This window comes from Salmo salar, chromosome 14, assembly GCF_965601325.2.
Source record: "Salmo salar chromosome 14, fSalSal1, whole genome shotgun sequence".
Classification (NCBI taxonomy): Eukaryota; Metazoa; Chordata; class Actinopteri; order Salmoniformes; family Salmonidae; genus Salmo; species Salmo salar.
In genome coordinates this window covers 34429772-34501860 of record NC_138304.1, presented here as the reverse complement: position 1 = coordinate 34501860, position 72089 = coordinate 34429772, and the positions used below count along the sequence as shown (strand labels likewise).

General features: G+C 41.5%; 4 protein-coding genes across 6 annotated transcripts; 3 read left to right on the top strand and 1 right to left on the bottom strand.

The window, feature by feature from the left end:
- Positions 1–31460: 31460 nt before the first annotated feature.
- Positions 31461–34689, bottom strand: higd1a (HIG1 hypoxia inducible domain family, member 1A). Of its 2 annotated transcripts, none has more exons than XM_014140575.3 (4): positions 34438–34689; positions 33841–33915; positions 32804–32938; positions 31461–32074 (listed from the first exon to the last, which is right to left on the bottom strand). In XM_014140575.3, exons 2-4 carry the CDS (start codon positions 33908–33910, stop codon positions 31983–31985), a joined length of 297 nt encoding a protein of 98 aa, XP_013996050.1. In that variant the 5' UTR covers positions 33911–33915; positions 34438–34689; the 3' UTR covers positions 31461–31982. The 2 variants fall into 2 exon arrangements, with proteins under 2 accessions (XP_013996050.1, XP_013996051.1); XM_014140576.3 differs by having other exon boundaries at positions 31950–32074; positions 34524–34548.
- Positions 34690–35583: 894 nt separating this feature from the next.
- Positions 35584–37203, top strand: LOC106569333 (atypical chemokine receptor 2). Its single transcript, XM_014140574.3, has 2 exons — positions 35584–35745; positions 35854–37203. The coding sequence occupies exon 2, from the start codon at positions 35869–35871 to the stop codon at positions 36985–36987; it is 1119 nt and encodes a 372-aa protein (XP_013996049.1). The 5' UTR covers positions 35584–35745; positions 35854–35868; the 3' UTR covers positions 36988–37203.
- A 6908-nt stretch (positions 37204–44111) lies between these two features.
- On the top strand, positions 44112–46865 carry LOC106569335 (5-beta-cholestane-3-alpha,7-alpha-diol 12-alpha-hydroxylase). The gene has a single exon (XM_014140577.3). The coding sequence runs from the start codon at positions 44166–44168 to the stop codon at positions 45702–45704; it is 1539 nt and encodes a 512-aa protein (XP_013996052.2). The 5' UTR covers positions 44112–44165; the 3' UTR covers positions 45705–46865.
- Positions 46866–48430: 1565 nt separating this feature from the next.
- Positions 48431–70475, top strand: gjc2 (gap junction protein gamma 2). Of its 2 annotated transcripts, none has more exons than XM_014140579.3 (2): positions 48431–48676; positions 67778–70475. In XM_014140579.3, the coding sequence occupies exon 2, from the start codon at positions 67798–67800 to the stop codon at positions 69061–69063; it is 1266 nt and encodes a 421-aa protein (XP_013996054.1). In that variant the 5' UTR covers positions 48431–48676; positions 67778–67797; the 3' UTR covers positions 69064–70475. The 2 variants fall into 2 exon arrangements, with proteins under 2 accessions (XP_013996054.1, XP_013996053.1); XM_014140578.3 differs by lacking the exon at positions 48431–48676 and adding an exon at positions 62855–63274.
- Positions 70476–72089: the final 1614 nt, after the last annotated feature.

Here is a 72089-nt window from a genome sequence, read left to right as displayed (position 1 = left end):
AATACGTGAGTTACACAAAATGGGGTGCTCCCATTCATTTTCAGAATAAAAGTGTTTATTTGTAGACTCGAACATTGCTATTCGTTGAGGCCTCAGGCAACATCTTATCTTTGATTATTTCCCAGAATTATTTTCTTCTTGGAAATAAAAGCAGTGCTTGCTGTACCTGTTGAAAATACAAGATAAGTCTGGAACACATAGGCTATGAATTCAAATTGGTAATTGAAGGGATAATCTAATTTATTAGAATAGGAAGTTGCACAAATTAATGTATTTTGTCCATTGTGAAATCAGATGAGATGTTCATCACATGAAATTAAATGATAATTCATTGTCAAAATAATTTCATCAGAGGTAGAAAATGGAAATACAGAATTGACCATACTGCCATCTAGTGATATGCACTGAATGTAAACGTTGACCCTGTCCCATCTGTTTGCGCTTAAGCTAAGTCTCTGTGTATAATATATTTGTTATCATTCCAAAGATGAGTTGGTTACAGCACAGTATGGTTAGTACTGTTTGGGTGCAGAGCTGGTTTGTGTGCGCAGTTTAAAACCCTGATAATTTTTAAAACCAATGACAGGGAGTGACTGACTGTGATATCAACATCTATCTATATTGTACATCATGATATATTGAATATCAATAGCAATGTCAAGATCAGTTTCAATTACCTTTTCTAAGTCACGTAGGGCAAAACTCCAATGAAGGATATTTCTTTAAAAGAAATATGTTCATTGTTGTTAACCCAACCTTGATTTATTTTTATCTAGCCTAAATACCTTTGTTGTAAAACCACAGTCTTGGCTTGCTTTCCTCCTTACTTCCTGTAAATGACCAGATTAGGACTCGTCTGGGGCAGCATATTTATTTGCTTTCCATTGCATGTAAATGAGAAAGTTGTTACAGTGGGAATGAATAGACTCATAGAGGGGCAGACATACCGTCCATTCGTTTTCAGGGCCTAGAGAAATGTTCACACACACACACACACACACACACACACACACACACACACACACACACACACACACACACACTATCTCTCAAATACTGATGGCTAACTTAAACCTCTGCGTTCACAGCTCGGGTGGTTGACTTTAGTTTCTGGATGCAGTGAATGGTCTGGAGGAAGCACTGATCCAGGATGAGGGGGAACACCTCTGAGGAGAAGGATGGAGAAAGGAGTCATTGAAACCTGGAATGACAAATAGGTCAGCATGTTTACGTACTGCTGTGTTTACACAAGCTTATGTTTGGCTAGGTGGGTTATTGGGCATTTTGGAATAAATCTACACCTTTCTGCGTAATCCAACTTTCATACAACAACATTAAAACCGTTTGGTTGAAATGTAATTTATTTGAAAGTGATGACAGTGACATCCCTGTAATTACTGAAGTCATCAGGAATAGACATATTAATGTTAATGCTGCGTTTGTAAACAAGAGGTGGGAATTTACCAGCTGTGAAGTTGTAAATACCAGTTGGATGCATTCACATGCTAATGACCAACAAGCTACATAAACCATAAACTAAAAGTACAGCTATCATGCTTGGAAACAAATTACAGTGTTCAAAAACCATATTAGTCGATTGCTTTTTATAAATAATATTTTGTTGCTTCATTCAACTGCCGAAAATGCTGTTATTGAGGTAATTTCCTTAGTAGGTGATGTCAGAGGTCAGAATGTGGGAGAAGTGGGTGAAGTTGGTCAGGTTGATAGTAATTTACCAGTGGAAGGGCCGTTGAACCAACTTCCCACTTGGTTACAAATGCAGCATTAGACAGCATGGGGGTTTACTACTTGGCGACATACAGGAGTGACTGACAGCTCATTTAAGTTGCAAATGAATGCAATATAATGGTATAATTGTATTCATAACTGACTTACACAGAATGTAAAAAACATTAGTCCCATGTGGCTCAGTTGGTAGAGCATGGCGCTTGCAATTCCAGGGGTGTGTTGATTCCCATGGAGGACAAGTATGATAAATGTATCCGCTCAATACTGCAAGTCGCTCTTGATAAGAGCGTCTGCTAAATGACTAAAATGTGCAAATGTATTAGGAAGACATGCTCTTTCCATGACAGACTGAACAGGTGAAATCTATGATCCCTTATTGATGTCACCTGATAAATCCACTTAAATCAGTGCAAATGAAGGGTAGGTGACAGGTTAAAGAAGGATAATTGAGACATGGATTGTGTATGTGTGCCATTCAGAGAGTAAATGGACAAGACAATAGATGTAAGTGCCTTTGAATGAGGTATGGTAGTAGGTGCATGGCACACTGGTTTGAGTGTGTCAAGAACTGCAATGCTGCTGGGGTTTTCACGCTCAACAGTTCCTGTGTTTCTCAAGAATGGTCCACCACCCAAAGGAAACTCTGCCAGCTTGACAAAACTGTGAGAAGCATGGAGTCAACATGGGCCAGCATCCCTGTGGAACGCTTTCAACACCTTGTAGTCTATGCCCAAACAAATTGAGGCTGTTCTGAGTGCAAAAGGGGTGCAACTCAATATTAGGAGAGTGTTCCTAATGTTTTGTAGCCTCAGTGTATACTGTGCCTTCGGAAAGTATTCAGACCCCTTGACTCTTTCCAAATGTTGGTACGTTACAGCGTTCTTCTAAAATGGATTAAATAAATAAAAGTCTTCAGCAATCTACACAAAATACCCCATAATGACAAAGCGAAAACAGGTTTTTAGAAGTTTTACCAAATTTATTAAAAATAGAGAACAGAAATACCTTATTTACATAAGTATTCATACCGTTTGCTATGACACTCAAAATTGAGCTCAGGTGCATCCTGTTTCCATTGATCATCCTTGAAATGTTTCTACAAATTGATTGGAGATAACCTGTGGTAAAGTCAATTGATTGGACATGATTTGGAAAGGCACACAACTGTCTATAAAAGGTCTCACAGTTGACAGTGCATGTCACAGAAAAAAACAAGTCATGAGGTCGAAAGGAATTGTCTGCAGAGCTCCGAGACAGGATTGTGTGGAGGCACAGATCTGGGGAAGGGTACCAAAAAATGTCTGCAGCATTGAAGGTCCCCAAGAACACAGTGCCCTCCATCATTCTTAAATGAAAGAAGTTTGGAACCACCAAGACTCTTCCTAGAGCTGGCTGCCCGGCCAAACTGAACAATCGGGGGAGAAGGACATTGGTCAGGTAGGTGACCAAGAACCCGATGGTCACTCTGACAGAGCTCTAGAGTTCCTCTATGGAGATTGGAGAACTTTCCAGAAGGACAACCATCTCTGCAGCACGCCACCAATCAGGCCTTTATGGTAGAGTGGCCAGACGGAAGCCACACCTCAGTAAAAGGCACATGACAGCCCACTTGGAGTTTGCCAAAGGCACCTAAAGACTCAAGATTCTCTGGTCTGATGAAACCAAGATTGAACTCTTTGGCCAGAATGCCAAGCGTCACGTCTGGAGGAAACCTGGCACCAACTCTATGGTGACAAATGGTGGTGGCAGGATCATGATGTGGGGATATTTTTCAGTGGCAGGGACTGGGAGACTAGTTAGGATCGAGGCAAAGATGAACGGAGCAAAGTACAGAGAGATCCTTGATGAAAACCTGTTCCAGAGCTCTCAGGACCTCAGATTGGGGCGAAGGTTCACCTTCCAACATTACAAGGACCGTAAGCACACAGCCAAGACAATGCAGTAGTGGCTTCGGGACAAGTCTCTGAATGTCCTTGAGTGGCCCAGCCAGAGCCTGCACTTGAACCTGATCGAACATCTCTGGAGAGACCTGAAAATACTTGTGCAGTATCCAACCTGACAGAGCTTGAGAGGATCTGCAGAGAAGAATGGGAGAAACTCCCCAAATACAGGTGTGCCAAGCTTGTAGCGTCATACCCAAGACGACTTGCGTATGGCGCCGAAAGGAGATGGCTGCCGTTTTATGATCCTGCAACCAATTGTGCTATTGTGTATGTTTTTTTAGCGTTATTTGTAACTTATTTTGTACATAATGTTTCTGCCACCGTGTCTTATGGCCAAAAAGAGCTTCTAGATATCAGGACAGCGATTACTTACCCTGTACTGGAGGAATACTTTTTCTTCAATGAGTCGGAAGGGAAGGATTTACTTCAGAGAAGGAGGTATGGGGGATGAAGGTCCGGGTGACTTGTAAGGATCCGTCGCCGAGAGGGTATTCTACCTTTACCATCAGTCCTATCAGCCAACATACAATCAATCAATAATAAAATAGACAAAGTACGATCACGTGTATTCTACCAACGGGCCATTAAAAATTGTAATATCTTATGTTTCACACAGTTTTGGCTGAACGACGACATGAGTAAGATACACCTGGCGTGTTTTAAGCTTTTTCGGAAGGATAAAACAGTGGCCTCTGGTAAGACAAGTGATGGCAGTCTATGTATATTTGTAAACAACAGCTGGTGCATGAAATCTAAGGAAGTCTCAAGGTTTTGCTCACCTGAGGTAGAGTATCTCATCATAAGCTGTAGACCACACTATTTACCAAGAGAGTTTTCATCTGTATTTTTCATAGCTGTCTAAATACCACCACAAACCGATGCTGGCACTAAGACCGCACTCAATGAGCTGTATACGGTGTTACAACCTGGCTCAAGATTGTAACAAACAATGGGAAACCACACACTAAGTAAAGGAATAACAAAATGTATTTATTCCATAAATAAAGCAAACCCTCACAACAATAATCAGATGGGACATGAAGGTCAGTAAATTAGGTGTCAACTGCCAAAGCCACAGCGAAACAACCAAAGGTATGCATGGAGAGAGGTATATCTTGCTGAATTGGGACACAGTGGCTTTATGCCACATCTGAACTTTCACAGGTGTGCCCCATCAGCACTGACAAACCTCCCAGCTCCACCCACCTCTCCTACTCCACCCAGCAATCTCCTGCAGGAAGTAAGCACAGCAAACCCCAGTAGACAGAGCAGGGAGGGGCCGTCACAACAGCCATAAGCAAACAGGAAAACGCTCATCCAGAGGTGGCACTCCTAATAGCCGGGGACTTTAATGCAGGGAAACTCAAATCCGTTTTACCTCATTTCTACCAGCATGTTAAATGTGCAACCAGAGGGGAAAAAAACTTGAGACCACCTTCACTCCTCACACAGGGACACGAACAAAGCTCTCCCTCGCCCACTATTTGGCAAATCTGACCATAATTCTATCTTCCTGATTCCTGATTATAAGCAAAAACTAAAGCAGGAAGCACCAGTGACTCGGTCAATAAGAAAGTGGTCAGATGAAGCAGATGATAAGCTACAGGACTGTTTTGCTAGCACAGACTGGAATATGTTCCAGGATTCTTTCAGTGGCATTGAGGAGTACACCATATCAGTCACTGGCTTTATAAATAAGTGCATTGATGACATCGTCCCCACAGTGACCGTACATACATACCCCAACCAGAAGCCATGGATTACAGGCAACATCCGCACTGAGCTAAAGGGTAGAGCTGCCACTTTCAAGGAGCGGGATTCTAACTCAGAAGCTTATAAGAAATCCTGCTATGCCCTCCGACGAAAGGGTCAAAGCGTCAATACAGGACTAAGATTGAATCGTACTACAACTCTGGCTCCAACGCTCGTCGGATGTGGCAGGGCTTGCAAACTATTACAGACTACAAAGCACAGCCTCAAGCTGCCCAGTGACACGAGCCTACCAGACAAGCTAAATTACTTCTATGCTCGCTTCGAGGCAAGTAACACTGAAGCATGCATTAGAGCACCAGCTTTTCCCAGAAGACTGTGTGATCACACTCTCCATAGCCGATGTGAATAAGACCTTTACACAGGTCAAAATTTACAAGGCAGCAGGGCCAGATGGATTACCATGACGTGTACTCCGAGCATGCGTTCACCAACTGGCAAGTGTCTTCACTGACATTTTCAACCTGTCCCTGACTGAGTCTGTAATATTAACATGTTTCAAGCAGACCAACATAGTCCCTGTGCTCAAGAACACTAAGGTAACCTGCCTAAATGACTACCGACCCGTAGCACTCACGTCTGTAGCCATGAAGTGCTTTGAAAGGTTGGTCATGGCTCACATCAACAGCATTATCCCAGAAACCCTAGACCCACTCCAATTTGCATACCGCCCCAACAGATCCACAGATAAAACAATCTTTATTGCACTCAACACTGCCCTTTACCACCTGGACAAAAAGAACACCTATGTGAGAATGCTATTCATTGACTACAGCTCAGCATTTAACACCATAGTGCCCTCAAAGCTCATCACTAAGCTAAGGACCCTGGGACTAAACACCTCCCTCTGAAACTGGATCCTGGACTTCCTGATGGACCGCCCCCAGGTGGTAAGGGTAGGTAACAACACATCCGCCACACTGATCCTCAACACGGGGGCCCCTCAGGGGTGCATGCTCACCCCCCTCCTATACTCCCTGTTCACTCATAACTGCATGGCCAGGCACGACTCCAACACCATCATCAAGTTTGCCGATGACATAACAGTGGTAGGCATGATCACCAACAACGATGAGACAGCCTATAGGGAGGAGGTCAGAGACCTGTCCGTGTGGTGCCAGGAAAACAACCTCTCCCTCAATGTGATCAAGATAAAGGAGATGATTGTGGACTACAGGAATAGGAGGACTGAGCACGCCCCCATTCTCATCGACCGGGCTGCAGTGGAGCAGGTTGAGAGCTTCAAGTTCCTTGATGTCCACATCACCAACAAACTAACATGGTCCAAACACGCTAAAACAGTCGTGAAGAGGGCACGACAAAACCTATTCCCCCTCAGGAGACTGAAAAGATTTAGCATGGGTCCTCAGATCCTCAAAAGGTTCTACAGCTGCACCATCGAGAGCATCCTGACTGGTTGCATCACTGCCTGGTATGGCAACTGCTCGGCCTCCAACCTGCAAGACACTACAGAAGGTAGTGTGTACGGCCCAGTACATCACTGGGGCCAAGCTTCCCGCCATCCAGGACCTCTACACCAGGCGGTGTCAGACTCCAGCCACCCTAGTCATGGACTGTTCTCTCTGCTACCGCATGGCAAGCGGTACCAGAGCATCAAGTCTAGGTCCAAGAGGCTTCTAAACAGCTTCTACATCCCAGCCATAAGACTCCTGAACAGCTAATCAAATGGCTACCCTGACCCCTCTTTTACGCTGCTGCTACTCTCTGTTTATTATCTATGCAAAGTCACTTTAACTCTACCTACATGTACATATTACATCAATTACCTCGACTAACCGGTTTCCCCGCACATTGACTCTGTACCGATATCCCCTGAATATAGCCTCACTATTATTTTACTGCTGCTGTTTAATTATTTGTCCCTTGTATTTTCTATTTTTTACTTAACACTTTTTTTTCTTAAAACTTCTTAAATTATTGTTAGTTAAGGGCTTGTAAGTAAGCATTTCACTGTAAGGTCTACAACTGTGGCATACGGCGCATGTGACAAATACATTTTGATTTGATTTGACTCAAGGCTGTAGTCGCTGCCATGGGTGCTTCAACAAAGTACTGAGTAAAGGCTCTGTAAACTTATGTAAATGTTATATTTCAGGGTTTTTTGAATGGTAAATTAACAAAGATGTATAAAAACCTGTTTTTGCTTCGTCATTATGGGTATTGTGTGTAGAATGACTTACTGTTATTTTATTTCTTTACTTACCTATTGTTCACCAAATACCTTTTTTGCACTGTTGGTTAGAGCCTGTAAGTAAGCATTTCACTGTAAGGCCTACACCTGTTGTATTCTGCGCACGTGACAAATAAACTTTGATTTGATTTGATGAGAACATTTCTTATTAAATTATTTTAGAAGAAGGCTGTAACAATTTTTTTTTTTTTAATTGTCAAGGGGTTTGAATACTTTCCAAAGGCACTGTATGAGCTGTCAGTCACTAGGTGTAGTGAGTAATTAGTTTAGAGAAAATCATGGCTTCATTTGTGCAGATTGACGTTGTGAAGGGATCCCAATCAAAATCATGAATGTTTGGTATAGCATAACAGTGTCAAATTGGTTATTGAGGAATATTCAGAATGCACACATCATCCATTGATTAGCCTACACTTAACATATCAGACTTTGTCATAAGATCATTTGAGGATGTTTCTATATCGTGATGATGTATTTATTGCATATGATAACAATTTGCTCCATCAACAAAAGCTGTGAAGTTAGTTTGATACAAAACCTGGCACCGTTGTGGTGAGAGCCTAAAGTAGCAAGTCCTTTGCTTTCATTTCTGTCTTACCTAGTCAAAGCTACAGTAAGTAAAACGCTGCTAATAGTGCACTACTGTAACGGCCGTCGTCAGAATTAGACCAAGGTGCAGCAGAGGATGTGTTCATCATTAGAATTTTAATTCAAAAAGAGAACACTTTACAAAAATGAAACAAAAACGACCAGAAACAGTCCTGTGAGGAAACACACTGAACAGAAACAATTACCCACAAAACCCAAAGGAAAAACATGCTCCTTATGTGTGACTCCCAATCAGCAACAACGAACTTCAGCTGTGCCTGATTGGGAGCCACACACGGCCCAAAACAAAGAAATACAAAAAACCTAGAAACCGAACATAGAACGCCCACCCAATGTAACACCCTGGCCTAACCAAAATAAAGAACAAAAAACCCCTCTCTATGGCCAGGGCGTTACAACTACCTAGAGTGCCTCACCTTCGATCCTAGGAGGTGTGCATTGCAACACAAGCAGTTTTTTGTTTTGTTTCTTGTAGTGTAAAGCATTTCTTCATCACGTCCTGAAGTCTGATATTTTTGTCTTGTGGCACTTTTTCTCTCTTTCGCTCGGTCCAGCCGGGACCCACCAATCTCCCACAGGGTTCTGGGAGAAATAGTGCAGTATTTCAAGCAGCAAATTAACTCAGCCATGGGTTTAAATTAAGCGTGATGTGAAGGGACGGGGAGGGAGAGCAGGGGGTTCTGCTGAAATCCTTTTGGCTAACTCCCACAAGGGTACACAGTCCAGTGGACAGATCTTTGGAATCCACTAGTGGAATGAGATGCACAGGTCATATACTGTAGATACAGTATGCATTGAGAACATGCTCTAGGGAACCTAGTTTGTGTAGCTTTAAGTCTGCATTCGTTTTCGACCACTATTCCCCCACATCTGGTTTTAAGTCAGAAGTGATTATCCGCGATAACGCTGAATAATTTGGAACTATTGAGTGTCTTTATTTTATATACTATTTGGTTTGGGGTTGTCAAATATTTATGTGTGATACTGTAGCCAAGTCTAACTAACCATTACCAAATGTCATTTCATTGATCAAATTAAAATAATATTTCTGTTGCTTTGTTGCTATAACATGTTGACGACTCCACTGGTTGAATACAAACACACTGCGGCTCTCTATAATATATCTTACAAACACACTGAGGCTCTATAATATATATTAGAAACACACTGAGAGAGTGCTAGAGGTGCTAAAATGAGGATACACTATATTAATACGATATGAAAGTGACATTTAGAAAAGAAAAACACCTGTGGACAAGTCTATCCACTACATTGGGGCCATCAAAGTAGGTCATTGTCTTTTTGTGGTGAACAGGGTTAGCAGGAGACCAGGAACCAGTAATGACATTGTATTGCTGAAACAGACAGGCCTGTTCCATTACTGTTCTTCCTCAGAGCTGATATGACTGGACAAGAGGAACTCAAGGTCTTGTGGGACGTTGTTGAAGTCCAGCAGCCAGCCAGGGCCTATTATAACATAGCTAACTAACTGGTTTGTGTCTGGTTTGTGTCCCTGTCCTGCTTGTGTTGTCGCAGCGCCTGCAGGAAGACGTGCTTGACTTGGTTCATCATGTCACTGCAGAGCTGCATGTTCTCAACCTTGGCCTGGAGAGTGCTCCTCAGCTCAGCCCCTCAGAGCTTTGTTCTCCCCCTGCAGCACCGCCAGCCTGGGGGACAGAGGGAGGGAAACACACAACAACATGGTGGTGTGCTCCACTCATTTAGGAGTTTGTAATGTATGAATACCCTCTGCATTTTGCCAGCTGTTCTTAGTCTTCATAGAAAGCAAAACTCAAATGTATACACATGTGATGCATCTGTCTTTGTTTCCCTAATTGTGATTATACAGTACATTTACATTTTAGTCATTAGCAGACGCTCTTATCCAGAGAGACTTACAGTAATGAGTGCATACATGTTCATACATTTTCCATACCCATGTGCCATGCTATACCAACTGAGCAACACAGGAACACAGTACTTTGTACTGTGTAAGTATTTCTAGTATGTTAGTTAAATTCTGTAGTCTTGTGTGTGATCTCACTGAAAACTTTCAGTCTTATCAGAATTTAACAGAGGTTGACAGTTTGTTTCTCCAGGCTGTGAGACCGACAGGGTCACCACCCATGACTTCAAGGAGAGATAGAAGACAAAATAACACTAAGTCAGATTCACTAGGTAGTTAGTTCATTGACTTGGGCCTCCCTGGAGAGGTCAGGAGGGCTTCGAGAGGATGATTCCCCCTGTCTCCCGCTGGATGAAGCTCCTGGGAAGCGTAGGAAAAACAACAAATAAGAGAAATAGCAGGTATGGATCAATATATATCCCATTTTCAGTCTTCTCACTGTGTTACTGTGTTATAGATCAGTGTGCCTAATCCGAGACTTATCTCCAGTGCCCTTGTTGCTAGTTTTCCTGGGAGTCAATCCTTTGCCCAGGTCCAGCTTTGCCTTCTCTAGCTGCTGCTCTAGGGCTATGGCCCTTCTGCGTTCTCCGTGGAATGTTTGCTCTGCCCCTAGGCACCCCTGCTTCACTTCCTCCTCCCTGTCACATCAATCACACCAGCCCAGTCTCTCACCACTACTGTGTGGTCATCATGAAAATCCCCATCAGGTACGGTAAATGTAGTAATAACAAAGTAAGGAGGGTTACATTTCCATGGCGGAGAGATGTAAAAACACAAAGATTAACGGTGGTTGAAAGAAAACACACATAACTCTGCTGATGCAATGGTTTGAAAGCAGTGATAAAACAAGAAAGGGAAAACAAAAAGGCCCACACAAATATTTGCATTCTAAACACCCACCCGGGAAACTAAACTAACATACTGTACACAATACACCCCAAAAATAAAATGCATTGGGTTGCTGTATGTAATACCTGGATGGCTGAAGGAGCCTATCTCTCTCCACACAGGAAGCCTCACAGAGGGTCTGGGACTCTGTACACTGGGAATTCAGGGACCTCACCTCCTCTGAACAGTGCTGACAACCCAAAGGAGCTTAGTGGTAAGCTGTATCAGTCCACCATAAACAGCTTTTATTGTAGTACTAACTTGTACCACACGTTGCTGAGGCTGACTTGCCTGACCTCTAAACTGATCCCAGCTGCTGACAACACTAGTTCATGTCCAAGTTTAGATACTGAACTATATGAGAGAAGAAAAAAAACTCAATTGAGAAAATGTATAATGCATCAATATAGTCATTATACAGTCAATGACACTATCAACAGATAATTCAATAATTTGTAGGCAAGTTAGGGGAGTCATATGTACAGGAAATCTACATGGTCATGGATGTACTATAATATTGAGCTAATAACCTCTTACTGTTGTCTCCCCCTGCCGTCGAAGGCCTGGAACTGTCAGTGGTAGTCTTGGAGCCTGACTGACCATCATCCACTCTCAGCAACACATTTACAAAGTGCATTGTGTTTCAATTACAGCCCTGAATTCTACAGGGCAGTTTCATTTGAATACATGCTCTTCACCATATAGCATCCGTGTTACATTTTTTCTATACCGGAAACGACAGGAACAAAATGGAACTGGAACAAAATGCTGGTGCCAAAACTCTCAGACAACCCTGTGAGTTGTCTAATAGCACCGTCGTCACTTAAGGTATTTTTATCCCCTCCTCCAGCTCTTTCACTTTGGCCTCCTTCTGAAGGTATTTTTAGGTTAGAGGACATTTGTTGTCTCCCAATCCAATTGCAGAATCACAGTCAGCTTACCTTTAAGGACAGTTGCTGTATCTCATCCTCCAGCTCTTTAACTTTGGCCTCCCTCTCTGAGACCATGTGTTTCAGCTGCTGGATGAGGGATGTGTGTCTCAGCTTATGTCCCAGGTTCTGCTGGCTCTCCTTGGTCTGCATGTCCTGCTGGCTCTCCTTGGTCTGCACGTCCTGCTGGCTCTCCTTGGTCAGGATTACGGGGACAGGGGAGAGAGGACAGAATTAGGAAGACAGGGTTAGGGCAAGGAAGGGGACAGGGAGACAGGGTTAGGGGCGAGGAGGGGGAGGAGGGGGAGGACATGTCAAGGGACCCTTCAATCTATGAACACTATGTGTTGCTAAGCATCAGCATATTACTAACTAAAGAGTAATGGATTATTACTCTGTGATATATATGTGTATTTGCTGTCGGCAACTGCCGTAGGCCTACAGCATTAACATACTGTTGTTATGTCCAGAGTACCTAATGCATGATAAGTAGTGTTTATAATCAAGACTAATATCAGACATAAAGGCTATGGTAGGACTTAATTTACATTGATCCTGAAGGGAGCACCTAACCAGAGGTTAGAAATGATCAGTCATACAGTAGTATGATTTCATATGTTTTCTTATTTTTCTTACAATTTTTATCCTGTTTTAGCATATAAAAAATGCTTGGAAAGATCAGAGGTTGGACCTAAGCAAGTGTTTAAATACTTCCCTACACAAATGATCAGTCTATAATTTTAATGGTAGGTTTATTTGAACAGTGAGAGACAGAATAACAACAAAAAAATCCAGAAAAACGCATGTCAAAAATGTTGAAAATGATTTGCATTTTAATGAGGGAAATAAGTATTTGACCCCTCTGCAAAACATGACTTAGTACTTGGTGGCAAAACCCTTGTTGCTATCACAGAGGTCAGACGTTTCATGTAGTTGGCCACCAGGTTTGCACATATCTCAGGAGGGATTTTGTCCCACTCCTCTTTGCAGATCTTCTCCAAGTCATTAAGGTTTCGAGGCTGACGTTTGGCAACTCGAACCTTCAGCTCCCTCCACAGATTTTCTATGGGATTAAGGACTGGAGACTGGCTAGGCCGATCCAGGACCTTAATGTGCTTCTTCTTGAGCCACTCCTTTGTTGTCTTGGCCGTGTGTTTTGGGTCATTGTCATGCTGGAATACCCATCCACGACCCATTTTCAATGCCCTAGCTGAGGGAAGGAGGTTCTCACCCAAGATTTGACAGTACATGGCCCCGTCCATCGTCCCTTTGATGTGGTGAAGTTGTCCTGTCCCCTTAGCAGAAAAACACCCCCAAAGCATAATGTTTCCACCTCCATGTTTGACGGTGGGGATGGTGTTCTTGGGGTCATAGGCAGCATTCCTCCTCCTCCAAACACGGCAAGTTGAGTTGATGCCAAAGAGCTCCATTTTGGTCTCATCTGAACACGACACTTTCACCCAGTTGTTCTCTGAATCATTCAGATGTTCATTGGCAAACTTCAGACGGGCATGTATATGTGCTTTCTTGAGCAGGGGGACCTTGCAGGCGCTGCAGGATTTCAGTCCTTCACGGCGTAGTGTGTTACCAATTGTTTTCTTGGTGACTATGGTCCCAGCTGCCTTGAAATCATTGACAAGATCCTCCCGTGTAGTTCTGGGCTGATTCCTCACCGTTCTCATGATCATTGCAACTCCACGAAGAGAGATCTTGCATGGAGCCCCAGGCCGAGGGAGATTGACAGTTCTTTTGTGTCACCTTCTCACCAAGCTGCTTGGCGATGGTCTTGTAGCCCATTCCAGCCTTGTGTAGGTCTACAATCTTGTCCCTGACATCCTTGGAGAGCTCTTTGGTCTTGGCCATGGTGGAGAGTTTAGAATCTGATTGATTGATTGCTTCTGTGGACAGGTGTCTTTTATACAGGTAACAAACTGAGATTAGGAGCACTCCCTTTAAGAGTGTGCTCCTAATCTCAGCTCGTTACCTGTATAAAATACACCTGGGAGCCAGAAATCTTTCTGATTGAGAGGGGGTCAAATACTTTTTTCCCTCATTAAAATGCAAATCAATTTATAACATTTTTGACGTGTTTTTCTGGATTTTTTAGTTGTTTTTGTGTCTCTCACTGTTCAAATAAACCTACCATTAAAATTATAGACTGATCATTTCTTTGTCAGTGGGCAAACGTACAAAATCAGCATGGGATCAAATACTTTTTTCCCTCACTGTACATACCCTAACAAGCCGTGATAATCTTGATTGAAGACATCTACATAATATTACTACCGTGAGGCACATGATGCTGTCTCAAAGTTTTAATCTGATATATCAAAATACCTGGTTTCATACATTAAATAATTATCTTTAGAATGGAATAGTCCCAAACCCCGCTCATCTGGCACTCAAGAGAGTCTCAATCGAACGCTCGAAGCATTTCGAAGAAAACAAAATACTATTTGAATCAAGGTCTGTTTACATACCAGTAAGGCATCCACCAGCTTATCATCGCGTTTTCCTTTGTCCAGCTGGGTGGAGATCAGGACCTCAGTGATTTCATCTCAGTGCTCGGGTTCTTGTTTCTGACCTTGGAGCCTTCGTGCTCTTCTTCACGTCCTCGTGGCTTTCATTAGGCTCTAGGTCCCAAACCTGGGAACAAAACCAACGGAGACACATTAAGATGACTACATTGCAGTCTACAAATCACCTTGTATGTTAATGACTTATGTGATCAAATCAAAGTTTATTGTTCGTGTACAGTTTAGCAGAGGTTATATCAGGTGCAGCAAATTGCTTATGTTACTAGCTCAATATTTTGTTCCTCGAAAGCTTTCAATGACAGCAGTCAGTCAGCTCACCCTGCTCTGGGGAGACAGTATCTGCTGGGAGTGACTTCTCCAGTTCCCTGGGCTGGTCAGAAGCTGCTGGATACCTCACCGGATAACACCTAGAGTAGTAGAAACAAAAACAGGCCTGGAATAGTATTTCATAAGCTTTGAAATGTTTCAACTATTAACAAACGTCTCTAATGATTATTTTGTAACAATCAAAACAATCCTTATACACACCTTCTAAGCTATTCTCAATTCCTGTTTGACAGCTTGAATCTGGTTGGGCAGCAGATAGTTTTTCAGGATTTTACCACTGGACTGTTCTGTTGGTGAGAGGAATGCAGTCATAGTTGTCACTGACAAGTCACAATATTAATACCAATACAATTTGCTTCAAATAAACATGTACAAAGGTTTTACTAAACTGCATTGCAATGAAAGCAACAACAACACAAGCATTTCTGTGTGGCAGAGTTCCCTTGAGTATTGTCTCATTTGTTCATGACTTAAAAATCTGTCATTAAGGCTAATTACCTCCTGGAAGTCCTGGGATGACCTCACGTCATGTGGCTTTACATCCATCTTTTTCCCAGGAGGACTGAGCAGCAAAGACCTGAAGGATTTACCATCATTTATATTATTTTAATCAATTATCCATTCAGTCAAGAGCTTACATCAGTCTATAAAGCAATGACAAATGGCTGATTGGGTCAACAAGTGGAAATTCTTTGGCAATTATGTATAAAAGAGTAGCTCCTGCCAAGGCAGCAGCTACTCTTCCTGGGGTCCAGCAACATTAAAACGTTTATATAAAGTTTAAAATATTACATGACATTACATTCTATATCACTTTACCCAATACATTTAGTGTGCTCCCTCAGGCCACTACTCCACTATCACATATTTACAATACAGCATCCATGTGTACGTCTGTGTAGGGTGCGTGTCATATCATGTGTATGTGTATGTGTGTCTGTGCCTGTGTGTATCTCTTCACAGTCCCAGGTGTTCCATAAGGTGTATTTTTTATCTGTTTTTAAATCAAATTCTACTGCTTATGTCAGTTTCCTGATGTGGAATAGAGTTTTATGTAGCCATGGCTCTATGTAGTACTGTGCGCCTCCCATAGTCTGTACTTGACTTGGGGATTGCGAAGAGACCTTTGGTGGCATGTCTTGTGGGGTATGCGTGGGTGAAGTCAATCTCTCCTCCACTTTGAGCCATGCATATTATTGCATATTATTAATGTTAGTCCACCGTGTACATTTAAGGGCCAGCCGTGCTGCCTTGTTCTGAGCCAATTGTAATTTTCCGAGGTCCCTCTTTATGGCACCTGACCACACAACTGAACAGTAGTCCAGGTGCGACAAAACTGAGCCTGTAGGATGTGCCTCGTTGATAGTGTTGTTAACCACTAGGTTACTTGGGGCAGCAGGTTAGAGCATTGAGCCAGTAACTGAAAGGTTGCTAGATCGAATCCCCGAGCTGATAAGGTAAAAATATTTGGTTCTGCCCCTGAACAAAGCAGTTGACCCACTGTTCCTAGGCTGTCATGTAAATAAGAATTTGTTCTTAACTGACTTGCCTTGTTAAGTAAAATTAAAAATTAAAAGCAGAGCAGTGCTTTATTATGGACAGACTTCTCCCCGTCTTTGTCACGTCTTGACCAGCAGAGGGAGTAATTGTATTAGATTTTGGTCAGGACGTGGCAGTAGGGTTGTGTTGTATGGTTTTTCTAGTATGTCTGTTTCTTTGTTAGTCTGTGTGGCTCCCGATCAGGAACAGCTGGTTATCGTTGTTCCTGATTGGGAGTCATATATTAGGAGTGTTTTTCACCTGGGGTTTGTGGGTTGTTGTTTTTGCATTGTGTTGTGTATAGCTTGCAAAACTGTTCCTGTCGGTCTTTGTTTCTTGGTTTTTTTCTTGGTGTTCACATTTAAAATAAATATGATGAGCACGCAACCCGCTGCGTATTGGTCCACTTTTTCCGACAGCGATTTCTCTATCTTCAGATGAAGAGGAGCATTACAATCTTAGCTACTGTTGTATCAACATGTTTTGACCATGACAGTTTACAATCTTTACTATTCATGGATAGTGGAATTACTTTTGCTTCCCTCCAGGCCAGAGGGCACACACTTTCTAGTAGGCTTAGATTGAAGATATGGCAAATAGGAGTGGCAATATCATCCGCTATTATCGTCAGTAATATTCCATCCAATTTGTCAAACCCCGGTGGCTTGTCATTGTTGATAGACAACACTCACTTTTTCACTTCTTCCACACTCATTTACAGAATTCAAAATTACAATGCTTGTCTTTTATAATTTGATCAGTTATACTTGGATGTGTAGTGTCAGCATTTGTTGCAGGCATGCCATGCCTAAGTTTGAAAATCTTGCCAATGAAAAAATAATTGAAGTAATTGGTAATATCAGTGGGGTTTGTGATGAATGAGTCATCTGATTCAATGAATGATGGAGCTGAGTTTTCCTTTTTGCCTAAGCTTTCATTTAATGTGCTCCAAAGATTTTTCCTATTATTATTTATGTAATTTATCTTTGTTTCATGGTGTAGTTTCTTCTTTTTAATCAGTTTATTCACATGATATCTCAATTTGCAGTATGTTTGCCAATCGGTTGTGCAGCCAGACTTTTTTCATCCTTTTTCCTCATCCCTCTCAACCATACCATTTTTCAATTCCTCATCAATCCACAGGGATTTAACAGTTTTTACAGGCATGTTCTTAATGGGTGCATGCTTATTAGTAATGGGAATAAGCAATTTCATAAATGTGTCAAGTGCAGCGTCTGGTTGCTCCTCATCACACATCACAGATCAACAACATAGGAATCACCACAAAACGTATTGTATGACCTCTTATACACTATATTAGGCCCATATTAGGCCTATATTGTTGCTGGTTTGCTTTGCTTAAACTTTTTCTTGTTCAATTTCAGCAGTCAACTCTCGATTCCTCTTAGAAAGCGCAACAATCTTAGTAGCTGCCACATCAGTATGACATTGTTGCTGCCCGTAGCATTGAATGCAAGGGAAGCCAGCGAGCGTTTGGCCTCCCTTGACAAAAAAGTATAAAAGATTAGCCAATCAGCGTTGAGCTAAACTGAGCGAGCTCAACTGTGAATGGTCCTGGCGGGGAAAAAAGGGTCAAGGGAAGGCAGCTTGGATTTGGTGTCTCTCCTATCTTTGAAAGCGTACATCATTAACAGAAATAACTTGAATTGCTGCATCTCGTTGTGTTGTTGTCCTCCGGTGGCTAGCTACCTAGAAAAAAATGTCCCTTTCCTAAATTAGCCATGGATGGAGATAGGGATTTTGACTTGTGGTTTTAATTAATTCTCCGTACTGGCCAATGATTATAACGGAGATTCTGATCCAACCATTAATTCATACATTGTTGTGCCCCTGGCCTGAGAGGATGGAAGTTCAATATGTAGCTAGATGTAGAAGGCTAATGTTATCTAGCTAATGTTGCCCATGAATGGAAGTTAGCCTAGGACAACAAAAACTAAAAGCAGCTACTGTATGACAGAGTGATAGACCGGTTCATCAACATGAAAGAGAGGAGGATGTCATTGGCATTTCTCTACAAGTAGGGTGAGTCAACATGTTTTTCTACTTGCACGAACGAATGCACGCACGCACACACACACACACATGAGCCCACAAACAGAAATCAGATCCATGGACAGCCACATTATATTTAGCTTATGTTGATTGGACTCAATTGTTTTTGCTATCTTTTAGTTGATTTGATGATGTTGAAGTTGAAATGGTGCTGGAATAGTGGAGACAGCTCCTGTTTTCTTTGTGATTTTTTTGTAACTCTCTGTGGTTCTAAATCAATAGTTGTTTAGCGGTCCACAAATGTCGGAAACATTAATTTGCTTAACCATGCTGTAGGTTATGTAACATGTGATATGCGTCGTGGACTTCACCAGATAGAGGTTTCTGTAAGGATCTCTGGGTGAACATTTAATAATCACGGACAGGAACAGAATACGGACAGCGTCTGGACAGGGGAAACCGAAACGACAATAATGCTGACACGAGGATGAAACAGAGGAAACACACAGATATAGGAAAGGCAATCAAAACGTGAAGTAGTCCAGGTGAGTCCAATGAGCGCTGATGCACGTAATAATGGTGACATGTGTGCTTAATGAAAGGCAGCCTGGTGTCCTCGGGTGCCAGTGATGGAGAGCGGGAGCAGGCTAGACAGGTTTCTATCTGGTTTTGTGATTAAAAAAAAGGTGTGGTTGAATTTATTCTGCCAAGTATATTTTTTAATTCTGAACAAGAAAAAGTTTACAATGACGGCCTACAAAAAGTAGGCCGTCATTGTAAATAAGAATCTTTTCTTAACTGACTTGCCTAGTTAAATAAAGGTTTAATAATATTTTTTTTTTAAATACTTATTTAAAAACTTAGTGCATTCTGTTTTGTTTTTTTTATAAATGTGCAAACATTCTAAAAAACGTTTTTCTTTATCATTATGTGGTATTGTATGTAGATTGATGAATTTAATCAATTTTAGTATACGTAACAAAATCTGTAACGTAACAAAATGTGGGAAAAGTACTGTATGTATCACGGTCGTAAGGGGGGGAGTGCTTGGCTTCCCCAGTGATTTTACCCACACACTGCTACTGGAGATAGGTAAGTATAATTCATTCACACAATGCTACAACGCCTACAGCAGCGGTTTCCAAACTAGGGGTCGGTACCCCATGTGGGATTGCCTGATATGAAATTGAGGTCGTGGGAGAATTTCCAAAATCCTGAAGATTTATTTTTACTGTATATACAGAAAATATTTATAGTTTAATATTGTCTTTGTATCTCAAAATCATTGTAATGTGGTTAACCTCAAAAATCGAAATGAAAATTATCCAAATCTAAAAGATACATTTCATCCAGGGAGCGCCCTTAGATCATGGGAAAAGGACGGACTTGACCTTTGCACTTAAGTCATTCCCACGGTGAATGGTTAGGTCTGCTACCCTATGAAACCACACACTATTGCAGAGACCTTGATATTACCAACCACAATTGATATGGTGAAAACAGTGTGTGGGGAGGCAGAGGCACAGAAACTCCCATCAATACCTTTGTCAGATAACACTGTTAACCTCCCTGGGCGAGGTGGGACTCTAGTCAACAGCCAGTGGAATCGCGTGGCGCGAAATACAAATACCTCAAAAATGCTATAACTTCAATTTCTCAAACATATGAATACTACAGACGAAGAACCATATATGTGACAATTTTTCCATTTTAAGATAATCAGTTATTTTTATATTATTAATTGTGTGTACCACATTAGGTGTTTTATGGTTGACAAATAATTCACCATACTCATATCTTCCAACAACAATTGATATTTTTTTGTTATTTCAAAAAATACTTTTTTTATTGCCGTTTTAATTTTTAGAATGTGGAAGAACAGTACATCTCCAGTGATGATTTCAGTTTGTGGAAGAACAGTATATGTGACATTTTGCATGACACTTGTAAGATGTCCTTTTTTAACACCTGATATGATGTTTTAAGTACTTTCAAGTGCAGATGCCCTTCATGTAAATAACTTAAATGCAATATGTAGTTAATTCATTTAATGGAGGTTCATTTAAAGGTGGTCTATCAACTTTAGCACTGATGACTTTTCTTAAAAGTTGAGTCATGAAATCTTAGTCTCATTTAAAATGAAGCCCTCAATGTGAACATACCATAGAATAACTACAAAAATAGAATTCAATCAAAAGAAGCACAACTTCTACATATCAAATATGGATCAATGTCATGTGCCAATATGCAGGTCCCTAAGGTCAATATTACAAAACGTTCAGAAACCCATTCTCTTTGCGTTTAACACTATGATCAGCAATTAAGTTTTGAATTGCGTTAAACCCATGCTAAAGGCAAGAAATGTCCTGTACTGAGGTGACAGCAGTAAATAAGTATTAACTGCTTAGAGTTGATGCTAAATGTGGTGACAGAGAGACGTACTGTGTATTGTAATGAATAACAAAAGGGAATCAAGATCAAATGAATACTCACATACTGTATGTGATGACTTGTTTGTTTTTAATTAATTCAGATTTAAAAAAGGTTCAAATGATCACACACAAAATCATTCTCAACAGAACACATTGTACATAACATTTTCTACACTAGGAACAACATCTTAAAATTAAATTAATTCAATATATTGTGCTGGTTGAAATCATACACAAATTGATTCACATAGAAAATTCCTACAATAGGGGTGACATGTTTTCTGAAATGTATTCAGATTCAACATACTATACAGGTTCAGGGGATCATAAACTCACAGAAAAAACGGTTAATTATGTAGCTTGGTTAAACATCAAATTATTCACTCTGCAGTGATTTATAAAAAGAGCGTGCAGCAGCTGGCAAGTAGTTGAGCATGGTCATCAGATCTTGGTACTTGTTTTTTTTGATGGGCAGAGGACTCTCATATGCTCTAGGGTAGTGGCTTGCAAAATAGGGAGGTTGAGGTGTAGCTCCTTGTTTTGGTTTGGAGATCAGCCACGATTTCCATCCCTCAAATAGACTGTGGCTCTGTCTGGCATACAGATTCCAAGGATCCTCAACTGAAATTACAACAGAAACATTTTAAGTTCCTGACATCAATAAACAACTTTCACAGTCAAGCACTAGGATATTTTATTGTTAGAACAACATGTTGCATGTTGATGATGAATGTTAGTAAACTATTCTCTGTGCAATACCTGTGATATACTGTCATCGGATCTTAGAATGAGCCAATGTTTGCGATCGATTCCTTTCCCAATACCTGTGACTTTTAACCACCTCACTGAGGTGATCTGTAGTCCAGCTGGTCGCTTGAGGACAGAATCTGGAAGGTGCCTGAAGTCTTCACATTGCATCCTCATCACCTTGAATGGTTTTGCTGGTTGTGCTTCAAGTATCATCTTTGAAACATCATCAGGTGTATGAAGGACTGACACCTTGCGCCTCTTCTCAATGGTGGCAAAAGATCGATCACAAGGAGAAAAGAATGACCAGAGACCATGAACTTCTGTTCAACTTGGGTAAAGTAACCCATAGAGATGAGCATCGACATCAGATTGAGCATCCGCCAGTTGTTATTCTGCCCACAGCATCTGTCACTGAAGATGATCAACTTGCGCACCTCTGGTTTGGGGAGTGGCGTGAATTTTGTCTTCACCCACTTCAATGTGCAGCTTGCTACCTCAATGGAACCTCGGTGTGCAATCCCCTCATGCCAAACACACATGTATGCAGGATCTTCTTTTCCAAGTTCCTGGATGCAAAGGTTAAAATTTGACAGCTGCCGCTGGTAGTAGACATTGGAGTGGGTCAGATTAGGGGTGTACATCACCCCCTGTAGATCCACAGAAATGACATGGCAGTCAGCATTGGCTTTAGCCCACTCAGTGTCACTTTGAAGCTGTGTGTAGGCCTTTTCGGCTTTTCGATGGTGCAACTCACTTTCAACTGCAATCTTCCTCTTCTCCTCTTCAGATGTTGCTGCTGACATCTTAGTGAAGAATGCGTCACATTTGCCACAGGTGTCACTCCTGGGTTGGCCGAAATTGAGACTCTGCTGTTTGAAAATGTCCCTATAAACCCAGAATTTTGCAGATGATGTGGTATTCTTCTCTTTGTAGAGTCGGTACATTCGCAACAAATTCAGATCAGGGCTGAGGTATTCTCTGTGTACATCCCCCTTCATCCGAGAGTAGTGGTTCTGGGTTCTTGGGAAAGATAAAATGTGCTCCTTGATGCCCTCTTTCACTGTAGCATGTATCCGATGTGGCCTGTAAGGAGACAACAAGATGTTGTTGAACTTGTATTCTCTCAATGGTCTAGGGACCTGCCTTAGAGTGCAACTGTGTCGCTATAACCGGGGTACAAATCCCGGTCACGCCATTGCCGTTTGTGGCCGGGGGGTCCTGTAGGGCGGCGAGAATTAGGCCAGTGCCGTCCGGTGGGAGGGGGAAGGTAATCGGCACTCAGTCCTCAATGCTCAGGTTGTAGTTGGACAGCTTAATTACCATCATTTTGTTTAAAAGTAATAAACATTTTTATATTTTTGTTTCAGAATTCGCTATTCATCCATTCGATACTCTATGTTAATGTTTAGAAGATTGTTTAGAGCACTGCTATAGTGAAATAATCCAGGCTGGAATCCATAGCGCATTACCTATTGCTATGCTTCCCTCTTCCATCTTCTAAAGGAGACCTAGCCTCAGTAGCCTGATCTGGAGACCCTGCAACCTCACCTGCCTCAGCTTGAACTCCTAACTTTTCCTGAACAACCTGACCAAAACAATTACATTTCAATTAGCAGGTTCTAAAAAAACGAGTACAAAGAATACAATATGTTTGTAATTGATATTCATATAGACATTAATTCATATTTTCACTTGCCTGAAGACGGCTGTTGGTTAGCTGGAACACAGACATGAAAGTGACCTTGCACACATTCAATCTCTGGCCTGCTTGCTGTACATGGTATTTGAAGGTTTGTTTCCGTCGTTTGTTCTCCTTTGTATCCTCAGGTTTACGTCTCCGTTTCACCTCATGCTGCAATAAAAATTGACAATGATAAATTCAGAATTTAATATACTGTAGCACATTCAGGGTATTGCTTGATCAGGACCTCCATCTTTCACACACTCCCAACCTATACACAGAATGAGTTTGTGTTGCACCATTGTGTAACACTGCACTTTTAGAGTTAACGTTAATGTACGTATCATTACTGTCAAAGTTAAACGAATGACGGGTTGCCACTGCTCAGTTGACATGCCGGTAAGCGAAATTGAAAAGCTGTCATGTGACCGAATGCATTCACGGGTCACTTCGGATAAGCGTTGGTCCCTGACTCAAAAGGAATACCCTGCTGTTTCCGTCTGAGCATTAATCTCAAACTTCCGACTTCAGGACGTTCAAGACAACTGGGAATTTGGAAAAAACAGAGCTCTGTCTCGGAAAAATTGTTTTTAACGTTCATCCAACTTGGAATTCCTCTTTCCAGCGCTCCAACTTTTCGACCTGAAAATCACTGACATCATGATTTGACCTTGTATTTTTCCAACTACCTAGTGTTCTTGAAAGAACCATAAAACTAATTTTACCCTTTGCCAGCTCATATATATGTGAAGCTGGATTCAGTGTTCTCGTCTGCATTAAAAACAAATATCGATCCAGGTTGGATGTGACAGCAAAGATGAGGTGCGCACTGTCGACCACGCCCCCTGACTTTGAAAATCTCCAATGCGACATGCATCAAGCACACTCATCTCATTACTGGTGGTGAGATAACATACATTGTGTCAGACTAATTTGTTCATTGACTGTCATAGCTCCACATTAAAGGTATGTGATGGTGAGTTGAGAAGACAATCAATGGCTGTTAATTGCATAATTTTTTTTCAGATGGTTGGGGTCATGAGAATTTTCAGATATCAAAATGGGCTGGTGGGCCAAAAAAGTTTGGGAACCCCAGGCTTATGGTATGCATAATATTAGGCTGCATTGGGGGATAAAATGTTGTCCAACTTGAATAATATTGACCTAACTTTATAAATATTCACACTTTTTACTAAGATCATCTGTGTGATCAGTGTCTAGCTGGGAGAGGTTCAAGTCATCCTGGGTCTCAGTGGCCTTCTGCTCCTTCTCCTTCTGTTTGTCTAGTCTTCTCTGGTGATGTTTCTCCTACTGCTCCTGTGGAGCCTGGAACTGTAGTCGTAGGCTATTGGGGGACATTGGGGGAGATCTGTATGGGTGAGGGTGGGATCAGTCATATGGGTGAGAGTGGGATCAGATTTGTCAATGGGGTTGAAGTGGAGGATAGTACTCCTCGGGGAAGTGTGGTTAGTCTGGTGTTGTTCGCCCTGATGACAGATTACATATTTAAGGAGGTGGGACAGGGAATGGGTGTGGCCTTGTATGCTAATGATGGGGCTGTATGAAAGACAGGTGGGAATGTGAAATATGTGATGAGGAAGATGCAAGAAGTTGTGGAGGATTGGTCTCTAACATGGGGTTTTTAGGATGTCTGTGACCAAGTCCTGCATTATGGTGTATTCTAGGACGAAGGTTAAAGATGTTAGGCTGCAAATATACGGTCAGGATATACAGTCGTGGCCAAAGGTTTTGAGAATGACACAAATATTAATTTTCACAGTCTGTTGCCTCAGTTTGTATGATGGCAATTTGCATATACTCCAGAATGTTATGAAGAGTGATCAGATGAATTGCAATTAATTGCAAAGTCCCTCTTTGCATTGCAAATAAACTGAATCCCAGAAAAACATTTCCACTGCATTTCAGCCCTGCCACAAAAGGACCAGCTGACATCATGTCAGTGATTCTCTCGTTAGCACAGGTCTGAGTGTTGACGAGGACAAGGCTGGAGATCACTCTGTCATGCTGATTGAGTTTGAATAACAGACTGGAAGCCTCAAAAGGACGGTGGTGCTTGGAATCATTGTTCTTCCTCTGTCAACCATGGTTACCTGCAAGGAAACACGTGCCGACATCATTGCTTTGCACAAAAAGGGCTTCACAGGCAAGGATATTGCTGCCAGTAAGATTGCACCTAAATCAACCATTTATCGGATCATCAAGAACTTCAGCGGTTCAATTGTTGTGAAGAAGGCTTCAGGGTGCCCAAGAAAGTCCAGCAAGCGCCAGGACCGTCTCCTAAAGTTGATTCAGCTGCGGGATCGGGGCACCACCAGTACAGAGCTTGCTCAGGAATGGCAGCAGGCAGGTGTGAGTGCATCTGCACGCACAGTGAGGCGAAGACTTTTAGAGGATGGCCTGGTGTCAAGAAGGGCAGCAAAGAAGCCACTTCTCTCCAGGAAAAACATCAGGGACAGACTGATATTCTGCAAAAGGTACAGGGATTGGACTGCTGAGTACTGGGGTAAAGTCCTTTTCTCTGATGAATCCCCTTTCCGATTGTTTGGGGCATCCGGAAAAAAGCTTGTCCGGAGAAGACAAAGTGAGCGCTATCATCAGTCCTGTGTCATGCCAACAGTAAAGCATCCTGAGACCATTCATGTGTGGGGTTGCTTCTCAGCCAAGGGAGTGGGTTCACTCACAGTTTTGCCTAAGAACACAGCCATGAATAAAGAATGGTACCAACACATCCAGAGCAACTTATCCCAAACATCCAGGAACAGTTTGGTGACGATCAATGCCTTTTCCAGCATGATGGAGCACCTTGCCATAAGGCAAAAGTGATAACTAAGTGGCTCGGGGAACAAAACATCAATATTTTGGGTCCATGGCCAGGAAACTCCCCAGACCTTAATCCCATTGAGAACTTGTGGTCAATCCTCAAGAGGCGGGTGCACAAACAAAAACCCACAAATTCTGACAAACTCCAAGCATTGATTATGCAAGAATGGGCTGCCACCAGTCAGGATGTGGCCCAGAAGTTAATTGACAGCATGCCAGGGTGGATTGCAGACGTCTTGAAAAAGAAGGGTCAACACTGCAAATATTGACTCTTTGCATCAACTTCATGTAATTGTCAATAAAAGCCTTTGACACTTATTAAATGCTTGTAATTATACTTCAGTATTCCATAGTAACATCTGACAAAAATATCTAAAGACACTGAGGCAGCAGACTTTGTGAAAATTAATATTTGTGTCATTCTCAAAACTTTTGGCCACGACTGTAGGTAGGGTGTCCGAATTTAAGTATCTAGGTATGTGGTTTGATGAGAGGCTTAAGTAGAAGTTGAGTATATTGAAATTTAGTGCAGGAAGGTGCAAAACCTCATGAGGGCAGTGGCAGGATGTGATTGGGGGTCAAATAGACAAACACTGTTGTGTATGTACCAGGCATTGATCAGGTCATTTTTGGATTATGGGTGCTTTGTATATGGATCAGCAGCCAAAACGGTACTATAGTGCCTGGATAGTATACAGTCAAGGGCATTGAGATTGTGTGTGGGTGCCTTCAGAACGACACCTGTTGAGGCATTACAAGTGGATAGTGAGGAACTGCCACTGAGGATAAGGCGGAACAAACTTGCATTAGCGTACTTGGGCGAGGTTGAAAGGGAGTTCAGAAGGACATCCTGCGGTCACAGTAACTGGGGAATGCTGGGAGCGAGGAATGGGTAAGCAGAGGGAGACCGGGTGGACAATTGGGCAGAAAATGGACTGGGGGAGAGAGAGAGAGATAGGGCCAGCAATTGCATTGGGGAACGTTCCTCCATGGCTGTTTCCGAAACCATGTGTAGATGTGCACATGATTGAGGGCAGGAGAGAATGGGGTAAGGACGTGAGGAGAGAAATATAGATAATCATTTTTATTTGTTTTTAAGGATATACTGTATAGAGATGGTTCAAAGGATCCAGTCAGTGGTAGGGTGGGAGCAGGGGTGTATATCCCAGATTTCAATGTTCCTAGGCCGTCATTGAAAATAAGAATTTGTTTTTAACTGACTTGCCTAGTTAAATAAAGGTAAAATAAATAATTCCCCATGGCCTACTATGTGCAGTGGGGGAGGGGAACTTACTGAAGTAGTTAGACACTTACAGAGTTTGCCTCTGAGAGGGCTGTGAGATGGTGTGATAAAAGTCACCAGCAGGGAATTTGTAGCAACATTTAGGCTGGGTGTTAACGTTAAGTATATTGCTTTTACATAACAGTAATGTAGTGATGTGTATCTTAGCAATATCGATCCTTTTGTATTCCTTTATTTTATTCTCCACATAGAGGATGATGACGTTTAGGAGCAAATCACCCCCAAATCAAATCAAATGTTATTAGTCACATGAATACAACAGGTATACCTTACAGTGAAATGCTTACTTATGAGCCCTTAACCCACAATTCCGTTTTTTTTAAATATGAGTACGAATAAGAAATAAAAGTAACAAGTAATTAAAGAGCAGCAGTAAAATAACAATAGCGAGACTATACACAGTGGTGTACCGGTACAGAGTCAGTGTGCGGGGGTACCGGTAAGTTGAGGTAATATGTACATGTAGGTAGAGTTATTAAAGTGACTGGGGCGGGGCAATGCAAATAGTCTGGGTAGCCATTTGATTAGATGTTCAGGAGTCTCATGACTCGGAGGTAGAAGATGTTGAGAAGCCTCTTGGACCCAGACTTGCCGCTCCGGCACCGCTTGCCGTGCGGTAGCAGAGAGAACAGTCTATGACTAGGGTGGCTGGAATCTTTGACAATTTTTAGGGCCTTCCTCTGACACCGCCTGGTGTAGAGGTCCTGGATGGCAGGAAGCTTGGCCCCAGTGATGTACTGGGCCGTACGCACTACCCTCTGTAGTGCCTTGCGGTCGGAGACCGAGCAGTTACCATACCAGGCAGTGATGCAACCAGTCAGGATGCTCTCAATGGTGCAGCTGTAGAACCTTTTGAGGATCTGAGGACCCATGCCAAATCTTTTCAGTCTACTGAGGGGGAATAGGTTTTGTCATGCCCTCTTCACGACTATCTTGGTGTGCATGGACCATGTTACTTTGTTGGTGATGTGGACACCAAGGAACTTGAAGCTCTCAACCTGCTCCCCCGGCCGGTCAAGGTCTTCACCCTCCCCTGCCAGATCCACAACCCCCACTGCTGTCTCTAATGATGGTTCAAGTTCCACCAGTTCACACTCCTCTTCCACTACCTCCACTGCAGGCCCTGGCTCCACTCCTCTCTCAGACAGTTCATCTAGAGGTGGGGGGACATGGAGGACAACTAGGCTTCAACAGAGAAGATGGAGGAGCAGAGGTAGAGGCACTGGAACCAGCACTGGAACCAGCACAACAGAGGGAGATGAACCTGAGGACAGATGGCACACACTCATTGAAGATTATGTGGACCCAGGTTCACTTGGATGTCCTTTGACACACTACAGTGTTTGAGAGCAGTTGATATTGTAGAAATTGTGTTTTTACAGTGACCAATAACTTTTAGGCATATTCAATGTGTAATAGCAATGGAATTCCCTAATTTACATACTTAGGACACTTTGGAGAGGATATGTCCCTTGACCGCAACTAATACCCATTACTTAAACATCTGTAAAGTTCAAGCAGTTGTGTCTATCAATACCATTTTTTCCAGAAGTTTTAGACTTTTTGTGGAAGCCATCTGATGTGTTTCCAGCTTTATTCATCAACAATTGACTTACAGGTTGTCCAAAAAACAGTTCGTTTGTGTGTGCTTGATCTTGTGTGATCTGAACTGTGCCATTCCTATCTATGTTCTGACCATTACCTTATAATCTCCCAGGTGACTTCTTTCTAATGACACCAAGTTTATGCATGTCCTTATGTAACTGCTCATTAAAAGCACTTACATTTGGGTATGTCTATTTAGGCGGAAATCTACATTTTTGCCATTACATTTAAGAGGTTTTAAGCTAGCTAGTTATTGTTATGTTGTAGCTAAACGCGGAACTATTCAACATCAGCTTTTATAACAAGAAGCAAACGCTAAGAAGGTTGTTTATGAAGATATCTGTGGTTATAAGCTTGTTTTGGGGTCAGTGCTTTTTGGGATCATTGTCCCAGGACATAGACATGCCTTATATGGGCAGAAAGCTTACATGCTTGTTAATTTAACTGCACTGTCCAATTTACAGTAGCTATTACAGTGAGTGAAAAAATACCATGCTATTGTTTGAGGAGAGTGCACAACAACAAAAAACTTTTATCACGGCAACTGGTTTGATACATTTACCTCTGAAGGTAAATAATGTACTTACATTCAGTAATCTTGCTCTGATTTGTCATCCTGAGGGTCATCCTGATAAAATCCATTTTTATATTCAAATGTAGGAACTGGGTTCTACAGTTTGAACCCCTGCTGTGTCTGGGTATGTCATTTTAGGCGAAAATTTAAAAAAAGGGTCCGATCCTTAAGAGGTTTTAACCCTTAACCATCTTGAATTTTAACTTCAACGGTAGTGTGGACGTCCCCCACGGATCCCGATTTGCATGGACTGTTGTTTTGGTAGTGGTGACGCACTTCCTAGTCCCATCAAATGCTATTGTTTCCATGGCAACGTGCTCTTCCTTGGAGGCACGCACGGCGCAACAGGTCAACAGGCGGGGAGAGGACCAGGCCCCGTGTCCGGTCTGATGTTTTTGCCAGACATACTGGATGATCAAATCATAGACATACAGTAGACCTACGTCATTCAATCAAACACATGACCATTTTGATTTGGCAACCTGTGTGCCAGTGCATTCAGCATTATCAGTCTACAGTTATTATTGAAACCCATAATAATCCAAGGTATATTAGAATGAGTGTGATGATGTGGGTTAATATTGTTTTCTGACTGATTTTCTAAAGTAATATTGTCATACACAACACTTAATAATAATTTGTATTTATTTCACACACTATTGTTGATGAATATGTTCCAGTGCACTCAACCATTCAACATTGGGAGAGAGAATGACTTATAACATAGATGGTTAAAATTTCAGCAGTTTGTAGACAATAATGCCTTAAATGCAGTTCCATAAAAGTTATGATTATAGGCCTACAGCTCAATTACTTACTCTGTATAAACAATTCAGCCATTAGCTGTGTGAGACCATTTTATTACAGAATATAAATTTATTAACTTTCTATCAAAAAAGGAAAAATCACATAATGATCTCTTTTGAGATCCTGATTTAGGTAGTCCGAGTGCCAGACCTAATAGTGTGTTAGCCTCTCCTATTGTCAGGTCACTACCACCTATTAGGGGGATGCTTTATTGCACTCATAAGTAAAGGCCATTTGACAATAGTAAGGTGCAACACATATTTTTCATTGGTAAAATACAATACATAAAGATGTACTATGCAGAAATTGCTCTGCCATTTCCTGGTTGCTAAATCGCAAAAATTCTAATAGTTTGCCTAATTTCAGTTTATGTGACAAAACAAGCAAGTATAGTGTAGAGAATCATTGTACCGTCTAAACTGCTGTGAAATGTATTTTCACATAGGCAAAAATATTGTATGTTCAGCTGTTTGAAGCTGGTGCACAAAACCGAAAGTAAAAGAAGCAAAAATTAAACTTAAAAGTGTAAAGTATAGAAATAGTGCACATAGAACAGATCTACCGCTAGACTTGCTGTTAATGAGTGACATATCGATTACTCACATTTCTATGTGAATTTTGTCAGGTCACCCAAAAAGTTACACATTGCAGCTTTAATAATAGAGTGAATCTAAATAATGTAATAATCAACCAGTAAAATAAATACAATAAAATACCCTTCCAAAGGAAATCCAGAAAAGCATTCAGAGTGACGATTGGAATAGTGGTGGTTGAGCAAGACCTGTGTCCTAATAACAGCTGGTTGTCTTGTACCAACAGTCACTTCAACTCAAACTACCTAATAGCCTTTGCTGATCCAGAGCATGTTATATAGCCCTCAAACTCAACTCTGGACCTCAAAGCCAGTTTCACTCTATTTGCATTGTTCCCCTTTAATCAGAGGCTGGGACAATAGGCGCGTGCAATTAATTGTTAGGTAGAATAGAACCAGCAGGCTTCGGACCTCGTAGGGTAAGAGTACCTGTTTTATAGCATCAAATGCCTGTTTGTTCCTCATTTGATAACCAGATGTAACTAACATCCTTAGCAATAAATATTTCATACAACATCCTGTGACCTATCCCAAAATATTGTTCTCCTAAAATATTTTTTTTGAATGTGAGTTTCCACTACCACTTGTCCTCTAGTCAACCACGTACCTTCAACAGACTTGCTTTCACAATCATCTCATACATCATGTTTTGTGTGTCACTAAGCTGCAATACCATCTCAGGTAGTTACAGTTGGCTCATATCTATGTCTCATCAAAGTGACAACCCTCAGGAAACACACACCTTTTGAGGATATGGAGAATCAAAACTGAGTTGAGGTAAGGCACAGCATCTTCGTCTAAAAAGAGTTCAGTAGACATTCTTGTTGAGTGAGAATTCCTTAAAACTACCTAGTACATTAAGAGGTGTGTTATACGTGGGAAAGATGTGTAGATATACAACTTATGGCAAACTGAGGTAATATTAAGGGGACATACAAAATATTAATCCAAAAGAGTCCATATTCATTTATCGGGTTATTTGTGTTGAAATGCAGTCTGCTGTTGCAATGCCTTCAGTTCTTCTCTTGGCTTCACAATGTAGTCTTTGTACATGGAATAAATGACACCTGAAAAACAGAGGGAAGAAAATGTTAAATGAAGATCATTTCCAAAACTAGTACATAAAATTACATTGTATTGGAGCTGCTGTAACTATTAAATAGGAAAGTGTACATCATTTCATACGGTATACTTTTTCATGTAACATAGCAACATAATGACGACATCTGCAGCGTGAGAGGCTTTAAGACTAGTTTACATCTAGAATAACAATGTATCAAAATAACAGTTTCCACATCCTGTGCGATCTGATCTGTAGCCAAATCTGTTTTGGGACAGATACATTTCGCCAGAAACCTTACAACACTGTGCAAAAATATTTCAATTTGGCATGTGCCAGAAAACTGGTGCCTGCAACGTTAAATAACATTACAACCTCATACAATCACAATGTGGACACATGACACATTTAAAGGTCATGTGTGGACACAAAGTTATTTTATCAAATACAGATTTCAAGTTTAATACCAGTGGGGTGTTCCAGAAAGCAGGACCATTAAGTTACCAAGCAAACTTTGATAAATATAGCTCTTGATTTTCTAAATTATTTAGAATGCTAAACTTGAATATGGGTTGTTGGTTGTCCAGTCAATTATTTAAAGTTTATATTTCTCAAAAATATGAAGTTATTTCATTATTTTTTGGACAGTTAGCTACCTGGCTTACTTATTGATCCTGCTTTCTGGAACAGCCCCTAGGTGTCAACAGGGTCCAACAGCCTGTAATACTGTACATACCAATGGTCATAGCTCCCACCACGAATCCTTGGGCCATAACACGCATGTGGATAAGGTGCACTGACATCTTCATGTCTCCACGGTTCTTCAACTTGTAAAGTCTGTAGCCCACAATGGAAAAGAATCCTGCCATTCCTTAAAAAAAAAAGTTTACTTAGTACACAATATAAAGGACGACTGGGCATATAGGACAATGGCAATTGAAGACATACAGTCAATATCTACATCAATAAAAAACAACCAATTTGCAGGTCCATAAAGGTGCATGAGAAAACTATGATGGATATGGGCTACAGGTGTGGTTGTGTGTGCTGTGTATATAAATTATTGGTAGTATACACTAGATGACTGACATGGGGCACTGTTTTAAAGCCACCATCTTGGCAATCCCCCACCGTTGTAAAAAATAATTTAGAAGCAATGGAAATGAATTTGTCAATGTCTACATTTGTTTTTGCCACGTTCATTCTATTACAGAGACTTTAATGCATACTTCTACATATTTTGTGAGCAAAAAATATTTAAAAAAATGTTTGTTAAAGTATAATTTTTATAAAGTTCTAATGTTACTGTCCGCACTACAACAACAAAATACATGTAATTTTGACCTTGAAACATTTAATTGAAACACTGTAGAATTCCAATCATTCCTATGGAGACTGCTTCTTCTGGGGAGTGCCAATACATTGCATCAGCAATCCAGGGTTTACATCACTAGCGGTTCGGGGGGGGGCAGTGCCCCTGTGACAACAGTTTTGGACCGCCTTGTGGCCCCCCTAAATGTAGAGTACGAAATAATTTTTCCATAACAAATTTTAGCTATCGTTCTTTTTTTACATCCGTTATTAGACAGTGGCAATGCGGAACATGGTCTTTTGCCTGCTAATGCCTGCAATGCAGTGAAGAAAACGATATGACAACAATAAAGTCTAATGTAAGTGGCCCCTCTAACAGTACAACTGGCCCCAGCTTGGCCCCCCCAGTTGAAATGGTCTAGAACCGCCATTGGTTTACATACAACATTTTATACTACTCACCTATTGGGACAAAAGGATTCTCCTTCACCTTTCGCATAAACTTCGATTCTTCTTCATCATATGCAGACATCTTGGCTGAAACCAGAAAATTATAATTACTCAGAGGTACTGTACTTTATAACATAAATCTACCAAAGACGTTATTCACAATGATTTTCTCACTACGTCAACGACACAGATAACTACATTAAATAGGCTATTAGCAGTCATATTATTGGAAAATATTGGGACATACTTATAGGTCTCAGTAGGCCTATCTGAGCTTGTAAAACCTACAACACCAAACGTAATCAATAACTTGAAGTAGAAGTTCAGATATCAGTAACATGGTATTCTCTTGGAAAATACAGTAAAACGTCGATTTATTTCAAGGACTGTCAGGATGTAACCAAATAGTTAATATCAGAGATTAAAACAATGTGATGATTTAATACAGAATAACATTATAATTCATTCGTTTTGGCCAAGCTATATAAGAGTTCCCACGTCGAGGACACGTTTGAATGAAGGTCAAAGGGAACTGTTTCATAGTAAATATCACTTGTGATACCCTAAATAAAGACAACATCCGACATTAGAATGAACATGTATTCTTACCGTTTTGTCAAACTTCTATTGAAGATAATGGATCCGGACTGATTCTGTATGCGCTACACAGCAAATAGACACCGCGCTGTCCTTACCTTGAGCAACTCAAACAGCAGTCCAAAATGAAGTAACATTTTCAAACACATGTGACGTAGGCTGTCTTTTTCCATTGAATTATCTCACACGTTTAGCCAATAAATACCCCTCAACCCTTTTCAATTAATTTGTTCAATCTCTTGATTATTATCCCTTGTTTATGGTACATTTTATTATGGCTTTCCCTAGAAAATAATAAACTCGAGCTGCAAATAAACTAAATCGTTCACAGAAGAAAATCTGTATGAATTGTAGTTCGGGAGGAATTACAAAATCGGTTTTGACAGAGTATATACTTCCAAATAAAACGTATTTAATTCCATGAGATACACATGTGTACGTATGTATTTAAGGATCAGAGTATATATTTATTTTTGAGCTACTTACATTTTAAACGTCGTTTTAATGTTTATTGGAACGCCATTTCCCAGAGTGCAAAACTAAACGGGGGGCGTGGTGTTTTAAAATAGCTTGTCTCATCCGATGTGCGCATTCGCCACGTGCTAGAACGGAATGTACCCTAGTTATTTTGGATCTCGTGCTGTGAATCGATTTGCATGAAATGATTATTTTATACAACTCAAATATCTATCGTAGGTTTATAGACATTGATAGAATTGACTAAAACACAGGTGGTTCATGTTTTAAATATTCAACATAATAAATGTCTATACCCTATCTATACATAAAATAGATTCAAGTTAGGTCTATAGAGGTATAGGTCTAGAGGTAAATCGTTGAGTCGTTGAGTTCAAACTTATAAACTGATCATTTAATTCAGATGTTTCCAAGAGGGTCTATAGTGGATTTTTGTTGCATTGGAAATATAGTTTAAATTACAACCTGTCATGTGATAGGCTACTCTAAAAGGGCAAAACGTCAACATAGTATCTTGTGACATGTTTAAATAGATACGTTTTAACTATCCATGATCAATTTCTATGAACTTATTCCACAAATATGCTGTTTGATAAATTCAACAGATGCTGTATTTTGAGTTTCCATTAAGAGTAAAAAAAAAGAAGGATTTTACATGCTGCTTATACTAAGAGGAAGAGGCAATGACAAATACCAGGAAACAGGAATGCCTTCTTACTTCAGACAAACTGCTTACTTTGTCCTACCTATCGTGCTTATTACTTAAAGGCAGTTTTGTATTGCTGGAACAGAAACTTTACTACTGGCTTTTAGGATTTCAGAAACACTTTTTTTTCCCCAGAGGTAAGCCTACTCTACTGCATGCATAAAACATCATAGAGGAAAGTTGTTTCTTCTTCTTGACGGTAAATCATCTGTCTGAAGTCTGTATTTCACATTTCTCCTCCTTAGATATACAACAGGATAATGGATTTAAACATCCCAGAACTGACTGATGACTATAACTACAGCCATTATTATGACTATGGAGATGAACCATTGGATGGCTTTGGACTTTGTGAAAAGGCACACGTCAAAGTATTTGGAAGAATTTTTCTACCCATCTCTTACATTATCATTTGCACCCTCAGCATTATAGTAAATATACTTTTTATTTCAACTTTAATCAAATCCAAACATCATAGAAAAACATTTCCTATGAGTATGGCAATTTCTGATATGTTGTTTGCATTAACACTCCCTTTTTGGGCAGTGTATGCCCACAATGAATGGATATTTGGCAATGATTCCTGCAAGACAGTTACTGCGATTTACATCACTACTTTGTACAGCAGTATCCTGTTCATCACTTGTATAAGTGTGGATAGGTATTTAAATGTAGTATGGACTCTTTCCAGCTGGAATCACTGTACACCTATGGAAAACACCTTAGTGTGCTTTGTGGTGTGGAGCCTCTCCATCTTAGCAGCAGCTCCACATTGGACCTTCGTTCAGGAACAAGAGTTTCACGGCCAGAAGATTTGCATGTACCCTTTTGGAGAGGAAAATCACTTGCCTCTGTGGAAGATTCTCATGAAGTTTCAGCTGAACGTCTTTGGGTTTCTCACACCTTTTCTGATCATGCTCTTCTGCTACCTGCGAGTCTGCTGTGCTGTAGCGAAGGTTAAAGTGGGACCGAGACGAAAGAGTCTGAAATTGGTCATGATAGTTGTTGTGGTATTTTTTGTGTTATGGTTCCCGTACAACATTGTGTCCTTTTTACACTCCTTGCAACACTTGCATGCGATTTATAATTGTGCCACAAGCCTACATCTGGATTTCGCCATTCAGGTTACAGAGGTCATTGCCTATAGCCATGGTTTTGTAAATCCCATTGTGTATGCCTTTGTCAACAAGAGGGTTTGGAAGGGCTTTGCTAAGATGTGTGGGGGGAAATGCAGAAGAAGAACCAGTGATGAGTACGTGCTGGAGTGCTCCGATAGCACAAAGTCCATGTCAGTTCAGAGTGGAGTGATAGAGTTACAAGCAGTTCAGAGCTACCTAGAGAATAATACTAATCAACCAACAAACACAGAGCGGAGATAATCCTCCATTAAGAGTTGAAATGGCTTTGCACAAATAACTGTTAACATTATAACATGTTAACTATACCTGTGGAGTTAAATGGATTATTTACAATCACTCTCTATTTACAGTGTGTTTGTGTCATTCTATTCCTTGTATTCATATACAGTATATCATTGTACAAATAGGGGGGGTATATTGGCAAGATACATGACAATAAAGATGTTTAATAGTTGAGCAGTTGTTTTGCTATCACACAGTGTTCTGAATAAAATAAAGATATAAAATAAAGCCACTCAGCATATGTGTGACACCAGTTAAACCTCGTGACTATCTTACAAGGATAAAGTGGTGTTCTCCCTTCCTGTAATTCATAGTTTCATAATGCCAGTACAGACTTTTTTAATCAGGGCTATGTACAGTACATTTGAAAAGTGTTCAGACCCTTTGACTTTTTCCACATTTTGTTACATTACAGCCTTATTCTAAAATGGATTAAATTATTATTTTCCTCATAAATCTACACACAATGCCCCATAATGACAAAACAAAAACTGTTTTTTAGAAATGTTTGCAAATGTAAAAAAACAGAAATACCTTATTTACATAAGTATTCAGATCCTTTGTTATGAGACTCAAAATTGAGCTCAGGTGCATCCTGTTTCCAATGATCATCCTTGAGATGTTTTTACAACTTGATTGGAGTCCATCTGTGGTAAATTAAATTGATTGGACATGATTTGGAAAGGCACACACCTGTCTATATAAGGTCCGACAGTTGACAGTGCATGTCAGAGCAAAAACAAAGCTATGAAGTCGAAGGAATTGTCCGTACAGGATTGTGTCGAGGGACATATCTGGGGATGGGTACCAAAACATTTCTGCAGCATTGACGGTCCCCAAAAACACAGTGGCCTCCATCATTCTTAAATGGAAGAAGTTTGGAACCACTCTTCGTAGAGCTGGCCGCTGGCAGTAATCGGGGGAGAAGGGCCTTGACCAATCAGGCCTTTACGGTAGAGTGGCCAGACAGAAGCTACTCCTCAGTAAAAGGCACATGACAGCCCGCTTGGAGTTTGCCAAAAGGCACCTAAAGGACTCAGACAATGAGAAACAAGATTCTCTGGTCTGCTGAAACCAAGATTGAACTCTCAGAGTGGGATGAAGATTCACCTTCCAACCTAATAACCCTAAGCACACAGACAAGTCTCTGAATGTCCTTGAGTGGCCCAGCCACAGCCTGGACTTGAACACGATCTAACATCTCTGGAGAGACCTGAAAAAAACTTTGCAAGGGGTCTGAATACTTTCCGAATGCACTGTATCTAGGTAGAGGATATCTACTGTATTCAAGGGATATATGTATAAATTGCTAAAAATCTCAATGTAGCCTACTGCATCAGATTTTTTTTTCTTTTCGTTTAAAAGTAATTTGTCACAGACTAATCCTGAGGAGGCACTTCTAAGGTCATAGTGGTAAGAAAGCAACTTTGACCCATCAGACTTTCCACCCCAATTCCTGCCAGGACAGAACACAATCACTGAAAAGTAGACCCAATTGAATAACTCTAAAATATCTCCTAGAAGACTGTCAATAATATGCAAACAACATGGACCATAGTACTGTGACCCCTAATTCCTGACAGCAGGACAAGGCACAATCACTGATAAGTAGACCCAAAGAGATTGAACTACTCTAAAATATCCCCTAGATTAGAAGACAGTCAATAATATTCAAACCACATGAACCATTGTACTGGTCAAAAGTGTTGTAAAATAATGGTGTTTTTTGGCCATATGACAAAATGGCTCAGTTTTCCTTCAGATACTTTTCAAAATAATGTGATTTCATATTCAGGGGTTATATTGTCAAGATACTGACAATAAAGACGTTTATTAGTTGAACTTATTTTTTTTGCTATCACACAGTGAGTGTAATGAATAATTAAAAAATGGTCACTCACCATAATAGTTTATAAAACTGCTATGAATCTCAATGTAGACTACAGCATTTTAATTTGTTATGTAAGTAATTTGTCAAAGAGACATCTCAATTCCTGTATCCCCAAGAGGTACTTCAATGTTCATCATAGGGGTATGAAACAAAACAGGAAGCAACTTTGACCCAACAGACTTTCCACTCCAATTCCTGCCAGGACACAATCACTGATAAGTAGTCTCAAAGAGATTATACTACATTTACATTTACGTATTTTAGCAGACACTCTTATCCAGAGCGACTTACAAATTGGTGCATTCACCTTATGATATCCAGTGGAACAACCACTTTACAATAGTACATCTATATCTTTTTTGGGGGTGGGGGGGAGGGGGTTAGAAGGATTACTTTATCCTATCCCAGGTATTCCTTAAAGAGGTGGGGTTTCAGGTGTCACCGGAAGGTGGTGATTGACTCCGCTGTCCTGGCGTCGTGAGGGAGCTTGTTCCACCATTGGGGTGCCAGAGCAGCGAACAGTTTTGACTGGGCTGAGCGGGAACTGTGCTTCCGCAGAGGTAGGGAGGCGAGCAGGCCAGAGGTGGATGAACGCAGTGCCCTTCTTTGGGTGTAGGGACTGATCAGAGCCTGAAGGTACGGAGGTGCCGTTCCCCTCACAGCTTCGTAGGCAAGCACCATGCTCTTGTAGCAGATGCGAGCTTCAACTGGAAGCCAGTGGAGTGTGCGGAGGGGCGGGGTGACGTGAGAGAACTTGGGAAGGTTGAACACCAGACGGGCTGCGGCGTTCTGGATGAGTTGTAAGGGTTTAATGGCACAGGCAGGGAGCCCCGCCAGCAGCAAGTTGCAGTAATCCAGACGGGAGATGACAAGTGCCTGGATTAGGACCTGCGCTGCTTCCTGTGTAAGGCAGGGTCGTACTCTGCGAATGTTGTAGAGCATGAACCTACAGGATCGGGTCACCGCCTTGCTGTTAGCGGAGAACGACAGGGTGTTGTCCAGGGTCACGCCAAGGCTCTTAGCACTCTGGGAGGAGGACACAATGGAGTTGTCAACCGTGATGGCGAGATCATGGAACGGGCAGCCCTTCCCCAGGAGGAAGAGCAGCTCCATCTTGCCGAGGTTCAGCTTGAGGTGGTGATCCGTCATCCACACTGATATGTCTGCCAGACATGCAGAGATGCGATTTGCCAGCTAGTTATCAGAAGGGGGAAAGGAGAAGATTAATTGTGTGTCGTCTGCGTAGCAATGATAGGAGAGACCATGTGAGGATATGACAGAGCCAAGTGACTTGGTATATAGCGAGAATAGGAGAGGGCCTAGAACTGAGCCCTGGGGGACACCAGTGGTGAGAGCACGTGGTGCGGAGACAGATTCTCGCCACGCCGCCTGGTAGGAGCGACCTGTCAGGTAGGACGCAATCCAAGAGTGAGCCGCGCCGGAGATGCCCAACTCGGAGAGGGTGGAGAGGAGGATCTGATGGTTCACAGTATCAAAGGCAGCAGATAGGTCTAGAAGGATGAGAGCAGAGGAGAGAGAGTTAGCTTTAGCAGTGCGGAGAGCCTCCGTGACACAGGGAAGAGCAGTCTCAGTTGAATGACCAGTCTTGAAACCTGACTGATTTGGATCAAGAAGGTCATTCTGAGAGAGATAGCAAGAGAGCTGGCCAAGGACGACACGCTCAAGAGTTTTGGAGAGAAAAGAAAGAAGGGATACTGGTCTGTAGTTGTTGACATCGGAGGGATCGAGTGTACTACAACATGGAAACAACACGGACCATTTTTCTGTGACCCCTTTGTAAAGAAGAATGTATGGTCAGTGGTGCTATAGATACACACAGCGAGGCAGGGTTTAACGTGACCACACACCCGAGTAGTGTACAGCAGTAGGGTATTCCCATTACTCCCATGTAATTAGTCAAACTTTGGCGGCATCCTCAGCAAACAAATGACACTTTTTGGTCGTTTCAATAAACGTTTTCAGCAGCCTCACATGTCGTTATTAACATACTTGGCGGTCACAACAACAAATCATTTGCATGATACTTATTCTGCCACTCTAATCGTCTCTTTTGCTGATAATCGAGACGTACATTCCATGCGACAGTATATCTGCTCATGCTAATATTTGTATGTTTCGATTGAAAGTGTTTTTAGGAATGATGTAGTTTGTTGATTAAGACGGCATGGAAGTATGAACAATGACCAACCAAGCATATCCTAAATGTTTATAGAATGAATGAAAAATGAATACAGCAATTGTCGGGTTATGAATAAAGTTATTAATTTCAGATAACGGAGTACCCTACGGCTGTATCCTACTCGGGGGCGTGTTCACGTTAAGCCCTGCCTCGCTGTGTGTATCTATAGCAAAATAAATGTATACTATCATTCTTGGCCAGATGGCATGTCCCAAGAGAAAATAACTCAGTTTTCCTTCAGATCCTTTTCAAAATAATTTGATTTCATATACAGCGGTTATATTGTCAAGATACTGACCATAAAGATGTTTATTAGTTGAACTTATATTTTTTGCTATCACACAGTGTAATGAATAATACAAACATTGTCACTCACCATAATAGTTTATAAAACTGGTACAAATCTCAATGTAGCCTACAGCATTTTAATTTGTTATGTAAGTAATTTGTCACAGAGACATCTCAATTCCTGTTTCCCCAAGAGGTACTTCAATGTTCATCATAGGGGTATGAAACAAAACAGGAAGCAACTTTGACCCATCAGACTTTCCACTCCAATTCCTGCCAGGACACAATCACTGATAAGTAGTCTCAAAGAGATTATACTACAACATGGAAACAACACGGACCATTTTTCTGTGACCCCTTTGTAAAGAAGAATGCATGGTCAGTGGTGCAATAGATACACACAGCGAGGCAGGGTTTAACGTGACCACACACCCGAGTAGTGTACAGCAATAGGGTTTTCCCAATACTTCCATGTAATTAGTCAAACTTTGGCGGCATCTGCTGCAAACAACTGTCACTTTTTGGTCGTTTCAATAAAGGTTTTCAGCAGCCTCACATGTCGTTATTAACATACTTGGCGGTCACAACAACAAATCATTTGCATGATACTTATTCTGCCACTCTAATCGTCTCTTTTGCTGATAATCGAGACGTACATTCCACGCGACAATCCATCTGTTCATGCTAATATTTTTACGTTTCGAATGAAAGTGTTTTTAGGAATGATGTAGTTTGTTGATTAAGACGGCATGGAAGTATGAAAAATGACCAACCAAGCTTATCCTAAGTGTTTATAGAATTAATACAAAAATGAATACAGCTGTTGTCGGGTTATGAATAAAGTAATTAATTTAAGATATATGAGTAACGGGAGTACCCTATGGCTGTATCCTACTCGGGGGCGTGTTCACGTTAAAACCTGCCTCGCTGTGTGTATCTATAGCAAAACAAATGTATACTATCATTTTTGGCCAGATGGGGGCGGCATGTCCCAAGAGAAATGAACGCGGATCCTTTCTAAAATGATGTGTTTCTAGGCTCCTCACTGACAAGATAGTATAGCGTGATGTTTATGGTATTCTCTCTTCCTCAATCATCACTCAGGGTTTCAAAGTGTTATCATGGTGAAGGAAGTCCATGCTTAGTATGTTGCCACCCTACAGTTAAACTTAAAGTTGCACTCCACTCCGCTCAAACGCATTAAGAAGGAAACAAATTCCACAAATTAACTTTTAACAAGGCACACCTGTTAATTGAAATGCATTCCAGGTGACTACCTCATGAAGCTGGTTGAGAGTGTGCAAAGCTGTCATCAAGCCAAAGGGTGGCTACTTTTGACTGGTACTGTATCTTAACCCAAGTTTCGTCAATATCGTGAAAACAGGGCAGGAGATATACTTGTTCAAATTTTGGTAGGGGACAAAAAGTCTAATTTGCAGAAAGTCTATGTGTGGAGTTTATAGGTTGTTATGGGAAGTTGTTGCTCATGAGGGGCTGCATATATCTACAACATGTCATGATTGTAGCTCAAATGGGACAGGAGATATGCTTGTTTAAAGTGTGGAATTTCAGTTTATTACTATAGCACCCCCATTGTCCCGATTTTGACGGAACTTGGGTGAATCCTGTTCTCCATCCATAGGGTCAATTGCAACATTTCACCTCCGCCGCTCTCAGTTGAACTGTAAATGACTGGTATGTCCTAGAAACGTAGAGTAGTGTGTAATGGTAGCTGAGACATGCATGTTGTTTGTATAATATTTTTATTTATCTAACTCAAACAATCTTTTCATAAATAAGCAAAAGGCAAAAAGTTTTACTTTTAGCCCCGGTCTCCCTTTGTAAAAGTATTTTAACTCAATCCATTAAGGACATGGGGACTATCAATTCTATATTTCAAATACTGTATGTAAGAGGAGGATTATGAAACACAATTATTGTAAATTTCTAAATATTTTGCACTTAAATCAAATCAAAAATCAAATTTTATTGGTCACATACACATGGTTAGCAGATGTTAATGCGAGTGTAGCAAAATGCTTGTGCTTCTAGTTCTGACCGTGCAGTAATATCTAACAAGTAATCTAACAATTTCCCGACAACTACCTTATACAGACAAGTGTAAAGGGATGAATAAGAATATGTACATATAAATATATGGATGAGCGATGGCCGTGTGGCATAGTCAAAATGCAGTAGATGGAATACAGTATATACATATGAGATGAGTAATGTAGGGCATGTAAACATTATATAAAGTGGCATTGTTTAAGTGACTGGTGATACATTTATTACATCCAATTTTACATCAAATTTTACTTACTGTAATATGCAATTATATCAATGTATTGACCTTTATACCTAACGCTTCAACAAACTTGCAACACCAAGGACTGTTCTGTACTTTTGGGTAGTGCGCAATCTAGTTACTTATTAACTGCTGACAGGGACATCATAGTTTCATCACTGCATGGTTAGATCTGTCCATGTACAGTACAAAATGTTTACATTCTATTCTTTCCAAAAGTTTATACATTTTTGGCTACGGTACAGAACATAGCTGAGTGTTGTAAAAGAAAGTGACTAAAACAGTTCAAAACATGAAAGTCTAGTGGTTCCCTGAGTCTGTAAAAGTGATTTAGTAAACTAAGGGGACTCCCACAGTGCTTAGGGAAGGGGAGGAGCATGGCTATCTTCAACACAAAGGAATTTGATCTGTGCCCCAGACTGGCTCAGTAAGAACGAAGAGGAAAGAACATGGGTTTTTTGCTTCCAATCCTCCTGGCTTTGCTAGCCTCTGTGCTGGGAGGCCTCTACTTCCTTGGGGCCTTCAGGCAGCGTCGACCCGGGGAACCCCCACTGGACCGGGGCCCAATCCCCTGGCTGGGCCACGTTATGGAGTTCCGTAGGGACACAGCAAAGTTTCTGGAGAGGATGAAGAGGAAACATGGGGATATTTTCACCATACAGCTGGGAGGATTCTATTTCACATTCCTCATGGACCCTCTGTCCTTCGGGACGGTCGTGAAGGAGGCTCGCGCCAAGCTGGACTTCACCAAATTCGCACAGCAGCTGGTGCAGAAAGTGTTTGGTTACCACTCCATGGAGAATGACCACAAGTTTCTGCAGATGTCCAGCAACAAGCACCTGATGGGTGATGGTTTAGTGGTAATGACACAGGCCATGATGAGCAACCTACAGAATCTAATGCTGCACAGTGTAGGGACAAAGCATGATAAAAATAAGACCTGGAATGAGGATGGCCTGTTCAACTACAGCTACAATATTGTCTTCAGGGCAGGCTACCTGGCTCTGTTTGGTAACGAGACACCCAAATCCACGGGGAGCTTAGAGAAAGCCAAAGAGGTCGACAGAGAGGAGTCCCAGGAGCTCTTCCGTGAGTTCCGTAAGTATGACCAGCTCTTCCCCAATCTGGCCTATGGGGTCCTGCCTCCAGGGGAGAAGAGGGAGGCAGAGAGGCTGAAGAGACTGTTCTGGAACATGCTGTCAGTGCAGAAGGTGAGGACCAAGGATAACATCAGTGGCTGGGTGCGCGAGCAGCAGCAGGTGAGGGAAGAGCATGGCATGGAGGACTTCATGCAGAACAGGTACATGTTCCTCCTCCTTTGGGCCTCCCAGGGGAACACCGGCCCTGCTGCCTTCTGGCTTCTCCTTTACCTCATGAAGCACCCAGAGGCCATGAAGGCTGTGCAGGGGGAGGTGGAGGAGGTGCTGAAGGAGACAGACCAGGAGGTGAAGCACGGTGGACCCCTCATCGATCTGACCCGGGACATGCTGCTGAAGACGCCCATTCTGGACAGCGCTGTGGAAGAGACCCTCCGCCTCACTGCTGCCCCTGTCCTCACCAGGGCTGTGCTCCAGGACATGTCCCTCAAGATGTCTGACGGAAATGAGTACCGCATCAGGGAGGGAGACAGGGTGGCCCTTTTCCCTTACACCGCTGTTCATATTGACCCAGAGGTCCACCCCGACCCACTCACCTTTAAATACGACCGCTTCCTGACCCCAGAGGGGGGTAAAAAATCTGATTTTTACAAATGTGGGAAGAAGTTGAAGTACTACAACATGCCGTGGGGTGCTGGGATCACCATGTGCCCTGGGCGCTTCTTTGCCACCAACGAGCTGAAGCAGTTTGTCTTCCTCATGCTCATGTACTTTGACTTTGAGCTCAAGAACCCAGAGGAAAAGATACCTGATATTGACATAAAGCGCTGGGGCTTTGGGTCCATGCAGCCAACCAAAGACATCCAGTTTAGATACAGACTCAGGTTTTAAAACTGAGTGACTGACACAAACCAGCCTTTAGCAACACTTTGAATCTAAATGTCAATTTTCCGAGCTGTTAATCTGATGTTGATTATTATAAACTAGCTTGTGCCTAAACATGACTTTATCTAGAGTACATAGTACAGCAACAAGTGGTACAGTATTACAATACTGGATATAATTGTTGTATTTATTAGAGGAAAAATCATCAACTTTGTCTCTCAAAAAAAACATCTTTAAGGATTAGTTTTGAGTCAGCTGGAAAGCAGACATTGCAAAATGGAAAGCTGACATGAGCAGAAAAAAGAAAGACTGTAAAGCTGGTTTACAGATAGTATTAGAAATGCACAGATGTTCAGAACCAACTACATGTAGGAGTTGAGTTGACAATTATTTTAAGATACTGCTGTGTACCAGATTGCAGGGGCCTACCCACTGGTGAGCCTATTAATGTACAATCTGATTAGCTGGGCCTGGCTCCTCAGTGTGTGCTGCATGGACCCAAAGCCCCAGCGCTTTATGTCAATATCAGGTATCTTTTCCTGATATTCAGGTTTTAAAACTGAGTGACTGACACGAATCAGATTGTACATTAATAGGGTTCATAGCTTTCACCTGGATTCACCTAGTCGGTCTATATTATGGAAAGAGCAGGTGTTCCTAATGTTTTGTACACTCAGTGTATGTCACAGTGCTTCTATGGCTATATATACCATGCCACTGCCTATTTAATTTGTAAATTTAGCAAACAAGACAGCTCATCATCTTGCAATATAAGAACCATTGCTCTTTAAATAACATTGTAATGTTAAGCATTACATCTTTGCATTACATCTTTGTGTTTTTTTCACACACTGAGGAGCCAGGCCCAGCGAATCAGATTGTACATTAATAGGGTTCATAGCTTTCACCTGGATTCACCTAGTCGGTCTATATTATGGAAGGAGCAGGTGTTCCTAATGTTTTGTACACTCAGTGTATGTCACAGTGCTTCTATGGCTATATATACCATGCCACTGCCTATTTAATTTGTAAATTTAGCAAACAAGACAGCTCATCATCTTGCAATATAAGAAACATTGCTCTTTAAATAACATTGTAATGTTAAGCATTACATCTTTGTGTTTTTTTCCTCCTGTCAAATGTAATAAAATATGCTTTTAAAGCCTTGATTGTCATACAAGTCTTATTGTGCACATGAAATGTGGCCTTGAATGTATTGGCAGAGGTGAAGCTAAGTGAGCAATGACCTGAGACTCTGGGAAACTGGGTCGATCAATACTATAGCCTAGCTCCCACAGATGTGCCCTGAGAAACGCTCAGGTGTACTGAGAAACTTGCCTCTAATGCATTGGTAGAGACTGGCTGGAGTTATTTGGGGTTGAAGCATCCCACAGATTCAACACATAGCTCCCCAACCGCTAAACTAGTAAGCTAGATAGAAGGAAGCTTTGTGATATGCTAAGCTTACTGTGCACATAAAAGGGTGATGCATACTCCTACAAGTGTCCTAGGGCACCCAGTGGACACAAAGGGCAAATGTGGAAATCAGTCTAAGGTTACTAAAGTTGCTCCCATGGACTATTCAGGAAAAAAGTATTGGTTAATAAGGTTGTAGAGTATATTCTCACTTTCGTTTAACATTATGGCCTTTAACCATAATAATAAAATAAAAAACATAGAAAACATCAAGGCTCAAATTCAGATTGAACTCATTGTATTTCTGAAAATAGACCAATAATAGCCTGGGATGGCTTCTAACAGACCCCACAACAGACCAGTAATAGGGTTAGACTGAGCAGTCACCTTGAATTAGGCTTCTTATTAATGCTGGGCAACCCAACATGGCAGGGAAATATACTGAACTTCAGCCTCCATAGTGCTGCCTGCCTTGTGTTCAACAATATGGGCCATGATTCCTGAACACTGCATATAGTGTGATTGTACTGTAATGCCTGGGGCAAGATTATCATCAGTTCAAACAGAATATTTACTCCTGTTTTTTCATTGGCAATTTACAACTGAGCACTGGGAACTAGGCCTGGTACTGAAGACCTGTTTACAACAGTAAACAGCTTGAATTTGTATTGTGCTAGCAATAATAATGCACAATATGATCATCTTTCAAGCTTGTTGTGCCCTTTGAAAGACACACTGTAATTTATTCCAGTTTGATTACCTTCATTCTTGATAAATCCACACTATGACATTTTCAATAGTTGAATCTTTCTGACAGCCCTGTCTAAACCATAAGAGACAAAAAGGTTCCGTTGGTCTGTATTCTACCTTTGATAAGGCGTACATTTGATTTAATATTAACAAATTGTCTTATGGCCAAACTACATGATGTACTCTTTATGTTAAGTTTATAATATACATTGATAATTACAGAAAATGTAGAAACTACATTGGAAAGAGAAAAATAATGTTCATATAATTGAAATAGGACTTCTTCATTTGTATTTGACAATGGGTGTAAATTCACCTTTTACGTTTGTCCACATTAATACATTATTTTGCTGTACATATTTAGAGAAAACTGTAGTGGTTACTCTCTCCATCTGAGTTGCTGCCGTGAAACACACACATACACACACTGTTAGTTAAGTCACAAGGCTCTGTAGCTCTGGAGGTTCATAGCAGCATCAGTGAAAACTTTCTGGGTGAATAAACGGCTGTAACAGAACAAGTCATCCTGGATGAAATAAACAAATAGTCGAACTACAGTAGTTGAGCAAGAGCACCAGTCATGAAGGCGACCGACAGACCAAGCCAGGGAACAATGAGGCCATTGGCAGGAGTCCTGAGTGTCTTGCCTGTACTTGGTGGTGAGGGGTTTTGAAGAAAAATGAGCCATTGTCTCTCTCTCTCATCCTGCTTCCGAACCTCAGCAAAGCTGAGCAATGTCTCTGGAAGCCGTCCCAGGATGCTCCACTGTGAAGAATACTAGTCTGGTCAAACCTAGCTGGCCCCATGGAGAGGTAGGTGTGCCTTCTTTATTTGTTATCCATTTGTGATGCTCTTGTTTTACCTCAGGGGTCTTCTGATGTATTTTTATGTAATGCTATGTACTGTAGTTAGGTATGATATGTATTCTAATTATGAGGGCACCAGGCTGATCAGGCAGCTGCCCTCTGGGCAGTGGTCACACCGGTACATTTTTGCATGTTATTTCCAAAGAAGCTTTCTTGGATTCTTATAGACCATATAATTTACAGTATTTACAGTCAAAGGAGAAGAACAGCTGAGTGTTGTTACTGTTTCTGTAGGTCAGTTACCATCGAACTGCAGACTACAATCAATCAATGTTGCCCTGGAGGCTGCTCTGCAGGGTGGTCAAGAGCTGGCACAGCCATAACATCTGTTTTAAACCTAACCCTAACTTTAACCTTAACCACAATGCTAACTCTAATGCCTGAGACCAAAAAACACATTTTTGTTTTCATATTGACAATTTTGACTTTGCAGCTGGCCCATCTAGTGGAAACCACTCAAAGCAATTTTTATTTGTCACATGCTTTGTAAACAACAGGTGTAGACTAACAGTGAAATGCTTACTTACGGGTCCTTCCCAACAATGCATTAAGGAATAAGATTGTTATTTGTATACAGCACAGTGTGTATTCTCTCCCTTCCTGTGAGTACACCAGAATAAATATGATTTTTGTACCCTATCAAATTTTATAACCACCAATTCAATATTAGCAATTGAATGTCAATGAGTTCATATACCACGTATCTTCCTTGAGTTATTGTATTATCATTATTGCATTGTGTTATCATGTCTTTAATGGCCTATTATCTGTACCAGCATAATCTTTTTAGAAATGAGTATTATATTATTATCAAACATACTCTACGTAAAACCATAAACCAGCACTAACAAACTGACGTCAACACCTTGATCTACCTCTAGGGCAAGACTCTTGGCAATAAATGTCAAACTGAGTTAAAGGGTGACTTGTGTCATCAGCCCGTTAAAGAGTACCTCAGGTCATCCTCCAGTTATCTGTTGGCACACTACAAAAGTGGATTAGCAACAAGGTCATTGACCTTGTCACCCTGAATCACACTTGAACCAGAAAGAGAGTTCAAATAAATGCTTTTTCATTGTAAAGAGACTACTAACCAAATAATTTTCAGCCGGACATTGTTGCTATATTGGGGTATTTCAATAATATCATGCTCCTGTTAAATGACTTCATTGATAGTTGGTATGTAATAAACATTCTCAGTATGGCCAACCCCTATACATGTGCTATGTGTTGACAGAGTAATAGTTACTCAATGGCAACAAAACCTATTGAGATTCATATTTGTTATTCTGCTGGCATTCCTACAGTGACTATTGCATGTTACTAGGCCACCAGCCTTACTCAAAGATTTACATGCGGTGTCATACTGGGCTGAAGATGATCAGTGTAGGCTCACCTCAAGCCAAACACCTGACGCCTTCTGTAAGTCTGAACCAACAAGTCATAAAATACCGATCCCATATTTAAAAAAGGAATGGACTGCTATACAGAGGGGTCATGCACCTACTTTCTTTTGGGGGGACACTGATGGCCAAATCTTTGAATTAATTATGCATAAAATATACAATACATTTTATATGCTCAGCTTACAAATGGGAAAATAAGGTGGTTTCTGCTATGTAAGAACAAAGGAGGCTCCGACTGTGTGATAGATGCACCATAGGCTAAGCTATCAGATTCAACACATTATTTAAGTATAGCTAATGTGTTACCCTGTCTGTTTGCATCCACTTCTGATGTAAATGTGGAATTAGTGAACTTTTTTTTTATTGTGTCCCATGAATCTCAACGACATGTATGTGTGAAACCCTACAGTGTTGCTACGGTCCTAGTAGAACAAAAGCTTGTCAATTCTCTTACAAAGTAGGCTGGATCGGATTACCTAATTCTGACCACACGTTTACTGTAGCATTTGTTACAGGCTAGGATTGTGTAGTGATACAATAGAGAGCCTTTTGTCATATTGTTGCAGTGGCCTACTACCCTGAGACAGCCTGTGCACGCACAACCATTAAGATACATGGATGCCACCTAGTGGTTTAAAACATCCACTGGCAAAACCAGATGTGGTGGAGAAATTACATACTGCTTACACACGTTTGTATAGAAATTACATTCTGTATCAGTAACAATGAATATGACCTCTTGCATTAAGAAATAAGATTGTTCTTTGCATACAGAGAAGGGCATATTCTATCCCTTCCTGTGAATACACCAGAATAAATAGGATTTTTGTACCCTATCAAATTTAATAACAAGCAATTCAATATTAGTAATTGGATTTCAACGAGTCTATACACCACATATCTTCTTTGAGTTTATTACGTTTCAGGAGATGACCTAGATGCAGACGACGTCGAAGTAACAACAGTTTATTAATCGAACAGGGGGCAGGCAAAAGACAGGTCAAGGGCAGGCACAGGTCAGTAATCCAGATAGGTGGGGCAAAGGTACAGGACGGCAGGCAGGCTCAGGGCAGGCAAAGGTCAGTAATCCAGAAAGGTGGGGCAAAGGTGCAGGACGGCAGGCAGGCTCAGGGTCAGGGCAGGCAGAATGGTCAACACCAGGAAAACTAGGAAATAGGACCAATCGAGCGATAGGAGCAGAGGGAAAACCACTGGTAGGCTTAATGAAAAGAAAGAAACTGGCAACAGACAAACAGAGAACACAGGTATAAATACACAGGGGCTAATGGGGAAGATGGGCGACACATGGAGGGGGTGGAGACAATCACAAAGACAGGTGAAACAGATCAGGGTGTGACAGAGTTGTTGTATTATCATTATTGTGTTGTCTTTTCTGGCCTAATATCTGTATCAAAGTGATATTTTTTATGAAATCAGCATTATCTTTTTAAAACTGAGTATTATCTTATTATCAAACATAGTCTACATAAAACCATAAATCAGCACTAACGAGCTGACTTCAACACCTTGATCTCGTTATTACAGCATTAGTCATGAAATATCACTTTTGACGGTGGCAGGAGAAAGAGCCATAGATATGCAGTTCTGGTGTCAGCTATTGTTGCATGAGACAACACTGCATGGCAAATCTACAGCTAGGAAGTGTTGGCTGACATGATATTAGGCCTGCAGTAGCACTGCCAGTGGCCGAAGTTCACTGAGTTACTGGTTCTGCCTCTTACACTGCAGTAAAAGGTTGTTAGAGTACTAAGAGCTCTGGGGGTGTTGCTTTACTAAGCATTTCTCTGCTACTGAAATCCAAATGACCTTGAATAGGTCTGCTGCTCTTTGGGCCTGGCCTGGGTCCACCCCGTGACATGGCAGTTATGACAAGATAATGTCAAAGATTACGGACCTCCAGCAATCCAAAGAAGCTGTATTTGTTGCTTGGTTTGGTTTAAGGGGAAGTTATGTAGAGTGATTCTTCTGGTGACCTGATAATCATGCAGTCTATTTTAGAGCACATCGATGAAATATATCAGGGATTATTGAAAGTCTGGACAATCTACTTTTTTTCCACACAAAATGTTTCCTTAATTTTTTTAAAGTTATTACACTGCTCAAAAAAATAAAGGGAACACTTAAACAACACATCCTAGATCTGAATGAAATAAATAATCTTATTAAATACTTTTTTCTTTACATAGTTGAATGTGCTGACAACAAAATCACACAAAAATAATCAATGGAAATCCAATTTATCAACCCATGGAGGTCTGGATTTGGAGTCACACTCAAAATTAAAGTGGAAAACCACACTACAGGCTGATCCAACTTTGATGTAATGTCCTTAAAACAAGTCAAAATGAGGCTCAGTAGTGTGTGTGGCCTTCACGTGCCTGTATGACCTCCCTACAACACCTGGGCATGCTCCTGATGAGGTGGCGGATGGTCTCCTGAGGGATCTCCTCCCAGACCTGGACTAAAGCATCCGCCAACTCCTGGACAGTCTGTGGTGCAACGTGGTGTTGGTGGATGGAGCGAGACATGATGTCCCAGATGTGCTCAATTGGATTCAGGTCTGGGGAACAGGCGGGCCAGTCCATAGCATCAATGCCTTCCTCTTGCAGGAACTGCTGACACACTCCAGCCACATGAGGTCTAGCATTGTCTTGCATTAGGAGGAACCCAGGGCCAACCGCACCAGCATATGGTCTCACAAGGGGTCTGAGGATCTCATCTCGGTACCTAATGGCAGTCAGGCTACCTCTGGCGAGCACATGGAGGGCTGTGCGGCACCCCAAAGAAATGCCACCCCACACCATGACTGACCCACCGCCAAACCGGTCATGCTGGAGGATGTTGCAGGCAGCAGAACGTTCTCCACGGCGTCTCCAGACTCTGTCACGTCTGTCACATGTACTCAGTGTGAACCTGCTTCATCTGTGAAGAGCACAGGGCGCCAGTGGCGAATTTGCCAATCTTGGTGTTCTCTGGCAAATGCCAAACGTCCTGCACGGTGTTGGGCTGTAAGCACAACCCCCACCTGTGGATGTCGGGCCCTCATACCACCCTCATGGAGTCTGTTTCTGACCGTTTGAGCAGACACATGCACATTTGTGGCCTGCTGGAGGTAATTTTGCAGGGCTCTGGCAGTGCCCCTCCTGCTCCTCCTTGCACAAAGGTGGAGGTAGCAGTCCTGCTGCTGGGTTGTTGCCCTCCTACGGCCTCCTCCACGTCTCCTGATGTACTGGCCTGTCTCCTGGTAGTGCCTCCATGCTCTGGACACTACGCTGACAGACACAGCAAACCTTCTTGCCACAGCTCGCATTGATATGCCATCCTGGGTGAGCTGCACTACCTGAGCCACTTGTGTGGGTTGTAGACTCCGTCTCATGCTACCACTAGAGTGAAAGCACCGCCAGCATTCAAAAGTGACCAAAACATCAGCCAGGAAGCATAAGAACTGAGAAGTGGTCTGTGGTCACCACCTGCCGAACCACTCCTTTATTGGGGGTGTCTTGCTAATTGCCTATAATTTCCACCTGTTGTCTATTCCATTTGCACAACAGCATGTGAAATTTATTGTCAATCGGTGTTGCTTCCTAAGTGGACAGTTTGATTTCACAGAAGTGTGATTGACTTGGAGTTACATTGTGTTGTTTAAGTGTTCCCTTTATTTTTTTGAGCAGTATATATATATTTTGATAGACCAAAGTTTCAGCTAACACAACATGTAAAGGAACAACCTCCTAATTCTTTTTTTTCTTCTTCATGGAATATAAAAAATGGATTTGTCAACTCTGTCAGACACCATAAAAGGCTTTTCATTCTTAAATGTATTGTACAACAAGTGTTTGAAACCTTGATTGTTTAATTCTAACAGATTATTCAAATATGAAATACGAACCTCCAAATGTTGTTTTGTTTTTTTATATAATGTTATATAATGTTCCAGGTCTAATGTCGTTAGCATTTGGCATGTTCTTCTAGATTACGAACATGTTTTACGGAGTTGACAAAAAGGGCACTTTTCTAAGTAGCAATTTAGTTTTTCCTCAGTTGCTTTGACTCTAAAAACTGCAAAGGTTGCGATGTGTACCATATGTCTCACATAAAGATGTCTGATGGCTGGCTAATAAGGTTACAAACATCTCTAATCATCATATTCTAGACAGATCACATCTTAATGTTGAGATTAAAAAGGATAACTTTTTTTCAAATGCAAAAATATTGCATGAAAATCTATTTAGATATCAGCAAAGCATTTCTCTTGCTGCCTCACTGAAACTATACTAGAATGTCTCAGAATAAATTGACTGGTGCTTTCATCTCAGAACCCAGGTGAATGGAAAATTGGGTGCTCTTCTGGCATTTTTCATGCGTTTTTACATGAAGCGGCTTAGAGTGTGTTTTATATAATCGAGAGACATGGTCCGTACCAAGCAGACAGTACTAAGCACTTGTTAGAACATACAGTCAGGTCCATAAATATTTGGACATTGACCAAGTTATTATTATTTTAGCGGTCTACCACAGCATATTGGAGATGAAATGAAATAGTGCAGACTTTCAGCTTTAATTTGAGGGTATTTACATCCAAATTGGGTGAACGGTGTAGGAATTACAGCACTTTTTATATGTGCCCCCCCCCCCCCCCCCCTTTTAAGGGACCAAAAGTAATTGGACAATTAGCTTCTTAGCTGTTCCATGGCCAGGTGTGTCTTATTCCCTCATTAGTTAATTTACAAGTAAGCAGAAAAAAAAGTCTAGAGTTGATTTCAAGGGTGGCAAAGAGCTGTCACTGCCAGTGAAGCAGGGAATTATTAGGTGGAAAAATCTAAACAAACCCATCAGAGAGATAACAAAACATTAGGTGTGGCCAAATCAACTATTTGGTACATTCTTAAAAATAAAGTACGCACTGGTGAGCTCAGAAACACCAAAAGGCCCGGAAGACCACGGAAAGCAACTGTGATGGATGACAGAAGAATTCTTTCCCTGGTGAAGAAAAACCCCTTCACAACAGTTGGCCAGATCAAGAACACCCTCCAGGAGGTAGGCGTATCTGTGTCAAAGTCAACATTCAAGAGAAGACTTCATCAACGTAAATACAGACGGTTTACCACAACATGTAAACCATTGGTAAGCCTCAAACAGGAAGACCAGATTAGAGTTTGCCAAACAACATCTAAAAAATCCTGTACAGTTCTGGAACAACATCCTATGGACAGATGAGACAAATCTCAACTAGTACCAGAATAATGGGAAGAGAAGAGTATGGAGAAGGGAAGGAACTGCTCACGATCTGAAGCTTACCACCTCATCTGTGAATCATGGTGGAGGTAGTGTTATGGTGTGGGCATGTATGGCTGCCAATAGAACTGGTTCCCTTGTATTTGTTGATGATGTGACTGCTAACAAAATCAGCAGGATGAATTCTGAAGTGTTTAGGGCTATATTATCTGCTCAGATTCAGCCAAATGCTTCAAAACTCATTGGATGGCACTTCACAGTGCAGATGGACAACGACCCAAAGCACACTGCGAAAGCAACCCAATACTTTTTTAAGGCAAAGAAGTGGAATGTTCTGCAATGGCCAAGTCAATCACCTGACCTGAATCCAACTGAGCATGCATTTCACTTGCTGAAGGTAAAACTGAAAGCAAAATGCCCCAAGAACAAGCAAGACCTGAAGACAGCTACAGTAAAGGCCTGGCAGAGCATCACCAGGGAAGAAACCCAGCAGTTGATGTCTACGGGTTACAGACTTCAGGCAGTCATTGACTGCAAAGGATTTGCAACCAAGTATAAAAACTCACAATTTAATTTATTAATATGTAAGTTTGTACAATTACCTTTGAGGTCCTAAAATTGGGGGGACCACATAAAAGTGCTGTAATTCCTACGCCATTTACCCAATTTGGATGTAAGTATCCTCAAATTGCTCATCTTGATTGTTTCCTTTCAAATCCATTGTGGTGGCGTACAGAGACATAATGACAATAACTCCAAATATTTATGGACCTGACTGTATGTGGGTGAGGTAATACATGCTTTCTAGATACTACCTACCAAACGTGCAGAAAATAGGATTGGTGTAGTTCAGGTAATACTAATTACATATTTGGGATCATCCATTAAATGAACAAATCACTTTTAATCTGCAGAAACTGAATTTAAGACAGTCCTTAGGCTTACATCTCACTCACTCCAAGTGCAACATCTGCCTGAAAGACAGAGCACTGATACATCACTTCCTACTGACCCCAGAATAGACACAGCAGCATATGCTTTTCCACTATTTCTCTCAACTTGCATAAACATTAACGGGACATGGATGTCTGCTCATCATGTCAACCCTACAGGCAATGCCAGTCTTCAGCCGAGAGGTTCTGTCTCAATATACGTTAGTACAGAATCTGCATAGAGAAGACTTAATTCTTAGTGTGTTTATACTATCTGAACACAGTACAACCAAAACCTCCAGGTAGATATTTAGCAGGCCCAATGTTCTATTGGAACATCCTTTTTGGCTGTAGCTGTAGAAATGTCCTCTTTGTCCGTGTTTGTTCTAAGAAATTGTATGGAGTTACAGCATATGCATAGTTCTTACGTAATGATAAGCAAGGGTTCCATTGGAGGAAGAGTACTTCAACCATTCCAATTAATTCTCAAATTGTTTGGGGCAGTCAACGTTTACCGGCTATTTAAAGATCTACATCAAATGTACATTATTCTATTATATAAATGTACAGCAAAATGTCAGGGATTTTGTACAGTATGTTACCAAGTCCTACACAACTATACTGCAATGCCTTGTTGACTAAGATTAGACAGCCAAGCTCAGCTGAAGGAAGTTTTTCTAGGATAATGTTGGCATTCAACTCTAGGCTCTTTATCCCCAGTCGCTTCAGTGGACTGGAGCCTCCATCAAACTGGCACAGGACGCACAGAGCCAGGGGGTAGGATAGAATAGGCTTGGATGAAAAACGGAAAGAAAAGTGAACAAATGAGAGAGGACTGCCACCACTCTCAGGGAGCCTATAGGATATACCCCACTCTGCTCTGCGCTGCCTGGGAAGAGAAATTGGATGGTGTGGGGGAAAGGAGAAGGGGGGGAAAGGAGAAGGGGGGGCAAGCACCGACAGAGTTGCATGCTTTTCTCTGGTGTCTTGTGTCACTCTTTTCTCTGGGGGGCCCCGTCCAAGTCACATGGCTGTGCTTGATCTGTTACATAAACACAGACCTCCGTGGCCCCCAGTCGGCTCCCATTAACTTAGTTCTGCAGTGTCTCGGTGACATTGGCAAGGGGCTGAGGAGAGCAAAGCTGTCGAGATGTTCACTTCTTGTTGTCCTTGATGTTGCATCATTTTAACTCCACTGCAGACAGACAACAGAACTCTCAATGACCTCTTGAAGGTGATAACTGATTGATATTGAGCATCAGGGTCTCACAAATACATTGTATATTTGTGCGCTTATCAAATTCTTGTGTAAAGTGTTATTTGAACAGCATGCACCATTTTGTGCAACAAAAGATGACACACTAAAATGAATCTGTTTGTCAACTCAACAAATCATTTTGTACTTTTATTTTGAGTAGATACAATTCTTGGATGGGATAGCCTACACACACTTACATTTTCTGTCAGTTTACCATCACACCCGTAAACTTAAAGATCTGACCCTTTTTTTCACTCAGAACCTAAAGCAAGGATATGCACACTCTTGATACCATTTGAAAGGAAACACTTTGACGTTTGTGGAAATGTGAAAAGAATGTAGGAGAATAACACATTAGATCTAGTAAAAGATAATACAAACAAAAAAACATGTGTTTAAAAAAAAAAAATGGTTCCATTATCTTTAAAATGCAAGGGAAAGGCCATACATTAAGGTAGGATCCTATGTGTAATTTAGATTTTGCTTACAAATGATGGCAGCAGTGTGTGTGCAAAGTTTCAGACGGATCCAGTGAAGAATTACTTCACTACACAATATTTTGCATCAAGTCTGCCAGGATTGGTCAATTGATGCATTTTCAAGTACATAACTACACAGAACATACAGAAATGCTATGATAATAAAAAAATTAAGTTTACACACTCCCAGGAATGTCATATATGATGGATCATTAGCTTCCCTACAGAAAATACACTAAACTTCACACATCTAGATGGTCGGGGGGGGGGGAGTCAGAGACAGTAGTAGGGTGTACATTTACAAACAAATCTATGCTACATTTTATCTCTGGGACCCTCAGGATGACAAATCAGAGCAAGATTACCGAACGTAAGTACTTTAATTTATCTTCAGCGTTGAATGCATCAAACCAATTACCGTAATAACTGTTTCGTTGTTGTGGACTATCCTCAAACAATAGAATGGTATTTTATTTCTGTAATAGCTACTGTAAATTGGAAACTGCAGATACATTAACAATAATTTAAGCTTTCTGCCCATATAAGACATGTCCCGGAAAGTTGGCTGTTGTATTCAACGTTTTCTAGTCACATTATTGCATACTGAGCTACAACCGTTCCGGTTTAGGGACACAGTAGAGGTTAAATTGAGTGGCATTTTTTCAATTGGAGATTACATTAAATACCGAGCTTGAACAGAAAGTTTGATACACTTACTTAGTTATTAACTGAGTGAGCACCACTTAATATATAATGACTAACTTATAATAACCAGAACATGTATATAAATAGGCTAGTTACTGGACCATCTGTGTATTTTGGATGGCAGCAAGATTTTGGAGCTGTGCATGTGATCCGACTTGGAGAAGAAGCCACGTGATGGTCTGACTGTGTTGCTTCCCCCAGGGACAGCACAGCACATGGCTGGCTAGATGAACTCCTAATGCTCCAGTCATTCCAGCAGCATCCCCTTTCCTCCTCTAGATCTTCTCAGTCAGATTGGGGGAGGGAGGGATGGGTGGAGGAGGGGATGTTTGGAAGCAAGGCCTCTAGAGGATGGGTCCTTCAGGCCCAGCTGGCTTGGTTTCAGAGCCAGCACCCCACTCTGTCACCTCACTCACACAGCCTCACGTCTCAACCACTAAAATGGCCAAGATTCTTTTCTTGAGCACTCTCACCCAGCTCGCCACACTCTCACCCAGCTCGCCACACTCTCACTCAGCTCGCCACACTCTCACCCAGCTCGCCACACTCTCACCCAGCTCGCCACACTCTCACTCAGCTCGCCACACTCTCACCCAGCTCGCCACACTCTCACCCAGCTCGCCACACTCTCACTCAGCTCGCCACACTCTCACCCAGCTCGCCACACTCTCACCCAGCTCGCCACACTCTCACCCAGCTCGCCACACTCTCACCCAGCTCGCCACACTCTCACCCAGCTCTCCACACTCTCACACAGCTCTCCACACTCTCACACAGCTCTCCACACTCTCACCAAGCTCTCCACTCTCTCACCAAGCTCTCCACTCTCTCACCAAGCTCTCCACACTCACACAGCTCTCCACACTCTCACACAGCTCTCCACACTCTCACACAGCTCTCCACACTCTCACACAGCTCTCCACACTCTCACACAGCTCCCCACACTCCCACATAGCTCTCCACACTCTCACACAGCTCTCCACACTCTCACAAAGCTCTCCACACTCTCACATAGCTCTCCACACTCTCACACAGCTCTCCACACTCTCACAAAGCTCTCCACACAGCTCTCCACACAGCTCTCCACTCTCTCTTAAGTCGGATCACTTTTCACTGGACTCCCATTTCATACTCTCATGCTTGAATAAAAAAAAAAAGTATATTTCAAGTGGGCCTCTTTTGTCTTCTATTGTTCCTGCAAGCCAGGGGGGAGGCCAATGCCATCACATCAGATCAACTCCTTGAATAGCCTTCTCCTTGAAGTTTGTAGTTGTGTAAACATATGTTGTTCCCCTTAAGTGTGTGTACATTACTGTATTTATACATGGGATATTGCTTTTCAACAGGAAGTTCAAAAATAGCCAGAGTTATCTTTAAGAAATGTTAAATAATTACTTTTTTTCTGAAAATACTTGTCCCCAGATGAAAAATATGACCAGTAACCCTAATCCTGCGTCAGAGGTTTCCAGTGATGTCTGAGCAGAAATAAAACATTGATCAAATTACAGTTGATACAAATGACAAATCTGTTACCCACACACCCCAGTTTACTAATGAAAGAGATGGATAAGGCTTGCATCTGCTTTGTATCCAGATATATTTCATTTAATTATGATTATTGGCGTCATTGAGGTCTCTTTTAGAGGAAGACTGTAAATCACTACACAACACAGCTATATGTTCATTGTAACACTGGCCAGATACATTTATTTTAACATTAGCCAGATACTGTTTTCTTTATACTGTTGTGCACCAAAGGTATTTGAGTTTAGCTCAAGGCCACTTCCAGTATTAAATAGCATACAGTACAATGGCTAGCACATTGGGGAATGATTTTTCCAATTACAACTTATGTATATGAACTATGATTTCTCCTTGGATACAAATATTTCAGCCTAGCCTTAAAGACTGGACGTAACATAGTAAATGTAAATCTGTGACACTTAAATTATTCTCAAAAGTATGATATATTGCATTTGGTATGTTTACATAAGGTTACTTAAGCCCAGAAAATGTATACATACCATACACAATGTAACATATCATGATAAAATGGAGGGAGACAGATTTAGGTTTACTATATTAGGTCTACCCCAGAGTCCAGGTTGAATAGTTATGAAGCAGGGATATAGAATATGGCCAGAGAACAATACGATATGAATAAGGCATGGTTTGCTTCCACTGTACACATAGATGCTATTTTAGTCATGTGAAAAAAGCTGGCACATGCACTAAGTAACATTGTGTGCTATTCCGTTCCAGTTCTACGGCCTGACAAAAAGCCTTGAGTGTAAACACCATGTCGGAAAAGACGCGGAGCGTAGCGCAGAGTGGGACCTGTCCACCAGTCCCATCTTTGGCCATCCGCCTGGATAGAACGTCTAAATATTTGGACATCTGATATGACTGAGCGTACCTGTTGGATACATTCAAGCAAATCTGGTGTAAGGCCATGTGGTTTTTATCTCTGGGTGGCACTTTGGAGAGTGGATATCCCAGCAGGCGCTCCCTCTCATTCTCTCTCTCTCTTTCTCCATTGTTGATTGTTACAATCGAGGACACCTGTTATAATTATGACATATAAGTAGAAGTACAGTTGTTCCGTGTGTGTGTGTGTGTGTGTGTGTGGATGAGAGAGAGAGTGAGAGCACTTCACACGCATGAATATCCATATGCCAACTACTATGAAGATGCGGCTACTTTACACATTGTGCATTTTCAAAGCAAGCTATCACATACACAAGTATAGCTGTACAGGTAGCCTAGGCATGGGGAGGTGAGGAGAGGCAGTTGTGTGGAGAGAACCATGTGTTGCTGAGATCAGAGAAGTGGCAGAGAGATGGAGAGATGTCGTGTGTTACTTACTAAGTGTTGAGCTATAGGGGGTAGGTGTTGAGCAGTGTTGAGCAATAGGGGGTAGGTGTTGAGCAGTGTTGAGCAATAGGGGCTGGGTATTGAGCAATGTTGAGCTATAGGGGCTGGATATTGAGCAGTGTTGAGCTATAGGGGCTGGATATTGAGCAGTGTTGAGCTATAGGGAGTGGGTATTGAGCAATGTTGAGCTATAGGGGCTGGATATTGAGCAGTGTTGAGCTATAGGGGTGGGTGTTGAGCAGTGTTGAGCTATAGGGGGTGGGTATTGAGCAGTGTTGAGCTATAGGGGGTGGGTGTTGAGCTATAGGGGGTGGGTATTGAGCAGTGTTGAGCTATAGGGGGTGGGTATTGAGCAGTGTTGAGCTATAGGGGGTGGGTATTGAACAGTGTTGCGCTATAGGGGGTGGGTATTGAACAGTGTTGAGCTATAGGGGGTGGGTATCGAACAGTGTTGAGCTATAGGGGTGGGTATTGAGCAGTGTTGAGCTATAGGGGCTGGGTGTTGAGCAGTGTTGAGCTATAGGGGGTGGGTGTTGAGCAGTGTTGAGCTATAGGGGGTAGGTGTTGAGCAGTGTTGAGCTATAGGGGGTAGGTGTTGAGCAACGTTGAGCTATAGGGTCTGGGTATTGACCAGTGTTGAGCTATAGGGGGTGGGTGTTGAGCAGTGTTGAGCTATAGGGGGTGGGTGTTGAGCAGTGTTGAGCTATAGGGGGTAGGTGTTGAGCAGTGTTGAGCTATAGGGGGTAGGTGTTGAGCAACGTTGAGCTATAGGGTCTGGGTGTTGAGCAGTGTTGAGCTATAGGGGCTGGGTATTGAACAGTGTTGAGCTATAGGGGGTAGGTGTTGAGCAGTAGTGAGTTATAGGGGCTGGGTGTTGAGCAGTGTTGAGCTAAAGGGGGTGGGTGTTGAGCAGTGTTGAGCTATAGAGGCTGGGTATTGAGCAGTGTTGAGCTATAGGGGCTGGGTATTGAGCAGTGTTGAGCTATAGGGGGTAGGTGTTGAGCAGTAGTGAGTTATAGGGGCTAGGTATTGAGCGGTGTTGAGCTATAGGGGGTGGGTGTTGAGCAGTGTTGAGTTATGGGGGCTGGGTATTGAGCAGTGTTGAGCTATAGGGGGTGGGTGGGGAAGGGTGGGGGTATTGCCACTAACAAGCCTCCCTCAGCTGGGTGGGTGTTAATTTCAAACTGCAGTCAGATGTCCTTAAGTTTGACCCCTCCGATGAGGGTCACTTGCCAGGGGAGAGAGGGAGAGATTTTTTTCTTCTCTTTTTTTATACTTCCTTCTTGGGCAGAAGGCTGGCGTAATAGAAACCAGACACGAGTCAGAATGTGAGGCATTCACAGGAGAAAGAGTTCAGTTCCGTCCTCACTCAGTGGATAAACAAAAAAGAGAGAGGATAGACAGAAAATGCTGTAATAACATATAGTCTTATTATAAGATGTTTGTTGTTTTTACTATGTGGGGAAGATAATGTTGTTGTTAGCTAGTGGGGGTCACGGCATCAGATCAGGATCAGGATGGACCCTCCATGCCATTGCTGTTGTGGAGACTATGCATGAGAGCTCTAGAGATGGCTGTGGAAATGTGGACAAAGTTATGTTTGAACAGAGCGTGCGGTGCAACTTCTTCTCCAGGTGGGTTTTGTCAGTTCTCTGTCAACATTTTCTCCAAACCCTGGGATGCCTATCTCTGCAGAGTTACCGTATTTTCCCTTCATACTGTAGGTGTTGTATTTGGGAAATAGAAAGTTGACTTCAACCCATAAAGAACTTGTCTCTGATTGCCAATGATTGAATTTGAATGGTAGGATTTTTTTATAGACTAAAAATGCAATATTAAATTCCAAGAAAAGTGTCTGTGTAAAAATGCTAAATGCAAAAGTAGAATGTAAAATGTTATGCCAGGTGTACCACCGTTTTAAATCCACAGGGTAAAAGTATAGTTTAGAAATAATATTGAGATAAGTGTCTATTAAAAATACTCAAGGCTTTTGATCCATATGCTCAACTAGGGCTGGGAATTGCCAGGGACCTCACCATGCGATATTATCACGATACTTAGGTGCCGATACGATATGTATTGCGATTCTCACGATTCTATATGTATTGCAATGTCATGCTGCGATTTCATTGCGAATCGATATTCCAAAACATATTACTCCCCATATGTCTTCTGCAGAGGGACAAGAAACAGTCATGAGAACAAGTTTTGATCAGTCAGGGAAATAAAAGTGCTGAAAACAAATTGTCTCACTATTTAAAAATAAGATTGAGAACAATCTATGAAGGGCAACAGGTAGCCTAGTGATTTAATAAGAGTGTTGGGCCAGTATCTGAAAGGTCACTGGTTCAAATCCCTGAGCCAACTCGGCGAAAAAGTCTGACGATAAGAGCATCTGCTAAATGACTAAAACGTAAATGAAGGAAAAATACTGGAGTTTTGGTAGCCAACTAGCACAACAATTATATTGCGATATTGTCAAAACGATACGATATATCGTCAAAAATATTCTTATATGTAACTGTATCAATCCTTTATGCCATCACTATGCTCATCACCTTAAAGCCCAATATGCCTCCTCTCTCTGACAGCAATTTAATCTCAAACATCTGCATCCTTTAGTCCCGCTGTGTAAAACATATTTTGCAGCAAAAAAAAAAAAAGTAGTTCAACTTGGCATACACCTCTGACCAGGGGCACAACTTTCAGTGGGGACGGGGGGACATCCCCTCCACATTCTGAAATTGAAGTTTTGTCCCTCCCAGTTTTATCATTGGAATGTGATACAAAAGGTGGCAGAGGTGTGCTTTAGGACCATGCGGACACCTCTGAGCGGTCGGGTAGGCTGTTGGAGAGTTTATCTGACAGGATATTTTTTTTACAAATAATAATAATAATATATCCCCCCCACTTCTAAAACCAAGGTTGTGCCCCTGCATCTGATACCATGTCATTTGCAATTCTTTATCATGTATATTCTCCCAGGCAGCTACAACCTCAACATTTGTTCATTTCTAATATTGGTGGTTCTCAGTTGGAGACAGATGGTGATGCAACCTGTGCAATAATGGGGATAGAGATTAAATCCAGAGAAGAAATTCCACGCAATTACAGCAACATGTGCTACTGCAACTTGTTTACACCAGACTTGTAAATGCTCGTTCTATTGTTGTAAGATATTGAGGTATAGTTCTTGTTATTGTTCTCTCATTATACAGATTTGTACCATTTGGAATATATTTGACGTGTTCAAAATATTGGTTTAGATCATGTTCAATGATGAATAAAAGTGATAGACTACAACTTTTCATTAGTTATTCATAATAGGACACAGGTCAAAGGTCAAGATCTTGAGGGCAAGTCAAGTTGCACTCCTCAGGTGCAATTGCCTTCAAATGGGAGAACAAGGCTGGGGTCAATTCGAATTGAAGGCAGTCAGTTCAGGAAGTAAACGTAACTAAAAATGTATCTATTTTCAATGACTACTCAATAAAATGAGGAGTAGAAGCTATTTATTTCAAAGATTTCCCCCCCCCAAAAAATGTATATATTAAAATCACTTTCTGAATTGACTGCCTTCAATTCTTATTGACCTCAGCCCTATGGAAGACCAAAGCATATGTTGTAATACAGAAATGGAAAGATAGCCTACATAATAACAGTGCATCTTTTTGGTCATATCACTCTGTAGTTTTTTCCTTCAGCTAAATCCAGATACTGAAATTGATATTTACAAGATTTATTTATATTATGAGAGGGAATAAAATAAGATGTGCCTACAATTAAAACTTACACATGAAGATAGTAATTGCGTTCATTAATACAGCATTCTCAAATCATGATTTTTCCAATATTATTGTTGAGACAGAAATTGTTTACAGAAATTAAACGTTGTTATTCCCCAAATGCTCTGTTAGCAGGCTTGTGAGCATGAAAACATGTTTATTGCTTTCTTGCATGGGTAACTTGCTCTTTCTGACATTAAGCATGGTATATGTACGTGTTAGAGATCCCACAATAAAACAGTACAATATCACACAGCGGAAGAGCGGAAGTTAACAAGCTACACAAAAACATATTCCCCTTTCAAGTTCAACTGTATGAAATACCAACTGAATATAATAAATGTTGCAAACTACCCACAAACCACTGAATTGCTGTATACAGTTCCACCTCTAAAACATGCCCAAATTGGGGCACTCTTCGTAATAAAGCCAAGCCATAATCCTCGATTGGGCTTCAGTTACACAAACCTGCCTTACCTCAAGATCTAGGCAGTGATGTACTTTAGTGAAGTGTAATTTACGTATACGGTTTACTAACTTATTACACTAGGTAAGTGTTTCAAATAAGGGTTTACCCACCTATTTTTTACACCCCTGGTCCTGAGGCAGATGAAGAGTTACCCACAGTAGCTGCCATCTGTGGCCTGGCCATGTGGTGCTAGCTGATCCTCCCTCCCTCCCTCCCTCCCTCCTCAGTGTGAGACTGAAGCAGCAGCACTGGGTCTGGAGGGCAGGCCTCGTGGCAGCTACACAGACGAACAAGCCTCTCCTGTTCACTGTGTTCACTCAGATGGCAACGAAGGGAGATCAGGGGAGATGGCACGTCCCACGACAGGGAAAACAGTGCTGCTATACAGTCATGATACTATCAACTCACAAAGCGGGCAGTCGGCCTGCTCTGTGTGAGGGGAGTAGTAACACTAGTGGGACAACATCCTGGGCTATAGATGGTTTACTTCTGTTCTTCTAGAATTGTAATTTTTATTAGGATCCCATTAACTGATGCCATAGCGTGAGCTAGTCTTCATGGGGTCCATAGAACTTAAAAGAGATTGCAAAAAATGACATTTACATTAAGACATTACAAACATTTAACACGTAGACGTCTCTAGACTAAGATTCAACAGTCGATCTGAGAGACCCAGGTCAACGTTCAAGGGAACCTATAGGGATTCTCTCTCAGAATACTGAGACCAGCACACAGAGACACCTCCACATATGTGTTCTCTCTCTCCTCCTCCATATGCCTCCTATCTTCATATCACCCAGCTGCATCACTCAGTACACTCCTTTAACCTGGGGAGAATTAATCTAGTTATCCCTTCATTCAGTCATTGGAAGCTGCATCATTAAATAATATGAGAATAGTAGAAGCTTTTGAGTAATCTTTACAGTAAGTTAGGTACCCCTCACTATGTATGTATATGTTTGACTAATCTAAGGTATAGCCTATGCAATGGATTACAATTTAAATTAGTTATATCATTGTCACACTGGTAGGAATTTGTGTGATACGTCATAAAACATTTTTGTGTTTTTAGCTAAATTGAATTTATTTATTATTTAAAAAAGAATGCACTCCAATAGTTTTATGTGCGTTTGATAATTATAGTGAATAAGAAAGGACATACAAGAAAGCCAAATTAGGACATCATTTTTTTGCACATGGAAGTGAGTGGGAACAGTCTATTAATCATTTGATTAATTTCAAACGGGGCCCAGGGATTATCTTCATAGTCGTTGCTTTTAATTAACATTAGTCTGTGTTGTGTCCCTCTGAGGTCTTGCATGTCCAACGCCTTGGTTGACACTGTAGTGTGAATTTAATTGGATTATCTTGACTGCTGACGGGCTGAGGATCATTAAATGCCTCAGCTTGCAACTTTGGCATCATGTACTATTTATTATAGCAAAAGTTGTGTGAAAATATATAATTTTAATGCATTTATTTTGTCTTCATGTTGGGATTATCTCAATATCAAATCATTTCTGGGTAACCATGAATTACCTTACTATGATTGCTTTCAATTAAAATGCTTGAAAAGAAACAACAATAGTTTATTTGCAAAGAACAATTTCTCAAGCAGAATTTTGCTAGGACTGTCAGAGTGGAGTGAGTGGGGAGGGGAAAACCAAAAACGAGTTGTTATTGGCAGAGAGCTTTGGAACCCTCTTTCTTATTGGTCTGTTAACTAATTGACCGCCTGTTGACTTAACAGTATTATTCCAACTTCAGTGTGAAAACATGTATAAAACACAGAAAATCACGTTTTTGACTGCACTGGGCCTTTAAAAGAAAAGCAAAAGTTTTAATGAACCAAACCCCTAATTATACTTATTCTGTGTTCCCAGATGCTAATTGAAAAGCCTCTATGACCACCATGAGCTGGAGCTTTCTAACTCGTCTTCTGGAAGAGATCCACAACCATTCCACCTTTGTGGGGAAAGTGTGGCTCACAGTGCTCATCATCTTCCGCATCGTGCTGACCGCCGTGGGGGGCGAGTCCATCTACTCGGACGAGCAGACCAAGTTTACCTGCAACACCAAGCAGCCCGGCTGTGACAATGTGTGCTATGACGCCTTCGCCCCGCTTTCGCACGTCCGCTTCTGGGTCTTCCAGATCATCATGATCTCCACCCCCTCGGTCATGTACCTGGGCTACGCCATACACAAGATAGCCCGCGCTTCCGAGGTGGAGCGCCGGAAGTTCCACCGCCGGAAGAAGCCCATTCAGGCCCACAGGTGGAGGGAGAGCCACCCACTTGAGGAGGTGCTGGAGAATGAGGACGATGATGCAGAGCCCATGATCTACCAGGAGGACGTGGTGGAAGTCCAGGAGGTCAAGCCGGAGCCGACCAAGCCGCAGAAACATGACGGCCGCCGGCGGATCATGCAAGAGGGCCTGATGAGGATCTACGTCCTGCAGCTTCTGTCCCGGGCCGTATTTGAGATTGGCTTCCTGGTGGGCCAGTATCTTCTCTATGGCTTCCGTGTTAATCCGTCCTATGTGTGCAATAAGGTGCCCTGTCCCCACAAGGTAGACTGCTTCATCTCTCGGCCCACAGAGAAGACCATATTCTTGCTCATCATGTATGTGGTCAGCTGCCTCTGCCTGCTCCTTAATGTTTGCGAGATGTTCCACTTGGGTATCGGAAAGTTCCGGGACACTCTCCGCAAGAGGAGGAACGAGGGGGGGCGACGGCCCTCGTACAGCTACCCGTACTCCCGTAACATCCCCACCTCTCCCCCCATGTACAACCTGGTCATGAAGTCAGACAAGCCCAACAGGATCATCCCCAACAGTCTTATCACCCACCATGAGAAGAACATGGCCAACGATGCACTGGAACATCACCAAGAGTGCACCAGTCCAGACGAGAACATCCCCTCGGACCTGGCCAGTCTGCACCGCCACCTACGGGTGGCCCAAGAGCAGCTTGACATGGCTTTCCAGACCTACAATACTAACAAGAACCAGTCCACCTCCAGGACAAGTAGTCCAGTGTCTGGGGGCACCATGGCAGAGCAGAACAGGGTCAACACAGCCCAGGAGAACCAAGGAGCCAGGCCAAAATCAGCCACTACAGAGAAAGCTGCGACCATTGTAAAAAACGGAAAGACTTCTGTATGGATTTAAGAATGATTAACTTCACGTGGTACAGTAATCATACTGAAAAGCCATTTTTCAATTTCCAGGACCATATTCTGTGGATACTGGAAGATGTGTGAGATGAGACAAGATATTAAAGTCTTTGGAGCATGAATCGATTGCACTGCCCGAATACACTGTAAAAAGTACAATTTCATTCAACATACAATTGTAAGGCAACCAGCTGCAATAGGATTATGAGTTTGCTCAACAACATTTTCATACACAAACGTTTTGTTGTGAATTTGCTCAACAACATGTTTGTTGAGCAAACTCACAATCCTACTGTACGTTGAATCAACAACTTTTTTTTACAGTGTAGATTTAACTTTTGTCACCAGCAGAAACTAGCAGTGTGACATGTCGGATCACGAGCACATAAAATAGGCACATTGTGACATCAGAACAATAGTAAACATATATTTTTTAAACAAACAAATACAGTAGTATGGATCCTATTATTAGTATATTATTGTGTGCTTTAAATGCCATAACCTGAACATAATTAATATATGCATATGTTGCTTAGCGATTTATAGGGAGATATAAAATAAACCATGCTGGCAATATAATTTTACCCTAGCTATTGAACTGGATTAATTTGACAAAATATATTTATAATGGTTTTAACTATAACAATTGTGGCCTCGTTAGCCTAGTTAAAAGCAATGCAGTGGTAAGCACTGTTTAATGGTACTATGCTTGAATCATGATGTTTGAGAAATGGACAGTCAACCAAATGTGAAGATTTTTTTGTTGTTGAGAAATTCAGAACTGTTCAGATTTGCACTTGTAACTTTTTAACTCATTTTGAGTTGTATTATGACATTTAGAGAAATGATGCATGAATAATTTATTTGTTTAAGAAATTTTGGATGTAGTTAGTATAGGTTTTGTTGAAAGAAGAGATGTGACATGTTATAGGACAAATGGTGTTCCATCAGCAGCAAAAATTTGAGCTACACTGTTCTCCATAAAGTCATATTTTAATTCACTCCACTTCTCAAAGCTTTGTCGTGTTAGACATTGTCGGAATAAATTAGTTAAAGAAGAAAAAGGTAAGTTGTTGTATTGAAAACTTACCGTAAACCAATTTCTGATCATTTCTGCTGTTTTTGTGGGGCATATAATGCATGCTTTTACTTTAAAACATTGCTACATTTTTACACATATGACATATACAATACAATGTACATAGTCAAAAATCTATCCTCATAAAGTTGACTCCATATTTTCCTATATTTAGGAATCTGTCTTGAATCAAGTAGTTTTCTGCATTTTTTTCATAGTAGATACATAATTCTGCCTTTAGCATTATGATACTCCAGTCCAAAGTGCCTCAAACGGCTAAGATTGTTCCTGTGTTTTACTCAAAAATAAATAAACCTAGATTATAATGATTGGTGTGTCTCTAATTATATGTCATTGTATATTGTATGTGAAAGGGGATACCTAGTCAAATAAAATTATATTTGTCACATGCGCCGAATACAACAGGTGAAGACCTTACAGTGAAATGTTTACTTACAAACCCTTAACCAACATTGCTTTAAGAAGTTAAGAAGAAAAACGTGTAAAAAAGTAAAAAATGTATAATAAAAAAATTGAAAATAAAAGTAACAAATAATTAAATAGCAGCAGTAAAATAACAATAGCGAGGCTATATACAGGGGTACAGAGTCAATGTGCAGGGGCACCGGTTAGTCGAGGTAATTGCGGTAATATGTACATGTAGGTAGAGTTAAAGTGACTATGCATAGATAACAAACAGAGAGTAAATAATAAACAGAGATGAGTAGCAGCTTAAAAGAGGGGTCTGGGTAGCCCTTTGATTAGCTGTTCAGGAGTCTTATGGCTTGGGGGTAGAAGCTGTTAAGAAGCCTTTTGGACCTAGACTTGGCGCTCCGGTACCGCTTGCTGTGTGGTAGCAGAGAGAACAGTCTATGACTAGGGTGACTGCAGTATTTGACCATTTTTAGGGCCTTCCTCTGACACCGCCTGGTACAGAGGTCCTGGAAGGCGGGAAGCTTGGCCCCAGTGATGTACTGGGCCGTACACACTACCCTCTGTAGTGCCTTGCAGTAGGAGGCCGAGCAGTTGCCATACCAGGCAGTGATGCAAGCAGTCGGGATGCTCTCGATGGTGCAGCATCAGAACCTTTTGAGGATCTGAGGACCCATGCCAAATCTTTTCAGTCTCCTGAGTGGTAATAGGCTTTGTCGTGCCCTCTACACGACTGTCTTGGTGTGTTTGGACCATGATAGTTTGTTGGTGATGTGGACACCAAGGAATTTAAAGTTCTCAACCTGCTCCACTGCAGTCCCGTCAATGAGAATGGGGGCATGCTCGGTCCTTCTTTTCCTGTGGTAAGTTGCACAACAATGCATTCAACCTAAATCTGTCTTTCGCATTTAACCCAACCCCTCTGAATCAGAGATGTGCGGGGGACTGCCTTAATTGACCATGCACTCAGGAGGATACCAAATAAAATTTAAAAGAATGTGTAAATTATCCATAAAACTGTCATTCAGTATCTCATGATTCAGTATGTCACAAAATGTGTAATGATGAATAAGAGTATTTAAGTTATGATTTCCTAATATAAATTTGATCCAAAACCATCAACGTCAAAAGCATTTCTGTTTGCTAATGGTAGGCCAGAGACAATGTTGGCAAGTCAAGCTCATAATGGAGTGCATACACAATAAGTAAGTATTACCTCCCATGAATCATTACTAAAATATCAATGCCAAAGGAATGTGTACCATAAGGCTGAAAATTAAACATGTTCAGTCATCAAACATGTTCAGTCATGTCAAAACAATTAGGCCTACTGACCAGTCAAAATTATTATATATTTTAAAAATAATTTTAAAACATACAATCTATCTGCAGTGAAGCCGCTCAACATTACGTTCGGTCATCCAGCAGACACACCCATCCAGAGCGACCCACTGGAGCAATCAGGGTCAAGCGCCACGTTTAAGGGCACAAGGACAGATCACCCACCCAGT

What these genes read in the sequence shown, in the direction of transcription:
- higd1a (XM_014140575.3), bottom strand. Translation starts at nt 33,910, where the DNA reads ATGTCTGCATATGATGAAGAAGAATCGAAGTTTATGCGAAAGGTGAAG. An exon ending in GAATCCTTTTGTCCCAATAG is followed by an intron (nt 32,939 to 33,840) that starts GTGAGTAGTATA and finishes TTTTTTTTTAAG; the next exon opens with GAATGGCAGGATTCTTTTCC. An exon ending in GGTGGGAGCTATGACCATTG is followed by an intron (nt 32,075 to 32,803) that starts GTATGTACAGTA and finishes TCTGTTTTTCAG; the next exon opens with GTGTCATTTATTCCATGTAC.
- LOC106569333 (XM_014140574.3), top strand. Translation starts at nt 35,869, where the DNA reads ATGGATTTAAACATCCCAGAACTGACTGATGACTATAACTACAGCCAT.
- LOC106569335 (XM_014140577.3), top strand. Translation starts at nt 44,166, where the DNA reads ATGGGTTTTTTGCTTCCAATCCTCCTGGCTTTGCTAGCCTCTGTGCTG.
- gjc2 (XM_014140579.3), top strand. Translation starts at nt 67,798, where the DNA reads ATGACCACCATGAGCTGGAGCTTTCTAACTCGTCTTCTGGAAGAGATC.